The sequence below is a fragment of the Alnus glutinosa genome, chromosome 1, assembly GCF_958979055.1.
Source record: "Alnus glutinosa chromosome 1, dhAlnGlut1.1, whole genome shotgun sequence".
In the NCBI taxonomy this organism is placed as follows: Eukaryota; Viridiplantae; Streptophyta; class Magnoliopsida; order Fagales; family Betulaceae; genus Alnus; species Alnus glutinosa.
Window position 1 is genome coordinate 41,689,125 of NC_084886.1, and position 72,089 is coordinate 41,761,213.

At 37.2% G+C, this 72,089-nt stretch overlaps 1 protein-coding gene and 1 long non-coding RNA gene across 2 annotated transcripts; both read left to right on the forward strand.

Annotated features, from left to right (window-relative positions):
* The first annotated feature begins 30,174 nt into the window (after positions 1-30,174).
* Positions 30,175-33,117, forward strand: LOC133862999 (uncharacterized). Its single transcript, XR_009899344.1, has 3 exons — positions 30,175-30,369; positions 30,447-30,512; positions 32,271-33,117. It is a non-coding gene; the product is annotated as an uncharacterized LOC133862999 (long non-coding RNA).
* Positions 33,118-33,194: 77 nt separating this feature from the next.
* On the forward strand, positions 33,195-33,557 carry LOC133860286 (uncharacterized). Its single transcript, XM_062295926.1, has one exon. The coding sequence runs from the start codon at positions 33,195-33,197 to the stop codon at positions 33,555-33,557; it is 363 nt and encodes a 120-aa protein (XP_062151910.1).
* The last annotated feature ends 38,532 nt before the right edge of the window (positions 33,558-72,089 follow it).

Consider the following 72,089-nt stretch of genomic DNA (forward strand, 5'->3'; position numbering starts at 1 on the left):
TCTAACGTGTAACCCAACACGAACTCCTCACAACCAGGTCTCCTAACTAAAGGAGTTTTCAATGGAATCCTTTACCTTAGGGCCAACCCCTTAGATAGACTTCAAGTTAAGCACAGCAACAGCACATACAACAACGGCTTCAGAGAGATCAACTCAGCTCAATAAACTCACAATATAGCTCTCTAAGCACTAGTGGAATTCAATACAGAATTCTTGTTGTTCTCAAGCCTAAGGGCCTCTACTTATAGGCTGACAGTTCAAATGAGCTTCTGGCTTGATAAAACTGGGCACCGTCCGAATGGTGATCGTAGGCCGTCCGGACAGACAACTGTGCGACCGAAATTCCAAAAATTTCGCTGAAGATCTTTCCTGTTTGAGAGCCGCGTCTAGACGGTGATGCCCTGTCGTCCTGACGGTCACACGTTCGCTATAAGTAATTTCCATATAGAGGCTTCGCGCGTCCGGACTGGGAAGATGGTCATCCAGACGGTTGATCTGATGCACGCACGTCCGGACCATACTGACTGGCGTCCAGACTTACGGATTTGAATTGCGATATTGCCTTATGGATGAGCGCATTCGGACGGGGATCCACGTCGTTCAGACGGTTGCAGCAATCTTCCCATATCTGTGTTTTGGAAAGAAATCCTGAGGCTTGATCGAACGCTGAGGATCGTCCGGACGGGCTGCTGAATCGTCTGGACGGATGCAAGCTGGAGTAGTTCAAAGCTTCTTGAGACAGAGGAAGGTCCGGACGGGAATCCATTTCGTCCGGACGGATGATGCTTTAGTTTGATGGGCGTCCAGACAGTTTGCCACGTCATCCGGATGGCTGATGCATTGGGCAGCTGGGCGTCCGAACGGTTTGACACGTCGTCCAGACGACTGGCAGGGAACTGAATTTTCTGAATTAGATTCCACTATTATTAAGCCTGTGATAGTAGACACTGCTTGTTTGGATAATTCTTGCTTGAATAATTGTGTGATGCCCAATCCCAAGAAATCAGGAACACATGGTAAGTTTGTTCCTACCTGTCATAATTGTGGGAAAATTGGTCATATTAGACCAAATTGTTATTTGTTGAAATCCCACAGGCCTTGGAATAAGCAGGATGCCTTGAGGAAAGGTAAAGTTGAAGATTCTTCCTCATCCAAATATGTCCCTCCTCATAGGAGACATATAAAAGGTAAGGGCAATATTGAGTGTAAGAATGCTAACCATATTTCTGCAAAAAAGGTCAAGCAGCATTCTAACAAAAGAAGCTTGCCCACCTGTCATCACTGCGGCATTACCGGTCACATCCGACACAAGTGTCCACAGCTCCAAGCTCAAAAGTCGAAGGTTCAGAAGGAGCTGCCAACAAGAGCTACATCAGGCTCTCTACCTCCGATGGCTTTTCAAGCTCCACAATATCAGCAAAGGTTTGTTCCTGCCAATCAGAGTGGCAAACCAAAGAAGAACAAATCAAGGCGCTACAAGAGAAAGCCGCAGAAGCCCAATAGTAGCCATGGCTATGAAGGATTGCTGAGCCTAATACAAGGTATGCTATGGAGAATGGACAACATGGACAAGACCTGCAAGCCACCGCCTCGGGTCAAGCAGGTATGGGTCAAGAGTGACGAGACCATTCACCCCATGAGGGGGAATGAACGCAGCTAGCAGGAGAAGGTGTTCATGTCTAGGATTTGGTTCCTAATCCTAAGGCATCAGGTTTGATTGCGTGCACTTTTACTTGTTATATTTGTGTGATCTTGCCTTGCATATGATGTCATTTCCATATTGCATTTTTTTTAATAAAAAAAAAATTGGGTAGAATTTGCAGGATATTTTTTTCTCTTGGCATATCAGATATTGCATGTATTTTCTCCTGATATCTCAATTCTTTGGGTATTAATTTACTTTCCTTAGATATATTTGAGAGTTTCTGACTATAATTTGCCAAGTGTTTTTCTGTATATACAAAAGTCGGATAGCTTCTTTTCTCATGTGATGAAAAATGTGCACTATCCACAACTCCCCTAAAGGTACATCTTTCCTTCTTTGACTTTTTGTTTCTAGAAATTCTGGATAAGAGAAGAGGTTTTTGATAAGATGGCCAAATTGACCACATGCTAGTTGAACCTAGAACCTAAAAATTCTGGCATTCCCTTTAGATTGCAGCACCATAAGAATCAAGTAGTAAATCATATAAATTATGTACTTTAAATTGCATATTCACTGCTTATATGCTGAATTTGCTATATGCCTTGCCCTCTACGTGCAAGTAAAAATTTTACTTTGTCCTTCATGGTACAAGTAAAATAACAAAGTAAAATAATTAAGTGCTGCATCTCATGGGGAGTGTATCAGATGAGGGTGGCTAGGCCCTAGTAAGTTATAAGGTTTGACTTTTGGCTAATCTGTCACAGATTTTCTCTCTTGTCTAGAAAATCTGGTTGCTCTTTGTCATTTCTGTGATAGTCATACCTTGTGGGTTAAGTCTTCACACACACACGCATTGCATGAGTTGAGCTGTCTATTTGAATTTTCTATGTCCAGGAAAATGTTTGTGCTGATTGAACTCTCAACTCTCTTTTATATCTCTGCTTTGTTTTGAGATGCTCCCTGATTGTGTTATCAGTGGATTATACATGCGTGTTCTGAAACTGACTTCAGAAAAATTAAAATTTTGTAAATTTTTCTTCAGTCTTATGTTTTTTAGTGTGAAGCGTCTGGACGGACCTATTCTTACGTCTGGACAAGCGCAGTCTTGCCATATGCTGACCTTGCAGTTGCCATCCGGATGGTTAAGTGACACATCCAGACAGGATCTCTACAGGTTTAAGACTTGCGTCTCTTTTTCTGCCAGACACACATCTTTGCATTTTTATTGATTTATCATGGCATCTTGTGTGTTTTTTCTCGTGGATTTCTTCCGAGATTTTGGCATTTTTTGCACATCTCTTTTCATCCCATGATCTTCATTATGTCTTCCGTTATTCTTTGAAGTCTTTGTGCTTTTAGAATATTGGAATATTTGTTGGGATATTTTCTTGAGATAGTGTGCATGAAAATCCTTCTCTGTCTGTGTGTTGGGCTGATCATGATGTATTTATGGCTTATGAGTGGCTTATGAGTAGCTGCATTGCTTATATTTCTCTTTGGCATCCATTTTGTTAGTATTTTGGCCTTATTCTATGTTTGGACAAAATCACTTATGTGTAATGATGAGGTAAACAGGGATTCTACTTTCAGAGTGATGTCAGAAGAATTTCAAGTTCCCTGTCAGCTGTCCGGACGATGTGTCATCCCGTCCGGACGCCCATCTGGCTACTGTTCCATCCGTCTGGACGACGTGTCATTCCGTCCGGACATCAGACAGACAAGCATCATCTGTTTGGACGACGTGTTTCTTCCGTCCAGACACCTACATTGTATCGAGAAGCTTCTGTGCAAACTTGCTCCATTCGGACGTTTCAGCAGCACGTCCGGACACCTATCAGTTCTCGAACGGTTCACTGATTCTTTCGAAGTTCAAGAAAGGGAAGATCAATCAACCGTCCGGACGATGTGGTATCCCGTCCGGACGCGTATCTTCGTAAGGCAAGAATCGCAGTTCAAAATGAACCGTCCGGACATCTGACAGCTATGGTCCGGACACTGGTGCATCGTATATGGTAACTGCCGATTCAACTTCAACCGTCCAGACGTCTCCCTCTCATGGTCCGGACGCACGCGCATCAGATATGGAAATTGCATGTTGAAGTTTAGCCGTCCGGACTCTCCTGCCCCATGGTCCGGAAGCGCTAAGCCTGTTATGGAAATTACTTGCAGCGGACGTACGTCTGTCCGGACGATCGAGCCATCCCGTTTTGATGATGTTCTTATACAGGAAAGATTTCTCTGCGAAAATTTCAAAAAATCCTGTCGCACAGTTGTCCGTCCGGACGGCCATGGTTCACAGTCCGAACGGCTCCCAGGCAAATTTTGCCTGACGCCCATTCTTACCCCCAGTCTTAGAGCTTCAAGAATTCGGTGTGAATTCCATTAGAGCTCAAAGACATGATATCTCCTCTGAAGCCATTTTTCAAGTGTGCTATGCTGTAAACCGAAGTCTATCTTAGAGGTCGGCTCTAAGGTAAGGAGTTCCATTGAAGACCCCTTCAGGTAGGTGAACCTGGTTGGGAAGCGTTCGTGTTGGGTTACACGTCAGAGATCAAGGTACGACCACTGCATCGGTACATATGAGTGTTACTGTCTTGTATTTAGCTTTGTCTTCTGAATAGTGGAATTCCTGGGTTTGGCTGCCCCGGAGTGGTTTTCTCTTAACTGAGTTTCCACTTCATCAACAAAAATCTCTGTGTCATTTACTTTCCGTTGTGCTTTAATTTTTGTTGACACTTATGCACACACTTTACTTTTAGAAGTCATTTCAATTTTTCACATTTGACAGCCGTGTTAAATACCACATTATTTTTTGAACTAACAGGATCTAATGGAATTTCTAGAGATATTTTTGGTTGGTTTTGATTCAGGAATATGAGATCCAGAGGCTCCCAGCACAATGTTTGACAAATGGATCCTTTGGAAAACTGATTGTTGTTGAAGTTGGATGTTCGAATTCCAAAAGTCTCAGGATTAAGATAAACTTTTTCCCCTAGCTCATGCAGAGCCTTCCGTAGCATTCCCTTAGATCTGCATCAGTTTGAGGTTCAGTGGTGACTCTCCTCTGTAATCGTGCAGACCAGTTGCTTAGAGGATGTCAGTCTGCGGATAACTAGTTTCAGGCTTTGCAAAATCAATAGATTGAAGGATTTTTAGTTCGTGGTTCCCGGCTTCCTGAGCTAGAAGCCGAAGTAGTACAAATCCAGCTTTTACGGATTTCTCTCAGTTACTTGATTTCAGTGGATCAGCAGGATTTGTTACTTGGAGGATTTATGTTCCTCTCTTTTGAGCCACTTGTAGACTTTTCTCTATTTTCCTATTGTTTTGGATTTTAGAAAGTTTTTTGTCTGTGGATATTATTACTCTGTTTACCCTTGTACTTTTGAGACTTTGAGGGGGAGTAATTGTTGTATGGTTTTTCTCATTACTCTGTTTTACCCTTTGTCCCTTTGTGACAAAAAGGGGGAGTAATTTTTTATTTGGACCGGGATTGTATTTTTAACCGGTTAAGTAACACGCTGCATTCTGTTGGACAAAATCACTTCTATGTAATGTTGTTGCTTTCACAGGGGTGCTGCTTTATCCAGAGTCTACTCTTCAGCTATGTTCTTCGAGAAGATTCTGTGAAGTTTTCAAGGATTTATTTCGGTTCCCTGTCAGCCGTCCGGACGACGTGGTATTTCGTCCGGACGCTCATCAGTCAGCAACATCCGTCCGGACGACAAGATCTTTCCGTTCGGACACCCATCAGTGTCTAGAAGCTTCAAACAGTTCAAGGTTGCATCCGTCCGGACGTAATGGCAAATCGTCCGGACGGTCTTCAGAGTTCGAGAAGATCTCTGTGTTCTAGCGCATCTGTCCGGAAGACGTGGTTATACCGTCCGGACGCCATTCAGTGTTTGACAAGTATTAAGGTTTCTGCCTCAAGACACAGTTATGGGAAGACAGCCGCTACCGTCCGGACGATGTCCTCCAAAAGGCAAGTCGTGCACTCTAAGTTCAACCGTCCGGACGTCAGTCTTCATGGTCCGAACGATCAAGCTTCAAATATGAAAATTACGTGCACCAGTTCCACCGTCCGGACATCAGCCTTCAGGGTCCAGATGCTCCAAGCCTTATTATGGTAATTACGTACAGCCGAAGTGCAACCGTCCGAACGCGGCCTTGTTATGGAAACTTTCAATGCTACTTTGGAAAGGCGGTTGCAGTTGACCGTCCGGACGCTCGGTCAACCCGTCCAGACACCCTCGGGTATTTTGGTCATAACTTTTTACTCATATATCGGATTGGGACGAAATCGGCGTTGTTGGAAAGCTAAGAAAAAGTTTTGTAAATTGAGTTCCCAGATGGCCATTAATAGCGTCCAGACGGCATACGTCCGGACGGAAAGATTTGCCCGTCCGGCCGGCCCTGCAGAAAATTTCAGAATTACTTTCCGGACAAGAAAAACTTGGCCCGTCCGGACGGCCCTGGCTCCCGTCCGGACGCGCGTCCCACAGAACCCGTTTTTGACCTAATTTAGAGTGTCCTAAGCCTATAAATAAGAGGCTCTAGGCATGCTTTCTACACAGAATTCGGTGGTGAGTTCTCTACAGCTTCGAGAGGGTGTTTAGGGAGATATTGAAGATCTGCTAGCTCTCTAGCTTTGCCAGTGTGTGATTTGATCAGCTGTGAAGTCTATCTTAGGGGTTGGCCCTAAGGTAAAGGATTCCATTGAAGACCCCTTCTGGTAGGAGACCTGGTTGGGAGGCGTTCGTGTTGGGTTACACGTCAGAGAGTAAGGTATGACCACTACATCAGGCGTATGTGAGTGTTACTACTTTGTATCTAGCTTTGTCTTCTGAATAGTGGATATCCTGGGTTTGGCTGCCCCGGAGTGGTTTTTCTCCTAATTGAGTTTCCACTTTGTCAACAAAATATTTGTCTCATTTAATTCCACATTTAATATTTTGTTACACACTATTCACACACACTATTAAATTAGAAGTCCATTTAATTTTTCACACTACATCAGGGGTATGTGAATGCTACTGCTTTGAAACTAGCTTTGTCTTATGAATAGTGGAAATCCTAGGTTTGGCTGCTCCAGAGTAGTTTTTCTCTTACTTGAATTTCAATTTCGTTAATAAAATATCTGTCTCATTTATATTTCACATTTTGATATTTTGTTACACGTTGCACATACACACAGTTAAATTAGAAGTCACTTTATTTTTTAATTGGTATCAGAGCTTGGTACATTCTATTTTGATTTATTTCTGGAGTGTTATCCTTTTTTACTTCTATTTTATTTTACCATGTCTCAAAATCTTATGACAGTTCCTGCCTTTGATGGCATGAATATGGCTATTGGAAAGCTTGTATGCGTTTCTTTTTAAAATCCATTGATTATTGGAAAACTGTTGAAACTGGTTGGACTGAGTCAGTGGATACAAATATTAAGCTTTTAATAGAAAAGAACGTATGACTTGCCAATGACAAAGCCCTCCATGCTCTATGTCAAGCTCTTTCACCATCTGAATTTACTAAAATTTCAAACTGTGGAACTGCTCAAGAAGTATGGCAAATCTTAGAAAGAACATATGAAGGTACAAAACTTGTTAAATCTGCCGAACTTCAAATGTTGATTTCTAGATTTGAAGAGATTAAGATGCTAGAAGATGAGACATTCGGAGAGTTTTACTCTAAGATAAGTGACCTAAGGAACTCGATGGTGAGCCTTGGGAAGTCAGTCTTGGATGTAAAACTCATCTGTAAAATTCTAAGATCTTTGCCTGAGCGTTTTAGAATCAAGGTGACTACCATTGAAGAAAGCAAAGATTTAGAAGAGATGAAGATTGAAGAGTTGGTGGGATCTCTTTAAACCTATGAGCTTTCCCTGCCCCCAATCAAGAAGGTGAAGACTATTTCCCTCAAGGCATCTAAGAAGAAAACCAAAGTCTCATCTGAAGGGGACTCTGAGAAAGAAGAAGATGCAATGGCAATGCTGGCCAAGAATTTCGAAAGAATGATAAATTCAAGAAGAAATTCTCTGAAAGACTGAAGAAGGTCCCCAAAGAGTCTGAACCTGAAGAAGCTGAGAAGAAAGACCCACGAGGCCCCAAATGTTTTGAATGCTCAGGCTTTGGGCATATAAAAGCTGACTGTAGGAGCCTCAAGCAGGGAAAAAGGAAGGCCTACAATGCGACTCTCAGTGATGAGTCCAAAGAAAAAGAATCTCCTGCTTAAGATCGCCTTTGTGGCTCCACATGAAGAAGAGGAGGTTTCTTACAACTTTGAACACAATGATGAATACGGGGAAGAACTCAAAGAGGCCTATAATATCCTCTATGTAGAGTTCAAGAAGTTGAGGGAGACTCGTAAGCAGCACATTCATGAGCTGAACAATTGACAAACTGAGAAGAGTTCATTGCTGCTCAAGATACAGGATCTAGAGGAGAAGCTACTAAAGGCAAAGCTACAGTTGAAGAAGGTCACTGATAAGAAGTTGACCCATATGTTGTCAATCCAGAAGAGCCCAACAAACAAGACCGGACTCGGGTATGTAGCTCCTCCCTCTAACATTCCCTCTACTTCTAGGATTGTTTTATGTCAAGCCCACAATCCCCGAGCCTCCACTCACAGTCGTGGACAAAGGAATGGAAATAATTGGTGGAGATATTTTGATCACTCAGAAACCCCCCCACCATTAAACAACCTCTTATATGCCATCACTGAGGCCTAAGTGGGCACATCCGACCCCAGTGTTCTCTTCACAAAGCTCAGAGATCAAAGGTCAAGAAAGATGTGCAAAGACATGCTAATTTCGGCACTATACCTCATGCCTAGTATCAGGCTCCCAGTATCAGGCTCCATGGCATCAAGTTCCAAGGCACTAGGCCCGACGACGTCAGGCTCTTTAGCATCAACGGCATCAATAGTGATTTGTTCCAGCCAGTCAGAATGGCAAACCCAAGACTAACAAATCAAGGCAATTCATGAAGAAGCTGCAGAAGATGGAGGATGATCAATTCTATAGAGAGCTGCCTATATGGATGTAGAGTATGATACAATGGACGGATCATCAGATGAAGTCTTGTCAATAACCACCACATGGTAGGCAGGCATGGGTCAGAAAGGAGATAGGCATTCACCTCTTGAGGGGGAATGGACTCACCTAGTTGGTGATGATACACATGCCTAGGATTTGGTTCCTAATCCTAGAACATCAGGCTTGATTGCATTGCATTATTCTCTACATGTCATATCTTTGATTCCCTTGCAATGTAGGAACCATTGTTATTTGCCCCCTATTTCTCTTGTTGCTCTTGAGAAAATTTTGCATGTACTATTTAAGAATGACAGAAAAAGCACGCTGGGCGACTGTTTTTCTGTATTGGTATTTTTTGATCCCTTCTCTTTGAAGACATGTTTGATCTTACCACATGCTAGGTTTATGATTGTCTATTCACCTTTGTAGCATGTTTTTATTGTTTTTAAATAAATAAATAAATAATTGGGGGAGAAGATGCATAAATTTTAGTTTTTTCTTTTCTTTGCATTTCAGATATTGCATGTGTTTTTACCTGATATCTCAGTTCATTGTGCATTAATTGACTATGCTTATATATAATTGAGACTTTATTCCTCATATCTACCAAATTTTCCTGTGCATCTTAATGCTAGATATTTACTTTTCTCATGCGATAATTTTTGTGCACTATCCAATGCTCTCCTAAGGTACATTTTTTTTTTTCTCTGGCTTTTTACTTTTGGAAATTCTGATGAGATAGATGTTTTTGTTAGACGGTCAAATTGACCAACTCGCTAGTTGAACCTAGAACCTAAAAATTCTAGCAATCTTTCTAGGTTGCAGCACCAAGTGATAAAAAGCATTAAAAAAATCAGTAATATGGATAATTAAAAAGAACCACTGCTTATTGTGCTATAAATCTGTTCTTGAACTTGTACCTAAAGAAACAGTCAGTGACCAATTCATGATGAAAATTGACAGTCACTAAAGGACTAAGTAAAAAAAAAGTGCCGCATCTTAGGGGAGTGTATCTGATGAGAGTTGCTAGACCCTAGTAAAATAAGGTTTGACTTTTGACTGATCTCTCGTTAATTTTCTCTCTTGTTTAGAAAATTAAATTGCTTTAAGTCATATCAGTGAACTTCATACCTTATTGAGTAATCTATTTAAAATTTCTATCTACAGAGAATTTTGTGCTAATTGAACTTTTAACTCTCAATTATATCTCTGCATATTTTTGAAATGCTATCTGACTGCTATATTAGTTGATTATACATGCGTGTTCTGAAGCTAACTTTTGGGAAAATAATTTTTCTGCAAATTTTTAATCAGTTTCTGTTTTTCAATGTGAAGCGTCCAGACAGTCTCCTCTTGAGTTCGGATTGGTGCGGCTTAGACGGCCAGACGGTCAGGTGACATGTCCAGATGCGTGCGGTTCTGTCGTATGCTTATGTGGCATCCCGTATCCGGACGGGTTAGTGATGCGTCTTGACAGTTACGCTATAGGTTTAAGTATTTCTTTTTTTCCCTAGCCTCCACCTCTCCTCACTATTTTCTCTCGATTTCTCTGGATTTTTTACACTTTTTGGTGTGTTTTTTCTTGTGTTTTCTCACGAGTTCACTTCCTCTTTTGTCCTTTTCTGCATATTATCTCATTTCCCGGTATTTTCTTCTATCCTTTACCTTCTTTTTGGTTCTTTTAACTGTCAGGATATTTTTGTGGAATATTTTTGAGATAAAGATTGCATAAATTTGTTTGTCATGTCTGTTGTTGAGATTGGGTTATCTGTTCTGGCATTTATTTGGACTGTTTTGGGGATATAAGTGTGTTAGTAATTTTTGGAAAGTCCATTTTACTGCCGTTATAATGCCGATTTTTTTTTTCTTGGACTAACAGAATCTAATATCATTGGTATTGTTTTTTGGCAAATATTTTTTGGTTATTCTTCGCAAAATCATCCACCTAGCGTATGGGATATAGATAATGACTCATCCACCTAGCGTATGGGATGCTATGGTTGGAGCACATTGCGAGAGTCATAAGTGACAAACTCACGGGTAGTCTACACTTGGGTATTTTATTTATGGCTCGTGGTGTGTATTTTAATGAGTACTCGCAAGCGCACGAATCGTTTGCAATATAATGTATGCAAGTGCGAGGTTGAATCCACAGGGAAATGGTCAAATGTTGGTGTCTTGTTCAATCAACTTCATTTTAACCTAGTTCCAAAGGTTGGAGGATTGATTCAAGAGTAAAAGACTAAACAAACGAGATGAAACGAAATGTGCAAATTAAAAGGAACTAAGGCTAAGGAATCTACCAAACCAAATCCAACAACTCACACTCTTGGTTTCTACTTGAACACCCAAAAAATATTAAGCTTAGGATGTCATTCAAGTTTCTCAACCACATAGTCTAGAACCATTAAATGAATCCAACTCAAAGATAAATCACCAAGAGTACCCATTTGAAATCAAATCATCCAATGTATCCATTCAATGAACAAATCAAAATGGATATCATCATTCAAACCGATAAAACAATATATCCATCAGTTGAAACACATTAAATGTCCTATATCTACCAACAACCACATTCATTGCAAAAGATAAAGCATTTAAATGAATGCAACTTGAATAACAAATATGATATATCATCAAATGTGCAAGTATTATAACAAGAGTGTGAGTGTCATCAATGGAAAGGTTACTAGCCTTCCATGACTAAGAACACCACAAGAAAATGAAGAACAACCATGGAAATAAAAGGAAAGCTTTACAAAAAGAAAGTGTCTAAGAACAAAAGCTACTGGAATACACTACAAAATGCACAAAATTAAACCTAGCTACTGTTATCTGAACTCCTTCAACAAGGAGGTATGGCTATGGCTTTTATAGAGGGAAATTAGGGCTAGAAACCTATGTAAAATGACTCCTCTAACCCCCTCTAGGGTTCTTCTCTTGCTAGAGACAACTAAGGTCATGTAACCAGCGTGTTCTACTGCGAAAATCAGAGGGAGAACTACTTTTTGTCATGGAGAAGCTCCTGATTGGGTGTTATGGCGCGCTTCTGCAAAAGTAAGTTCTGGGAAATTTCGATCGATCGACTTCGGGCAAAATTCGATCGATCGACTTTTAAGTTCGATCGATCGAGTTCTTCAGAACTTCCGAATTTTCCAAGCAATTCCACATGAATTTTGCCATTCCTCACTTATTAACCTACAAAACATAAAAACACAAAAACTAACTAAAGCATCAGAAAATAACAAGGCTAAAGGTCTAACTTATGTAAATCAAGGGGTCCAAATACATAATATTTGGCACTCATCAAATACCCCCAAACTTACATTTTGCTAGTCCCTTAGCAAAAACAAAATCAAAGCATGAAACATAAGTCCTCTTTCGTGGGAGAAACGATTGCATTTAGCATATGCAACAAGCCTTTTAAACCCTTAGGACTCCCTAGTGGACGAGTGAAGTCTCGTGAGGGTTTGTCAGAAATGATACCCACAAACATTGAAGTACTGAATTATCAATTGAGCAAAAATCATCATTCAAACACATGGTTCACACATCATGAGTATATTTAACAAAATGAATATCATATTATCATGTTATCAAAAATCGATCAACTCATAGATGGAAAATTGAGCAACACATGTTCAAAAGTGTAAGGTGTGAATAACATAGAGTCATGGGGTTTCGATTTTCCTCAAAGCACATATATCCAAAAATTCGCAGGACTTCCATCAAATAACCAAGGATTATCTTACGTTTATTATTGTTTATTTATTATTTTTGTGTCAACTGTGCAATGCTTGACTCCATTAAGCTTTCTAATTGACCCATGTAACGAGTGTTGGGCCAGTGACTCCCAAACCAGATGGTTTTAGGGCACTAGATGTAAAAACATCCCTAAGGGCTTAATTACTCAAGTCAAAAAGGCTACGAAGTCAAACTAGCCAAACAATCATCCAAGCTGAAATTCTCATCTTTTTACGCGAACACCCAATGCTTAATAAGACAAGGGGCCCGGTTACTCAATGAGAAGTCAAATTGGTGATATTTATTCTAAGCAGAATTTTATATATATATATATAACAATAAGCCAAGGTTTCATCAACAAGTCATCCTACAAATCTCAAGATACATTATTTTTAATTCAAATCTCATACCCCACAGAGACAATGCTACTGTGCTTGTGATAAACAATTTAAACATGTCAAGTCTCTCTAATCCAAAGATGAGTCAAAAGATCTCAGATTTTAATGATATGCAAAATTCAAAATGTTAAACAAACCAATGAGATGCAAACCATAGTAAGATGTAACCATGCTCAACTAACAATAAGGTATTAACACAAACCAAACATAAAATGAAAACAGACAGAAATGTCTACCCCACCCCTAAACTAGATCAACACATTGTCCCCAATGTGGCTAGAGATACAATACCGAAATGGTGATGCAAGTTGGGCACACTGCAAGAGAAGCGCTCCCCCAAACTTGAACGGCAGACACTGTCCTGAAAATAACAACTAAAACACAAGAAATAAAATCAAATGATAAGGAAAAATGATGAGGGTTGCCTCCCACAAGCACTAAGTTTTCAGTCTTCAGCCAGACTTTCCATCCTGACGACAATCACTCCGAGTAACTCAGATCCTCTAAAAGCGTCGTCTCAACCTCCGAGCTCTGTAACTCCAAAAATGGCTTCAGTCGTTTCCCGTTCACCTTGAAAGTGCTGCCATTTTTTGGATCCTCAATCTCAATAGCCCCATAAGAAAACACTGATCGAACTATGAAAGGGCCTGTCCATCGAGATCGGAGCTTCCCTGGAAACAGATGCAGACGTGAATTGTAAAGTAGGACTTTCTGACCGGGCTCAAAGAATCGCCTCAATATGTTCTGGTCGTGAACCTTCTTCATCCGTGCTTTGTACATCCTAGCACAATCATAAGCATCGTTCCTCAGCTCTTCCAATTCATTGAGTTGGAGCTTCCTCTGTGAGCCAGCCTTTGTGAGATCGAAATTCAGTTGCTTAATGGCCCAGTAGGCTCTGTGCTCCAACTTCACAGGCAGGTGGCATGCTTTCCCGTACACGATACGGTAAGGTGACATGCCAATCGGTGTCTTGAAAGCTGTCCGGTACGCCCATAATGCATCGTTCAACCGGAGAGACCAATCTTTCCTTGACGGGTTTACCATCTTCTCTAAAATCCTCTTGATCTCTTTGTTTGAAACCTCCACTTGTCCACTCATCTGAGGGTGATATGGAGTGGCAACCTTGTGCGTGATGCAATATTTCTCCATCAGCTGCTCGAAGACCCGGTTGCAGAAATGCTTTCCACAATCACTAATAATTGCTCGAGGAGTACCAAAACGAGCAAATATAGTGTCTTTTAAAAACTGAACGACAACTCTGTGGTCATTGGTCTTGCAGGCAACCGCCTCCACCCATTTGGACACGTTGTCCACTGCAACCAGAATTTTCAGATAGCCGAAGGAGAGTGGGAAAGGTCCCATGAAATCGATGCCCCACACATCAAAGATCTCAACAATAAGAATGGGGTTGAGGGGCATCATATTTCGGCGTGAAATACTCCCTAGCTTTTGACAGCGCTCGCATGAAATACAATAAGTGTGAGCGTCTTGAAAGATGGTAGGCCAGTAAAAACCGCATTGCAAAATCTTTGCAGCAATCTTCTTTGCACTGAAGTGGCCTCCACAGGCATGATCATGACAGAAGGAGATGACACTGGATTGGTCAGGCTCGGGAATGCATCTCCTAATGATCTGATCGGGACAATACTTGAACAAGTAAGGATCGTCCCAGAAAAAATTCTTCACAATGGACATAAATTTGGACTTATCTTGCCGCCCCCAATGCAAAGGCATTTGACCGGTGACAAGATAGTTCACTATGTCAGCAAACCATGGTGAGTGAGCATGAGCAATATGCATCAACTGCTCATCGGGGAAGGTCTCAGAAATGGGGACGGCTTCTTTCGTGAAGTCCACGGTAATCCTCGAGAGATGATCAGCCACCACGTTTTCAGAGCCCTTTTTGTCCCGAATCTCAATGTCGAACTCTTGTAAGAGCAAAATCCACCAGATGAGGCAAGATTTAGCATCCTTTTTGGAGAAAAGATAATTCAATGCCGCGTGATCCGAGTAGATGATGACTTTCGATCCTAGTAGGTAGGATCGAAACTTGTCCAGAGCAAATACGACTGCCAACAGCTCCTTCTCAGTGGTCGAATAATTCAGCTGGGCGTCGTTCAGAGTTCGACTTGCATAATAAATGACGTGGGGAAGTTTGTCAATGCGCTGCCCCAACACAGCTCCAACAGCATAATCGGATGCGTCACACATGATCTTGAAAGGTGTACCCCAGCTTGGGGGCTGAATGATGGGTGTGGACATCAGAATTGCCTTTAAGGCCCCAAATGCCTTCTTGCAGTCCTCGTAAAAAATGAAAGGGGCCTCCTTCACCAACAGTTTGCACAAGGGCCGAGTGATCTTGCTAAAGTCCTGGATGAATCGCAGATAAAATCCTGCATGGCCCAGAAAAGAGCGAACCTCTTTTACCTTTCGTGGGAGTGGAAGGTTGGATATCAGATCTACCTTCGCCTTGTCTACCTCTATCCCCCGACTAGAGATGATGTGCCCGAGCACAATTCCTTACTGTACCATAAAATGACACTTCTCCCAATTGAGCACCAGGTTCTTCTATTTACACCTCTCCAAGACTAATGTGAGGTGCTGCAAACACTCCTCAAAAGATGACCCAAAAACCGAGAAATCGTCCATGAATACCTCTAGGAAACGCTCCACCATGTCAGAAAAGATGCTAATCATGCACCGCTGAAAAGTAGCGGGTGCATTGCATAAGCCAAAGGGCATGCGTCGGTAGGCGAACGTCCCGAATGGACAAGTGAAGGTCGTCTTCTCTTGGTCTTCAGGGTCCAAAGGGACCTGGTTATATCCAGAATAACCATCCAAAAAACAGTAATACTTGTGCCCGGCCAACTGTTCCACCATTTGATCAATGAACGGAAGAGGAAAGTGATCTTTCCTGGTGGCAGTGTTCAGCTTACGGTAGTCGATGCAGATTCTCCATCCAGACTGTACTCGAGTTGGGACCAACTCGCGTTCCTTGTTCTGCACGACCGTTACTCCAGCTCGCTTAGGCACTACATGAATAGGGCTCACCCATTTGCTGTCAGAGATTGGGTAGATGACTTCTGCATCCAATAACTTGATTACTTCTCATCTGACGACTTCTTGCATGGTCAGGTTGAGCCTTCTCTGTGGCTCCCTTGATGGTTTGGTGTCTTCCTCCATATGTATCTTGTGCATAACCACCGAGGGCTGATTCCCTTAATATCTTCTATGGTCCAGCCTATAGCTTCCTTATGCTCTCTCAATACGTCTAACAATTTCTCTTCCTGAGAAGCATGTAGATCCGAAGCTATGATTACAGGCAAAGTTTCGGCTGGACCTAGGAAGTTATACTTAAGATTGTCCGGCAGGGGCTTAAGTTCCTTCTTAGGAGGCTCAGGTACTGTTGCCTCTTCTTCTTCCTTGCTCACCAGAGGAGCAAACTCTAAAATGGAGTTTGCTTGCTCAAGTAACTCATCCAAGTCCAGATCCTCTCCGAACTGAGCAAAGCATGCCTCCAAGGGGTCTTTGGTGCTTGATTCTTCCTCTATGATCTCCTCAATCAAGCAGGCACTTCCGATCTCATCACATTCCCTCAGCCTTTTGCTGATGTCAAAGATGTTCAGCTCCACTGTCATGTTGCCAAAGGAGATCTTCATTACCCCCGTCCTATAGTTGATCAAGGCGTTAGCCGTTGCTAAGAATGGTCGCCCGAGGATCACCGGTATTTGAACTCAAACGTTCTGTACCGACTCAGTATCTAACACTATAAAATCCACGGGAAAATAAAACTTGTCTACCTTAATCAAAACATCCTCCACTATTCCCCGTGGTATCTTAACTGATCGGTCAGCCAGCTGCAGTGTCATGGAGGTGGGCTTCAATTCTCCTAACCCCAATTGCAGGTAAATTGAATAGGGTAGGAGATTGACACTGGCTCCAAGGTCAAGCAGCGCCTTCTCAATGTGGTCGATGCCTATTGTGCTGGAAATAGTAGGACATCCGGGGTCCTTATACTTGATAGGTAGCCTACATTGGAGGATTGAGCTGACTTGCTCGATCAAACAAACTTTTTTCGGGACATTGGTTTTCCGCTTTACAGTTACTAAATCCTTCAAGAACTTAGCGTAAGACGGCACTTGCTGGATGGCATCCAAGAACGGGATGTTGATCTGCACTTGTTTGAACACCTCCAGAATGTCCTCGAACTTTCCTCCCTTCTTTGGAGTGAGAAGTCTATCAGGGAATGTCGCCTTAGGTATGAACGACCTAGGAGGAGTCTCTATGGTCGGAGCTAGTGTAGATGGCTTGGCATCTCTCTTCTCTACGCTCTTGCTTCCTTGTCCTTCTTGTGCAGCAGGGTTCTCCTCAGGGTGAACCACTTGGTTGTCTACTTGTTTCCCCGACCTCAGTGTGACAACGGCTTGCACATACTCTAGCCCATGCACTGCATTTGACGAACTTCCCTCATGGAACTGCAACTTTGGATTTGGCACAGGTTGACTAGGGAGCTTTCCCTTATCTCTCTCCCCCAGGTGACTAGCAATTTGCCCGATCTGGGTCTCCATCTTGGCAATAGCTTGAGTGTTCACCTTGTTAGCATTCTTCACGTCATTGATGGATTGGCCTGTAAGCTGGATGAAAGCCTTAAGAGTGTCTTCCAAAGAAGACTGTGAAGAAGAGGCAGAGACTTGAATAGGGGCTTGGTATGATGGTGCTGGCTGGGATGGACGGCTTTGATGGTGAACCGGCTGATGAAATCCAGGGGGGTATTGAGTATGGGATTCGTGAGGAACTCCCCCTTGAGCCATAGGCTGGTTCTGCTTCCAAGAAAAGTTAGGGTGGTTCCGCCACCCTGGATTGTACGATTCGGAGAAAGGTCCATTGGCTTGCTTCCTATAGTCGTTGAAAGCGTTCACTTGCTCCATTGGTGACTCGACAAAAGTCGGCAATGATGGGCAAGTCTGTGCTAAGTGCATGGGACTAGCACAGATGGAACAGCAGTCAACATGGAATGGATTGGCAGCATTCATGGATTTGCTAACAACTAGGGCTTCGACCTTTTTGGTGAGGGCATCTATCTTCATTTTTAATTCTATATCCTCCTTAACCTCGTAGATGCCTCCCTTCTTCTGAATGTGAGCAGCTTTATCTCGACAGCTTGAAAAATCCCATTGTTGGGAATTGTCGGATAACTGATCTATGGTCCTATATGCCTCCTCTCCCGTCAAACTCAGAAATGTGCCTCCGTTCATCGACTCAATCATGCTACGGTTGGATTGAGTTAATCCTTGATAGAAAAATTGCACGAGTCTCCACTTCTCGTATCCATGTGGAGGGCACTTAATCAGCATATCTTGAAATCTGTCCCAACTCTCAGAAAATTTCTCATCTTCTTCTTGAGTAAATGAGCTTATCTCCTTCCTACACTCATTGACTTCGGACATGGGGAAGAATTTGTTGTAAAATTTGTTTAGCAAGTTCTCCCAAGAAGTGATGGAACTAGGCATGTTTGAATCCAACCATGCCTTGGCTCTATCATGGAGTGAGAAAGGAAAAAGCCTAAGATGCACAAACTCTTCAGAAAAATTTTGAAATTTGAAGGTGGCACAGATGTCTTTGAACTTCTTCACATGGCTATAAGGATTTTCGAGGTCCAAGCCATGGAATGCGGGTAGGAGTTGGATGACATGAGGCTTGAGGTCAAAGTGAGTGGCATTGGTTGGGGGTAACACTATACATGAAGGAGAATTTGTTGCAACGGGTGCAAACAAATCCCTAAGTGTCCTAGTATGATCAACGTTTTCTCCCCGATTCCTTTCATTCTCATTCGCATGCATGTTATCTCCCATCTCAACAGAATTTCTAAACCTTCTCCTAAGAGTTCTTTCAATTTCGGGATCTAAAGATGTCAAGTCTAGGTTCAAAGATCTTCTACCAAGCATACACCAAGCATACACAAATGTTCAAAGATCTTCGCTGTTAAATGTAACTCTAAATATCAAGTGCATGTTATGGGGCATGTGCCATATGTTGGCTAAGCGACATGTAGTCGTGCCACTGTGAAGATCCGTTTGTATGTTTTAAAAAAAAAAAAAAAAAAAAAAAAAAAAAAAAAAACTAGTCGTCACAGCTAATGGTATTAGAGCAGTTAGTTTTAGGGTTGGTTAGGAAAAGCGTAAAAGCGGAAACTTAGGGTTGTGTTAGAGTTTAGGGAAGACAAAAGAGACGTAGGAAATCTTAAAAGATTCAACAAAGATAGGAAATTAAAATGTAATACTTCATATGCATTACATAGATTTTGTAATGCATATTATTAGATCGGTGTTTAGGTAACTTTCCTCACTTTCACATTGCAAGTTAGCTCTAATGTGATTGTATAGAGTATATTTCTTAGATGGGGAACGGTTTAGAATAAGTTTATTAGGTGCATTGCATGGGTATTGTGATGCATGTAATCTTCTTTACGCAGTATTGTCTATGTAGCATTTCATTGTACAGACAAGTCACGCCGCCTAGACAAGCAATGTCGATACGCAATGAGGAAAAGGATACCTCAGTGGGTGATTGAGGTGTAAGTGATTTTAGGCGCCTCTACCTCCTCCTCCCTCCCTGTCGTGGAAATTGTTCGTTAGTAGTGGTTTAGGCATTCCTCATTAATTGACCTTCGATCAAGAATCATTTGAGAAGAAAATGGTCAATGCCATTGGGAGCACATGCTTCCTCACAGCCGAAGAAGCAACTTATTGGTTGTAGCTCTAAGTTCCTTGGAGAAGAGGATGCCTTGCGGGCCGCTTCGGTGTCATGCGGTGCACCAATTGTGGGAAGCGACACTTTGGTGTAGGTGTTCTGTAGAATTACGGGTATGCTTTCGATGTGGTAGACTTGGCCACCTTGTAAAGCTATGTCCCTCATTAGCCGCTTTGACTCAAAGCAGCTCTAGCATTGCCCAGTGTATAATGTGGGGAGCTACGCTCGAATATATGTTGTAGAAGATCTAGGGCACGCTGTAACTATGGTTGAGAAGGCCTTTTCGCCTGAGGTTGCCAACTTGTTGAAGCCAAAGTCAAGGACCCTAAGTGAGCAACTATCGGTCGATACAATTTGCTCAACTAGGGTGTGCCCACTCACACCAAGCAATGCTGAAGTTTGTCCAACTACCGCAAATGCTGCCGATGCTACCATAGATATTATACCTTTATGTTGTAGCATTGGCTTATTTGAGTGTTATCCATTCGTATGTCTCATTATGCATAGTTACATAATGAGTACTAAACTTTTAAAATCAACGTGCATGACCATCCCTATTGGTGACATTGCTAGCTCTAGTGTTTGACATGATGAGCTATAGTGTCTAACTCATTTAGTTTGATATGCTAAGTGGTCCACCCATGTCTCATTTAGATTAGAATACTTGCGTGGCCACTCTTGTTGGTGACGCATTCACTACAGGAAATGTGTGGACAATTGTGTTAGTAATTGGCCTCATTCTGTGTTTGGACCAAATCACTTGTTTGTAAAGATGCTTTTTAAACAGGGATTTCACTATTCAGAAGCATTCCAGATGATTCTGCACTGCTTTCAAGATAGAAGTTTCAAATTTCCTGTCAGCCGTTTCAGAGTCCCTGTCAGCCATCTGGACGATCGTGCCATCTTGTCCGGACGCCCATTTGTCTACTATTCCATCCGTCCGAACGACGTGCCTTATCGTCCGGACGCCAAACAGACCAAAGCATCATCCGTCCAGACGACGTGCATTCCCGTCCATCCTTCACAATTTCGAGAAGCTACTGTTCCAGCTTGCATCCGTCCGGACGTCTCAGCAGCCCATCCGGATGCCTCTCAGTGATCGATCAGCTTCAGATTCTTTCCAAGTTCAATTTAAGGGAAGATTGCTTCAACCGTCCTGACGACATGGATTCCCGTCCGGACGTGCTCATACATAAGGCAAGAATCGCAATTCAAATATCATCGTCTGGATGACAATCAGCCTTGGTCCAGACGCGCGTTCATCAGTTAAGGAAATTGCCGATTCGACTTTAACCGTCTAGAAGACTGCCTATCATGGTCTGGACGCACGCATAGCAGATATGGAAATTGCGTGTTGAAGTTCAGCCATCCGGACGCTCATCCCATGGTCCAGACACGCGAAGCCTTGTAAGGAAATTATTTGCAGCGGACGTGCGACCGTCCGGACGCGGCTCTTAAACAGGAAAGATTTTTAGCGAAAATCACAGAAAATTCTGTCGTACTGTTGTTCGTCCAGACGGCCCATGTCCACCGTCCGACAGCGTCCGTACATAATACAGCAGTCGCCCATTCTGCACCTTAGCCTATAAATAGAGGACCCTGGGCATTGAGATCTACAAGAATTCGGTATTGAATTCCACAAGTGCTTAGAGATGTTATTGTTAGTTTTATTGGCCTCATTCTGTGTATGGACAAAAACACTTGTATGTAAAAGATGTTGTAAATAGGGATTCAACTATTCAGAGTAATGTCAGAAGATTCTGCCTGCAAGTTAGAAGAATTCAAGTTCCCTGTCAGTCGTCCGGACGATCGTCCCATCTTGTCCGGACGCCCATCTGTCAGCCGTTCGGATGACGTGCCACACCGTCCGGACCCTATACTGTATCGAGAAGCTTCTGTACTAGCTTGCATACGTCCGGACATCTCAGCAGCCCGTCTGGACGACCTTCAGTGATCGACCAGCTTCAGATTCTTTCCAAGTTTTGAATAAGGGAATATCAATACATCCGTCCGGACAATGTTGGTATCCCGTCCAGACGCGCATCTCCATAAGGCAAGAATCGCAATTCAAATATCATGGTCCAGACGTCAGTCAGCCTTGGTCTGGATGCGCGAGCAACTAATATGGAAATTGCCGATTCGACTTCAACCGTTCGGATGCCTGCCCTTCATGGTCCGGACGCGCGCATAACTGATATGGAAATTGTGTGTTGAAGTTCAGCCGTCCGGACGCTCATCCCCCATGGTCCGGACGCGCGAAACCTTATATGGAAATTACTTGCAGTGGACGTGCGACCGCCCGGACGTCAATGTCTCACCATCCGGATGCGGCTCTCAAACAGGAAAGATTTTCAACGGAACTTTTGAAAAATACTGTCGTACAGTTGTCCGTCCGGACGGCCAAGGTTCACTGCCCGGACGGCGTCCGTACATATCACTGCAGTCGTCCATTCTTCACCTCAGCCTATAAATTGAGGCCCTTGGGCATTGAGAACTGCAAGAATTCGGTATTGAATTCCACAAGAGCTCAGAGAAGTTCAAGATCCCTCTAAAGCCGTCACAAGTGTGCTACGCTACATCTGAAGTCTATCTTAGGGGTTGGCCCGAAGGTAAAGGATTCCATTGAAGACCCCTTCAAGTAGGAGACCTGGTTGGGAAGCATTCGTGTTGGGTTACACGTTAGAGAGCAAGGTACGAACACTGCATCAGGGGTATGTGAGTGTTACTACTTTGTATCTAGTCTTGTCTTCTGAATAGTGGATATCCTGGGTTTGGCTGCCCCGCAGTGGTTTTTCTCTTAATTGAGTTTCCACTTCGTCAACAAAAATCTGTATGTCTTTTATTTTCCGCTGTGCTTAAATTTTTGTTGATACTTGTGCACACGCTTTATTTTTAGAAGTCAATTTCAATTTTTAATTGGTATCAGAGCTTGGTACACTCTGAGAAGATTAAATTCTTGAGTGTCATTTATTTTTTGACTTCTATTTGCCACTATGTCTCAAACTCTTAATTATGTTCCTACCTTCGATGGTACGAACTATGGCTATTAGAAAGCTCGGATGCGGTTCTTTTTAAAATCTATTGACTGTTGGAATATTGTTGAAACTGGTTGGACTAAACCAGATGATACAACCCTCGACACAGTCCCTCTGAAAAACGCCCTACTTTCCAATGATAAAGCCCTCCATGCTCTATGCCAAGCACTTTCTCCTTCTGAATTCGTCAAAATTTCAAACTGCGAATCAGCCAAAGAAGCATGGAAAATCTTGGAAACAACATATGAAGGCACAAAACTTGTTAAATCTGCCAAACTTCAAATGTTGATTTCAAGATTTGAAGAAATTAAGATGTTGGAAGAAGAGACCTTTGGAGAGTTTTACTCCAAGATGAGTGACCTGAGAAACTCCATGGTGAGTCTTGGAAACCTATCTCGGATGTAAAAGTCATCCGAAAGATTCTAAGATCTTTGCCTGAGCGTTTCAGAATCAAGGTGACCACCATTGAAGAAAGCAAGGATCTTGAGGAGATGAAGATTGAAGAGCTGGTGGGATCTCTTCAAACATATGAGCTGTCTTTGCCCCCGGTCAAGAAGTTGAAGACTATTGCTCTAAAGGCTTCCAAGAAGAAGGTAGAAGCATCATCTGAAGATGACTCTAAGGATCAAGAAAAGGCTGTGGCTTTGTTAGCCAAAAATTTCAAAAGATTGATGAAAGATGATCGGTTCAAGAAGAAGTTTTCTGAAAGAGTAAAGAAATCCCCAAGAGAAGCTGAACCAGAGGAAGAAGATAAGAAAGATCTCGGAGGACTCCGATGTTTTGAATGCTCAAGCTTTGGGCATATCCGGGCCGATTGCGGGAATCTTAAAAAGGGCAAGGGGAAAGCATATTGTGACTCTCAGTGATGAAGACTTGTATTACTTGTATTACTCGGAGCATAGCGATAATGAGGAAGAGCTCAAGGAGGCCTACAAGACACTCTACATAGAGTATGAGAAGCTGAGGGAAGGCCGAAAGTAGCACCTTAATGATTTGAATAGTTTGTAGACCGAGAAGAGTTCATTACTGCTCAAAGTACAAGAGCTCGAGGAAAAGCTACTAGAGACGCAGCTCCAGCTAGAAAGAGTTACCGATGAGAAGCTGATTCGTATGCTGTCCATCCAGAAGAGCCCAACTGACAAGACTGGTCTCGGGTATGTAGCTCCCTCTTCTGATGCTCCCTCTTCCTCAAAGACTGTGTTTGTGAAGCCTACAGTCTCAGAGCCTCCTCCTACTGTTGAAGATAAAAGGAAGGACAAGGTCAACGACGATGTTCCAGGCACTCAGGAGCCTTATTCCATCAGAAGACCTCCTATATGCCACCACTGCAGTTTAAGTGGGCATGTTCGTCCTCAGTGCTCCCTCCTGAAAGCACAAAAGGCCAAAGCCAAGAAAGAAGTGCCTAGACAAGCTCATTATGGCACTAGACCTGGGGCTCAGTATCGGACTCCATGACATTAGGCATCTCACCAAGCACCAAGGTATCAGTATCAAGCCCTTTGGTCTCATCAGTAGCCTCAGCAGCGGTTTGTGCCAGCCAATCACAGTGGCACCTACAAGAACAAACCCAAGCAGTTTAGAAGGCCTCAAGAAGAGCAATACTACAGTGAGCCTCCCATATGGAAGCAAAACATGATGGAGTGGATGATGCAGTCCTGCCAGTAACCACCAAATGGAAGGTAGGCTTGGGTCGAGAAGGACAGTTACCCCATGAGGGGGAACATGCGCACCTAGCAGATTCGAGTGTTCATACCTAGGATTCAGTTCCTAATACTATGGCATCAGGTTTGATTGCTCATTTTACTTGACATATTGTTATATGCAATCTAGGAACCAATTGTGTTTGCCCCCTATGTTTCTTGAGAGAACTGTGTAGGTACTTTTTGGGGAAGACAGAAAAAGCAGGTCGAGCGACTGTTTTTCTGTAGTGGCATCATTGAGCGTACACAAGTATAATCTTGCCTTTGCATAGATGTCATTTCCATATTGCATTTTTTTAAAAAAAAAATAAAAATAAATAAATAAAATAAAATAAAATTTGGGAGGTTGTAGCAGGTTGGTCCTTTCTAAGGTATGTCAGCTCTCTCATGCATTTTACTTGGTTTATTAGTTCACTATGCATGGATGAATTATTCTTACATATGGTTGAGAACACAAATCTGACATATGCAAAGGTTTCCTACTCACTTGTTTTGATTGATAGCTTCTTTTCCTCATGCGATGAAAAATGTGCACTATCTACGACTCTCCTATAAGGTACATCTTTCCTTCTCTGACCTTTTTGTTTCTAGAAATTCTGGATAAGAGAAGAAGTTTTTGATAAGATGACCAAATTGACCATATGCTAGTTGAACCTAGCACCTATAAACTCTGGCATTCCCTATAGTTTGCAACACCATAAGAAACAAGCAGTTAATCGTATGAAATCTATGCTTTAAAGTATATATTCACTGCTTATGTGCTACATTTACTTTATGCCTTGCCCTCTAAGTGCAAGTAAAACATTTACGTTGTCCTTCATGGTACAAGTAAATCACTTAGGTGCTGCATCTCAGGTGGAGTGTATCAGATAAGGGTAGCTAGGCCCTAGTAAGGTTTGACTTTTGGCTTATCTTCCATTTATTTTCTCTCATGTCTAAGAAAATCTGGTTGCTATTGGTCAAAATATTGAAAGTCATACCTTATGGGTAAAGTTCTTCACACACCCACACATTACATGAGCAAATAGTGCTACTTTCCGTACTCGAGTTGTAAGGGAATTTGTGCCTATCTTATTCTTGTCTATCAACTATATGTTTGAATAATTTTGACATGCTTTGTGTCTAATTTCTAAAGACAGGGATACATGCGCGTGCTCTTATACTTGTGAAGGACCTATCCATGCTGCTCCTTTTACTTCCATTCAGCTTGATGTTTTTCCTTCCTCTTGTCTGTAAAACTGTTTGACTTATATTACTCTGTTTCCCGGGTCCTTCTGAGACCGTTAGGGGGAGTAATTTCTATTACAGTTGGTTTTGATTACTCTGTTTTACCCTTTGTCCCTTTGTGACAAAAAGGGGGAGTAATTTTTATTTTTGGACCGAGAATGTATTTCCAAACCGGTCAAGTGATTTTTGTCCCAGAATGGCCAAAGAGGGAGTTTGTTAGTTTTATTGGCCTCATTCTGTGTATGGACAAAAACACTTGTATGAAAAAGATACTGTAAACAGGGATTCCACTATTCAGAGTGATGTCAGAAGATTCTGCCTGCAAGTCAGAAGAATTCAAGTTCCCTGTTAGCCGTCTGGACGATCGAGCCATCCCGGCCAGACGCCCATCTGTCAACCGTTCCAGTTGTCCGGATGACGTGCCATACCGTCCGGACCCTATACTATATTGAGAAGCTTCTGTACCAGCTTGCATACGTCCGGATGTCTCAGTAGCCCGTCCGGACGACCTTCAGTGATCGACCAACTTCAGATTCTTTCCAAGTTCAGAATAAGGGAAGATTGATACATCTGTCCGAACGATGTTGGTATCCCGTTCGGACGCGCGTCTCCATAAGGTAAGAATCGCAATTCAAATATCATGGTCCGGACGCGCGTGCAACTAATATGGAAATTGCCGATTCGACTTCAACCGTCCGGATGCCTGCCCTTCATGGTCCGGACGCGCGCATAACTGATATGGAAATTGCGTGTTGAAGTTCAGCCTTCCGGACGAGCGAAACCTTATATGGAAATTACTTGCAGCGGACATGCGACCGTCCGGACGTCAGTGTCTCACCGTCCGGACGCGGCTCTCAAACAGGAAAGATTTTCAGCGGAATTTTCAAAAAATCCTATCGCACAGTTGTCCGTCCGGACGGCCAAGGTTGATTGCCCGGACGGCATCCGTACAAATCACAGCAGTCATCCATTCTGCACCTCAACCTATAAATTGAGGCCCCTAGGCATTGAGAACTGCAAGAATTCGGTATTGAATTCCACAAGAGCTCAGAGAAGTTCAAGATCCCTCTGAAGCCGTCACAAGTGTGCTACGCTACATCTGAAGTCTATCTTAGGGGTTGGCCCGAAGGTAAAAGATTCCATTGAAGACCCCTTCAGATAAGAGACCTGGTTGGGAAGCATTCGTGTTGGGTTACACGTTAGAGAGCAAGGTACGACCACTACATCAGGGGTATGTGAGTGTTACTACTTTGTATCTAGTCTTGTCATCTGAATAGTGGACATCCTGGGTTTGGCTGCCCCGGAGTGGTTTTTCTCTTAATTGAGTTTCCACTTCGTCAACAAAAATCTGTGTATCTTTTATTTTCCGTTGTGCTTAAATTTTTGTTGACACTTGTGCACACACTTTATTTTTAGAAGTCAATTTCAATTTTCAGTTATTTTGAAGATTGTTGAGCTGATTTAGTTTCCTCTGAAGCCATTGTAAGTGTGTTGTTGCTGCGCTACAACTGAAGTCTATCTTAGGGGTTGGTCCTAAGGTAAAGGATTCCATTGAAGACCTCTTTAGGTAGGAGATCTGGTTGGGAAGCGTTCGTGTTGGGTTACTCGTTAGAGAGCAAGGTACGACCACTGCATCGGGTATATGTGAGTGTTACTATCTTGTATCTAGCTTTGTCTTCTAAATAGTGGATATCCTGGGTTTGGCTGCCCCGAAGTGGTTTTTCTCTTAATTAAGTTTCTACTTCGTCAACAAAAATCTCTGTCATTTAATTTCCGCATTATTATTTTTGTTGACACTATGTGCACACACTTGCTGTTTATTTTAGAAGTTAATTTCAATTTTCAAATTGTTCCATTGGTGTAAGAGAAAAGACTCTGCCAGCGAAGCTAGTAGTGTTATGCGTGTAGAGTTCCAATGTTGGCATATTTAGCTTCAACATGTAATATGTTGAGTTTAATGCCATGCATATAGGATTTTGGTGTTCAACATGTTAAACAATAAAGCTTACCATGTTGAACTACGATATTAACTCGTTAGGGCTTTGATATCAATTTGGAATGGATTGACGATCAAAGAGTAGAAGTGAATGTAGATAATCACGAGTGGGTAGTTATATTCTTACCCCATCGTATAAAGAGTCCAAACTTTGCAAATCTCGTTTGCGAGTTACTCCGCTATCTCTCTCCTACGTTCGACAATGATGAATGTCTGAGAGTATACACTTGTGTGTTTGGCTTATGCCTAAGCCAAGCTCTTGTCAAGTCCAAGTTGGGAACATTCGGATAGTGCAGATGTTTCAACTTTAGTAGCGAGTCTATGCGAGGATGTATAGGTTAATGTGTGCTAAACCTAGTGGCGATCCAGAATGAGTGTTCCATAAAAAAAACTGACGGCTTGTTTGGTTAACTCATGGAGCTTTGGTATTCTTGGGAGATTGACTTTCCTTCGAGATACCATTGACTTTTGGTACGAGAGGTAATGTGCCAAAGTCAGTGATCCATATATGGTATGACCATTATGAGTTTTTAGTGATGCCATTTGGATAGACAAATACACCGTTGGTATTTATGGACTTGATGAATCAAGAGTTCCATGGGTGCCTTGACATCTGAGTAGTTGAGTGTACCGTTGACACATTAGTTTATTCGACTATTCGTGTCGAGCATGGAAGACACTTGATATCAGTGTTGAAAGTGCTTAATAAAAGGGATTCTTCGCCAAGCTTATGAGAAGTGAGCTTCGGTTGAGGAGTTGTCATTCTTGGTTTATGTAATAAACGAGAATGAACACGTAGTCAACACATTAGAACAAGATCACACAATTGTACCTGTGCTTGAACTACCCAAGAAAATTGTTGGGTATGTGGCTTGCACAGATACATCACAATAGTTAGGAATACACCCTTGTGTAATAACAAGGATATAGCCTATGCTACTTATCAGCTGTGGATAAGGAGTAGTGTCGTTCTCCTCATGGTTCGTAGATGGTAGCTATTATCTATGCTCTACCATTTTGTGGACAATGCCTCTATGGTGAAATGTGTAGAATTCACAATTATCACCCAAGTCTTGATGCACTCCGGTGTCGAGAGACGGAAACGTAAGACAACAATGATGGCTTGTTGTGCTAGGAGATCTTGTTCGCAAGATGTCCTGTCGTGCGACTTAAGCCACTGTCACGACTAATGCACTGTGTAGGAAATCTCGTGATAGCGAGATTGACTCAAATTGTGCTTGGAATGTTAGCTCGACGTACCCCCGCAAGCAGATGAAAAATCCGAGAAATCTATTTAGACACTTGAGGATACGCCTAAGTAATGCGTGTGGGAATCCATGGAGTGGGTTATGATACCTGCCATTGGTTGTGACTACCAGTTATGATAGTTTACGACTATTGACGTTGTACCGCATGTAACTTTATATGAATGCGAACATGGAACGCCATCTCATTTGGCATGAAGTTGGCGTGAGACGATCAGTGAGCTTTGAAGTGGTGCATGATTCTAGGGAAGATTGCACTCGTTCAAAGTGGATATTCACTACATAGTGATGGTAAGCTATGTGGATAAACATCGCCGCAAATTTGTGTTTCAAATTGGTGATCTTATGAAATGCAAGGTGTCGCTAATGCGAAACATGTAATTCTTTGGGCAGTATGGATGTGCTCAATTCTGGATATATTGAGTTGTCCCTAGTGCTAAACAAGCGAACCTATAGCGTGCACGGTCATGATGTCTCCTAGTTCTAGCCGGCATTCACGACATTTCCTGTACTTCTCAGTTGCGAATGCACTTACGACCCTTTACTTGTGATGCACTTCTTCATATTCAATGGAAATTGACTTATGGAGAGGTGCAAAGCGAGTGATTGTTTGTAAGAAAACACTAAAAATCATTCTTTTAGTGAGAACTCGGTGGTGAAATCAGGATGTTGAGGAAGTCACATGAGTGCTTGATCATTAAATGCGGGAGTGATCCCTCATTTTAGCAAATAAATTCGGGTATGATTGTTATGTCATACAATTTTCACATAAGTACTCCATGTAAAACTCATTCTTACATGAGTATTTCTAATATAGAATGCATGCTCGTATGTGCGCAAAACAATTAATGTACAAATTTCGAGGACAAAATTTTTATAAGCTGAGAGAGATGTCATGTCCAAGAAAATATTTAATGGGTCTATTAGGTTTAAATAAAAATAAGTCGATTTGACGTGGTATGTTTTATTTTTATCTAATGGACTTGTAAATGGTAGCCAAGAAAATAAAATGCAAGAGAATATTGTTAAAGTCTAATGAAAATAAAAAGAAAGAAATAGAAAATAAAAGTAATATAATATATATATATATGATGGTGGGGCGACCTGCGCCCCACTTTAAAGAAAGAGGGTGAAGGGCTAACGCTCTTCACACAAAAAGGGCCCAATGGCCATGATATAAAACAAAAAAAAAAAAACAAACAAAAAAAAACAAATAGAAAAAGAAAGAAACAGACAAAGAAAAGTAAAGTAAAGGGAAAAAGAAAAGAATTATATATATATATATATATATATATATATATATATATATATATATATATATGGCATGTGGGACAACCTGCACCCCACATGCGTTAAAGTGGAATGAAGGGCCAAATGGCCCTTCACAAATGAAAGGAAGAAGAGGCTCCCGAGAGCCTTATTTAAGAAAAGAGGGGGAGTTTCTTAATTTTTTTTTTTCCTCAAGGTTTTTCATACAAAACTCATGATCTACAGAGATCTAACCGTCCAAACTCAAATCTGTCTTCGGTAACGTGATCTACAAAGCCTGATCTACGTTTCTACCGATCGTTTTCAGGTAAAACATTAAACTCGTGTTCTTGAATTTTTGAGTTAAAATCTTGAAATGTGATTTTAATCTAGTGTTCTCTTTAGGTAATGAGTTACTTGAAACTTGCTTGAAGTTACCCAAACCATGAGTTTTGGTTTGGTGAAATTTTGGTAAGTTATTTTTCTCAAACCCTAACTTTTGGGTATTTAATTTTAGTTGAATTTTCATGTTATCAACCTTTAGTAAATACTATGGGTTAATAATATTGTGTTTTGGGAAGTGATTTATAAATTAGTGGTTAAGATTAGAAACCCTAATTTGTCGGGTTAAATTAATTTGGGGTTTTAAAGTGTTTTAAAACCTAGATGATAATTTGTACATTAATTGTGGTTATAGTGATGATTAATTCCAAATTAGCTATGTGTTTTGTAAAAATATGTATTTATGGGTTAGGTTCTAATGTTAGTAAAAATAAATAATTGTGGATATTTAGTTTAAATAGTCTTTGTGAAGTTAATCCTAAGATTTGTGTTAATGTTATTTTAAATGTGTTAATAATTTAAGTTAATAAGATAGTAATTATTGTAAAAAGATTAGCGAATATAATTTTAGGGTTAATATTAGTATAAAAGTGTTAGTGAAAATAATTTATGGGTTAGTGAAATTAATTGCGGGTTAGTAATTAATATTACGAGTAGATAGTTAGATAATGATTTTAATATCTAACCCTTAGTAAATACTTTGGGTTAGTGTTAATGGAGTTTAGCTAGTGTCTAGGACTTATGGATAGACGATTGGAACCCTTAAAAATATTATAGGTTTTCCAACGGTTTATCCTTGAGCGATTCAAGTGCTAATTAGGGTGTTAATTATTTAAAGTGCTAAATAGTGCAATGCGTTATTCCATAGTGATACATTGCAAGATGGTGTCTAGGAGACCTATTGCTTAATATCCGCGCAGCCAAGATTAGTATTCTACTCACTGAGAAAAGTTACTTTTTATGTATTTTATAGGAATGCAAATAATGTGTTTTTCATATCGAACCGACAATATGTAAATTATATGTTTTGGATGTTTTGGAGTAGTTTTAATTATGTTGAAATATGACAATAATGTTTATGTGATTTAAGATGATTTGAGATGTGAGTATGAAATATGTTTAGTGTTTTGAGATATGATTTGAAGTGTTTTATTGCCTGCTGAGATTGGAATTTTAAGCTATGTTTTGATGCCTGCTGCGGTTGGAAATTAAGTTATGCAAATTGTTTGAGAAAATGACATGTTGAACTGTTTATGTTCTATGAATAAAGCATGTGTTAAAGTCACGTCCATGAATTTAAATGTGTAGTATTTGTGCATGAGCATTGAGTATGAAACGAATAAGACCGGGCTTCAATTCCCTTGGCACACGAACAAGACCGGGGTTCAATTCCCTTGGCAAACAATGACAAATGACAAGCATTCATAGCACTTGTTTTATGATAATTGAATTGTTTTCACGTTATGATATATAGTAGTTTTATGCTAGACATATTAGTATGCATAAGAGTCTCAAAGGGAAAGAACTTATGTATATTTCTATTGGATGGTTGCATGATTTAAATGCCATTGTTTTCTAAGTCTAACTAAATCAAAGGTAATATAGTAGGTGAGGATGTATGTAGTTGTTTCCAACAATGGAACTTCTACTTATAAGTTCAGCTACGTAGTATGCTTTAAATGTTTTCTATTAGTAGGTGTTTGCTATATTAGCAATGCGGGTTTTCAAACAAAAGTTTATAAAATTGGTGGTTGTTATAGTGTACGCATGATTAAAAAGGAAAAGTTGTTTCTTTGCGAAAACTCAGTGAATAGTATACCTTTGAGGTCTTAGTGTAATTATTTATGCTAAGACGGTGGGCTCATAATTCTACTTGTACGGATGCAGCAACCCCCACAACCGTGCAGACATTGATGCTTTGGTTGCAGGTTCTGCGGATATAGATAATGACTCGTCCACCTAGCGTATGGGATGCTATGATTGGAGTACATCGCGACAGTCATAAGTCACAGACTCATGGATAGTCTGCACTTGGGTATTTTATTTATGGCTCGTGTCCTACGTGGCATATGTATTTGTTGAGCCTATACTTTAGTGTGTAGTTAATGTAATGTGTTTTATAAGCCTTAAATAGATAGACTTGTAAGTGGCTCTTGTTGTAATTATTTGTTAGGTATTAGATGTATTTCCGCTTATGATATATGTGTTCCGCTGCACATTGATTATTATATTTCTCTGTTAGATGTAACTCTGAATATCAGGTGCATGCTATGGTGCATGTGCCATATGTTGGCTGAGTGACGTGTAGTAGTGCCACTGTGAAGATCCGTTTGTATGTTTTCAAAAATGAAAAAAAAAAAAAAAAAAAAAAGGGTCGTCACACTTAGAGCTTAGAGAGTATAATTTAGGAGTTATTGTGCTGATCAGTTTGCTGTCAAGCGATTGCCGAAGTGCTGTTGGTGTGCTCGTGTTGAAGTCTATCTTAGGGAGGAGCCATAAGGTAAAAGATTCCATTGAAGACCCCTTCAAGTAGGTGACTTGGTTGGGAGGCGTTCGCGTTGGGTTACACATCAGAACTTTAGGTACGACCACTGCATCAGGGGTATATGAGTGTTACTGCTTTGTAACTAGCTTTATCTTCTGAATAGTGGAAATCCTGGGTTTGGCTGCTTCGGAGTGGTTTTTTTCTTTATTGAATTTTCATTTCGTTAACAAAATATATGTCTCATTTATATTTCGCATTTTGATATTTAGTTACACGTTGCACACACACACGGTTAAATTAGAAGTCACTTTATTTTTCAAGATGCAATGGATTGTGCTCACCATTTTGTTGGTGACAAATTGTTTGAAGTGGATGCTCCTAATGCCAAGCAGTTTGTTGTAGACTTGGGGAAAAAGACTTGTGGTTGTAGACAATGGGAAATGATTGGTATCCCATGTGCCCATGCAGTTTGTGCTATATTATTTGATTGTGGGGACCTTGAGGATTATGTCGATGAATACTACAGTTTAGAGAGGTACAAAAAAGTATATGCCCCACTTATATACCCTATGCCTAGTGAGGAACAATGGGTTCGTACTGAAGGGCATGACATATTGGAACCTCCAAGAGCAAGAGTAGCCCCAGGTAGACCCAGGAAGTTAAGAAGGAGGAGTCCTGATGATAGTTGAGAACCCAAAAAATCCAAACAAAATGAGGAAATTTGGAGCAATGATGAGATGCTCCAAGTGTAAGGTAATGAGGCACAATAAAAGGGCATATCCACTAAATAGGGCTGGAACAACACAAGTTTCACAATCTGCAACACAGGTTGAGTTGCTTACCAACCTGCAACAAGTGTGAATTTACTATAGTTATTGTTCTTGCTTATGGTAAGCCTTATTCGTCGGTTATAGTATTCGATTGACATGCATGTTATTTTGGGTTTTTTTTTTTTTTTTTTCACTAGGGTTGCTATGGAGGTACTTCAATATGTCTTCGTCATGTTATTTTAAAATTCTATTTATGGCTAACTTTATCACCATTAATTCTTTAAATTGTTTCTTTTTCTTATTTTATGTGATTGAAAGAAGAATGCATACAATCATGCGCCAACTATTGTTAGTGGTAGTGCTGGTCCAAAAACATTTGTGCCGCCGAATGTACATAACTATACCTTATTTTATCTTCTTCTTTTTTCCCCTTCATTTCAACACTAATACTAATACGAGTAACCAAAAAAAAAAAAAAAAAGCCAAGAGCAATTAGTGAGAATCCTGCTCCACAAGCATCTGTTGTGAGAAATGTCCCAAGGCCGCTTCAAACTACTATAAGAGGAGTCACACTACTACAAACTATATATGTTGCTCTAAGAACTCTCCCACCTCCAGCAAGGGGCAGAGTGCCAATCAAAACAACTACCAAACCAGTACATGCACTAAGAACACGACAGTCAGCTAGGTTGAAAGGTATTTTCCGTAGTGCTCCCATAAAACTAGGTCCCACTATACACATTGACCTGTGTGAAGGTGATTCAAAACCTTATGAGCACACATGAGCTATTTCAAAAAGTGGTGCATCAGGGGTGGCTTAACAACTTGTCCCCCCTGATGAGTTATGAGATTGCATCCAATCCATTTGCACTCTTGTAGTCAGAGCTTTACTTCTACTAAGGTGCACTGAACACAAAGACAATCGAGGATGGAAAAAGATGGATTTAAACCTATGCATCTACTCTCTTCAGCTTAAGATAACCCTTAGATTGGCATGACTGTTATTCATGCCAACACACTCTAAAGGGTCCCATTCGAACTAAATGGATAGTATCATTTTCCCATTCATTATACATCACATTTAATACAAAATGTCTTTAACACTACATTAATACCAAAAGCAAACAATACATAGAGTACATATAGTGGCTAACAAGTAGATATATAGTTAAACATCACAGACTTCATTACAAACACAAAAGTTGTAAACTGATGATTGCAATACACAAGGACAAACATAAAACATAAATACAATGTGTTCCACCACCATGGACACCTCAGGGCAATGTCATACGACAAACTTTGCTTTTGTGCATCCCTTTGCAAGTGTATCCAAACAAAAACAAGGAAAGTGCACAAAAGATCCATGAACAGACAAGGAGTTTCTGGTAATTCTTCTTCACTGCGTGGACTTTGATCTCCCCAATCTCAACTTCTGACTTCACCTTCTCAGCTTGTTTCTCAATTAATGCCTTGAGCTACCCAACCTCTTTCTCCATTTCAGCCTTAGCCTTCCCAACATCAACTTCTACCAAGGTTTCCATTGTTTTGCTTCTGTCACCAAAATTTTGTGCCTTCGCCGCAACTGTCTTGCCACCTTTGTACCATGTTCACATAGATTAGGATCAAGCCATTCAAAGAAACCATAGTCTCGATCAATCTGTAAAACCAATAACAAAGTTTAATCACCAAAACCCGTAACCTAGTTATGTGATAAAAATTTAAACAAGACCCACATTTTTTATCTTCAGCATGGGGTAGTAAATAGTCATTGGTATTTGATGCACGTTTACGGTTCCAAATTGATTAGATAAATTTAGCGGACCTTAAACTTTAGAATACAACATTATAAATAGTCTGTCTGAAGATGGAGATCAATCCACAGCTGCTGGAGATTGATTCAAAGGGCAATCGATCTGCAATGGCGCTCGATCCCCACAGATTGGCGATCGATCCTATATGCGCTCGATCCACGGAACGTTGCGCTCAATCACAGTTGTGCTCGATCCCCAAAATGTAGTGCTCGAGTGGCATCAAATTGCAGAAGATAAATATCACGCACTAGCTGTCTCTGATTTTTGTAGAAATCATCATTACTCCATGACTCATCGTAACAGCTCATTACCTAGGTGAATTGAATCCTCTCCCAGCCGTTGGGTATATTACAACTCTAAGCAATCCTAATCTTTCAACACTTCTATATATAGAAAGGGGAAAAAAGGGGAAAATCTCCCTCTCTCCTTTCTTTGGTTTTTCATTTGGCCAGCAACAACAAAACACTCTTCTTTTACAGAAAATAGGAAGCTCTCTTCTTTCTTTCTCTCTTGGTTGTGTAAGCAAGGCAGGAAAGAAAAGCTCATTCTCTTTAACGAAGCAGTAGCGAAACTCTTCAAAATTCTCTTCTCTCCTCTCTGTCTCGGTTGCAGTAGATGTTTACAAAAAAATAGAAATCCTCTCTACTTATCTCTCAGCCAATAGCTCTTAAAACAGGAAACTCCCATTCTCTCATGTTGTCTCTCTCGGCCAGCCTTGCTTATGTGTTTGGAATGTTTTAAAAAATATTCCAACCTTGTTTTGGTAAGTCCCTAAAGCTTTGGTTTAGCTTTTGTAATTTTGAAATTATTGGGTTGTTTAAAATGTTTATTATGCTTAAAAAAGAGTATTTTCAAAGTGGTGTATTTATTTACCAAATACGCCATTATAATACCCCAAATGAAATTAGATATTTTATAAATGCTCCGTTACGCTACCCAAAATTATAAAAATGTTTTTAAACATTAGTTATACTAATGCCGTTATTTTACCCAAATTTTATAAAATGACATAATAGGAATTATCTATAATTGTGCCGTTATGCCACCTGTATATTTCTAAAAATATCCTACCCATTATTGATACTAATGAGATTCTTATGTCTATTTTTATAAAAAGAATATTACACTTTTACCATACTAATGCTATTATAATGTTTATTTTACTTTATAGGTATTTAAGGAATTAATTAAATAAATGCTGTAATAATGCACATATGAGAATATAGGTGGTCAGATAATCAACCTAATTTTATATATCGTTATAATATCCAAGCGACATTAGGAAACTATGTTAAGTTGTTTAGAAGTCAAAAGTAACGAAAGTGTTTAAATAGGTTTTTAGCAATTTATACTAATTCACTATCACATGTACAAAACTATATTGTAGTAATCTCTTGTGTGAATATTCTCTAAAAGTAGAAAATGGAGTAAGTATTAATTACTTACTGAGCGTGATACTGATTTCCATATATAATCTAATGACTGTAGATTTGGTTAATTATATGTGTATGAATGGAACATTGCATATTGTGCATACTGTTGTAATTAATGATTATGCAGGGTTAATAACAAGTTAGTTGTTGTGGCGACCAATGGACAGGTACGCTGCCTGTGTGAAAAATAATAATAAGTAAAAGTTGGCTTGTCGTGGCGTTCTATATGCTAGGTAAGTCATGGCTACTTAAATTGACTGTCGGGGCGATCAATGTACTTGGCTTGTAGAGGCAACCAACGTACTAAGGAAACAATGACTACTAGTGCGGTAAAGCAAATCAATAAGACTAGGGGTTCAAGTCCAACGACAAATTAATAAGACCGGGGATTTAAGTCCCACGGCACATGGTTAGGGAGTAATGGCTCTAAACGAGTGGAGTGAAAGAAAATAATTAAGACTTTGCATATAAAACTATCATTACATCCCATCATTGCATTATGTGTGCTTCTAATTAAATCAGTAAACATCATATTATTGAAACAATTGACTCATACAAATACAGTATGGGATTGTAGTAATAACTACAATCACATAGATGATTATGCAAGTCTGAAGGAAGAAGATCAGGTTGGCTAGGATATCTATGGATTACTTTTGATAGCTTTAATATTTTAAGCTAACATTTATTTAACCAATTATATTTATTTGTAATTAATTGTGTTACAGCCATTGTTGTATGTAACATGTTTAGAAAGACGTTTGTATTCCGGTAGGTTTTTATGTATATGTATGTGCCGTTTGTGGCACTTGTTTTAATGTACTTAGAGTATTTATTATGTGTAAAAGAAAACTACTTATCTAATTAATATATTGAGGTAATTCAGTCAGCTTTTATGTGTTTTGTTATTAATTCCAAAGCCTTTAAAAGAAATATATATTCTGCTGCGAGAGTTTATCTCTCTCATGTAGTAATGTCACGTGGAAACCAAAGGTTTCTGCTTACAAATTTTCTGGTTCAAATTTGGGGCGTTATAGTTTCACTTTTATGCTATAGCCATGGCCATGACAGACAAGCTAGTTTATCTATAACTTCTTTTACTAGAGAGGTAGCTAGATTGATGTATAACAACAAATATCAAACTTGAGTACACTGATAAAGATTATGGGTGAATTCTACATGTGATCAATAATTTCAACAACAAAAATTGAATTGAAACTTTATTTAATGCTATGAAGAACATATTATTGGAACTCTTAGGCAGATAAACATGGTTGTTTGGTGCTAGGAGCTTAGGAATGATATATTGGGATAAACTCTACAACATGTTTGTTACAATGAAATAGTTTCTATGTATTCTGTAGATTAATTGTCCAATTTCCTTGGCATTTAAGTAATTATGAATTTCTCATCTCTCTATCTAGCCTGCTCGCCGTTTGAGTAATGTGTTTCATTCATGATTCTTCCTATTAATAATGGTTTTGTTTTATGTTCATTTATAGATGTGATAACTTCTTTTTTTCTTTCTTTCTTTTTATTTCTTATAAACATTTTGGTGCATGAATGTTTAATGTAAGAAGAGGAACAATTGTGTTGGTATGGTGAAGGCTTTTACTTAATCCAAAGCTGATTCGTCGTATTAATATATTTTCAATACCTTTTCCTTATGCTGGGCTTGACAGACACAGGTTATCCCACTAGCCTAGGAGATGTTTTAGGTTCACAAAATGCTTCTCAATGAATTTTCCTGAACCTTTTTACAGCTCAGTAAAATAACATAAAACAGATATTAAAACTTCGCATGCAAAAAATGAGCCCATTTACAAACTTAAAACACAGAACGGTTATATACGAGTAAACAAGCGGATTATTAGTAAAGATCATTAATAGTGACCTAGAAATATAGACCCACATAAGAATCGAACACAAATAAGCAAGAACCATTATATACTCACCACAAAAATACAAGAATAGAAAAAAATAAAAAAATAAAAAAAAAAATAAATTGAGTAACTTATCTTCCAATTTTCGCAACTTACAAACCTCCTACCAAAATTTTCTATAGTGTGGGCGGTTTTCACCATCATCGGCCGCTCACAAAAACAAATGTGTTGAACTGAAGATGTGGCCCCGATGTCCGTGGACTTGGAGGAGGCATTTTTGGTAGAAGGATCCATCCGCTTGAAATAAAGAAACACTAAAACCTATGACTGTGACCCTATCGGCTTGAAGACAAGCAATAAAAGAAAGTGTTCCTAGTCTTTAAATTGTCTAAAACACGCGTGGGATTTTTTTAAGGTCAATTCGGTAATTGATTGCTACAAAATGAGGGTAAAATAGAGACGTTTGCATCGAAAAAATCACGTGCGCTCTTTTCGTTAGAGTAGACGAAAAAGACTAACGGATTGGCCATATTAACAAATTAAAAAACTTCGTTAGGGCAAATTGCAAATTTTTAAAGATTGGAGGCTAGATTGAAAAAAGGGTACAACTTTGGGGGGTGAATTGTACTTAAAAGATCCTCCTCCTCCTCATTTTTCTTCTTCTTCTTCTTCGATCTTCTTCTCTTCTCTCCTTCTAGATCCTCTCCTGCAGGCTGCAACATGGCAGGAGCGCAGGAGCTTCTCTCTCTCTCTCTCTCTCTCTCTCTCCCTCTCTCTCTCAAACAGTTTAAACTAAAATATATAACTAAATTTTTCACCACAAAAATTAGTGTCGTTTGTGAAGCAAATAACGTAAAATTTAAATTTAGCGTCCCTTGATCAGTAAACGACACAAAATTATTAGAGCCATTTACTGTTCAAACAACACTAATCCAAGTTTAGTGGCGTTTAATGCAAGCGACACTAAATTAAATGACAAGAAATCTATATATATATATATATATATATATATATATATATGGGATAACTACACTTTACCCCCCTGTTTTATCCACGGGGTGGCGATTTACCTTCCAATGTACCAAAATTGTTAGATGACCCTCCCGAACTTGTCAATGTGTGGCAAAGTTTACCTTCCGTCTAGTCGCCTGTCTGTTTGGATGGACAGTCGGTCATGTGCATTGCACGTGACCTATTAATGCATTTTTGCTCCCCAAAATACCCCATTCTACCACATGGGCAAGCCCACCTCAAAATCCCGAAGATTCCTTGCTTTCTCTCCTTCTTGCTGACCCATCCTCATCTTCTTCTGATCATGCATATCAGCCATCTTCAAGCCTAGATCAGTCCGTTCGTCTCAGAGCCCCGACAGCGTCCTCCATCGTGGAAGCCCTCCCCGATGTCTTGCATCTGGCCGTAAGGCCGATGTGCTTGTTACTTACGATAAGGAAAGCATCAAACACTGGCTGTTCACAAGCAAGAATACCACATGTCCGGTCAGCAAACATCCTCTGCCAAAAGAATCCAACCTAACCCCTAATCACACATTACGTCGGCTAATCCAGGCTTGGTGCACCCAAAATGCCTCGTATGGCATCAACCGGACAGTGAAATCCCATGCGATGATAATGTTGAAAGCAATCGTCAAGCCCGGGACTGCATGGGCTGAGACCAGGTACTGCATCATATGAGCTGACCACTACTTTAGGCTGGTGTTTTCCAAGTTTTCGAACCATGGGTGCTTCCCCGTTGTGCAGGTTTTCACCTTTACTAGACGGACTAGAAGCTGGTACCATGGTCCACGCCACCTACAAGAATATGAAATACACGTTGCACGCAGAGAGTGTTTCATTTTGTCATGCATGATGCCACGTACTAGCATACGTAGTAATTATTTGAGTTTGATGAGGCACACCATAACATTTTGCAGAAAAAGAGTTGGTCAAGGAAAGAACAAAACATGCAAAACAAGAGTCTCTGTTCGACTCTGTTTTTCATTGCTGCAATAGAGCTCCAACTCAACATCATCAGCCTAGCTTCTTCTTCCTCAAATTCTCTTTCTTCTTCCTCACATAAAGTCAACAAATATCAACTTCATGTGAAATCATTCTGACTTGGCTTCAATTGATTGGTTCATGGAGACTGAAAGTGTGAAAACTCTCACACTTGATTCTTAAGGATTCACACGTGTTGCCACCACCACTTCCACATGTCCACATACAGGCTCTCTCTCTACTCTCTGAACTTTCTCTCTAAAGTCTCTCTCTCTGTCTAGGCAAAAGCCGCTTCATTTGGTTCTCACTAATCACTATGGCTGGGAAAAAGAGAAGGAAGCTGAAATCATAAGATTTTTATTAAAAGTCAGAAACTTTTGATGGGTTTATCAAATGGGTCTTAATCTGTAGCTATAAATGGTTCTGGGCTTTTGCAGATTAGATCAAACTAAGGTTTGTGATGGATACCAATGTTGAGGTGAAGATGTTTTGTTTGCATTGTTTTCTCCAACGGCTAGTAGCCATTGGGCAATCTATCGCAATCCATCGGCGATCCAACCCGATCGTCGCACCGGTAGGTCACCGCGCCGTGCTCGCGTGCAACACGAGCAACTTTGGGGACGACCTACAACCTACAACATAAGATATGTGAACCACTTGGTTGAAGCAACTGGCGGTGTCGGAGCAACTAGCTAGACAATCAGGTTGAATGAGTTTTTTTTTTTTTTTTTTTTTCTTTTGTTCTTTTAATGCATGAGCAGGTAAGAAGGTTGACGGGGAAGAGGGTATTTTTGGAAGGTGAAATCCTTTAAACAGTCACATGCAACGCACGTGACCGATTTTCTGTCCAAACAGACGGCCGAATGGACGGAAGGTATGACTTGCCACACGTTGACAAGTTCAGGAGGGTCATCTAACAATTTTGGTACATTGGGGGGTAAATCGCCACCCCGTGGATAAAACAGGGGGGTAAAGTGTAGTTATCTCTATATATATATGTATGTATGTATGTATTTTGTAGTGAACACTTAAGTGATTTTCATATGTATTATTGTTATTTATTTAGTGGCAATCGCTTATTCATTTCTAGAAATTCATTACAGGAGAAACTTATTCGAGACTTGCATGGGGAAGGTCTCAGTGGTCACTTGAGAAGAGAGAAAACCGATGCTCTTCTTGAAGAGAGATGTAGGAAATTTTTTTAAGGAATGTTATGTATGGCAGACTACGAAAGGCTAAACTCAAAATATAGGTCTTTACATTCATTTACTTGTTCCTTACAATATTTGAGAGGATTTGCATGTCTATGGATTTTGTTGCAGGTCTCCCTCATACAAAACAAGGACTATACTTTCTCTTTCTTTTTTTTTTTGTGGTTGACGAGTTCTCGAAGATGGCTCATTTCATTCGTTGTTGGAAGACATCTGATGCATCCCAGATCGCGCAGTTGTTCTTTTGAGAGGTTCAGACAACATATAGTTCTCTTCTCTCCTTCTGAAGTCTTTAGCCATTTCAGGATTACATTAGGGAAGATGTTCAGTAGCACTACAAGTGCTCTAAAAACAGATGGTCAAACGAAGGTGGTGAATCGAATACTTAGAAATCTAATTCGAAGTATATGTGGAGACAAGCCGAAACAACAGAATCATGCCTTAGCGTCCATAGTGCCACTGATCGAAAGATTTCATTTTTTTTTTTTTTGGATGAACTAATCATTTATAAACCAAACACTCCAAAAAAAAAAGTACACTCCAGAAAAATCCGGATGAACAAATCAACTAGTTAGGAACATACCTCCTAACTAAGACCAACAAAACACAAAAGAAAAACAACGGATGCTGCACAAAGACAACATAGAAAACAAGAATCAAGGACAAAACCCCTAAAACAACAGTGATGTGTGTTTTAATGAGTACTCGCAAGCGCACGAATTGTTTGCAATATAGTGTGTACAAGTGCGAGGTCGAATCCACAGGGAAATGGTCAAATGTTGGTGACTTGTTTAATCAACCTCATTTTAACCTAGTTCCAAAAGTTTGAGGATTGATTCAAGAGTAAAAGACTAAATTAAAGAGATGAAATGAAATATGCAAATTAAAAGGAACTAAGGCTAAGGAATCTACCAAACCAAATCCAACAACTCACACTCTTGGTTCCCACTTGAACACCCAAAGAACATTAAGCTTAGGGTGTTATTCAAGTTTCTCAACCACATACTCTAGAACCATTAAATGAATCCAACTCAAAGATAAATCACAAAGAGTAACCATTTGAAATCAAATCATCCAATGTATCTATTTAGTGAACAAATCACAATGGATATCATCATTCAAACCGATAAAACAATGTATCCATTGGTTGAAACACATTAAATGTCCTATATCTACCAACAATCACATTCATTGCAAAAGATAAAGCATTTAAATGAATGGAACTTGAACAACAAATATGATATATCATCAAATGTGCAAGTAGTATAACAAGAGTATGAGTGTCATCAATGGAAAGGTTTCATCCTCAACCTTAGTTGAGGTTACTAGCCTTCCATGACTAAGAACACCACAAGAAAATGAAGAACAAACATGGAAGTAAAAGAAAAGCTTTACAAAGAGAAAGTGTCTAAGAACAAAAGCTACTGAAATACACTTATGAAATGAACGAAATTAAACCTAGCTACTGTTCTCTGAACTCTCCAACAATGAGGCATGGCTATGGCTTTTATAGAAGGAAATTAGGGCTAGAAACCCATGTAAAATGACTCCTCTAACCCCCTCTAGGGTTCCTCTCTTGCTAGAGACAACCAAGGTCACAAAACCAGCGTGTTCTGCTGCGAAAATCAGAAGGAGAACTGCTTTTTGTCGTGGAGAAGGTCCTGATTGGGTGTTCTGGCGCGCTTCTGCAAAAGTAAGTTCTGGAAAATTTCGATCGATCGATTAATATTCGATCGATCGACTTCGGGCAAAATTCAATCGATCGAATTTAAGTTCGATCGATCGAGTTCTTCAGAACTTCCAAGCAATTCCTCATGAATTTTGCCATTCCTCACTTATTGACCTACAAAACATAAAAACACAAAAACTAACCAAAGCATCAGAAAATAACAAGGCTAAAGGTCTAACTAATGTAAATCAAGGGGTCCAAATACACAATATTTGGCACTCATCAAACAGTAAAACAGCAATACAAATTGTTGTACCAAACAAAGAAACAGCCACAAGAGAACTAATAATCAAAGAGTCCCTGTAAATTCCAGCTATAAGCAAGAGCAAGATTCTTTCCAACACTTTGCTTTGATCCCTTTGCCAGGAGCCTAGACCCAACTTGCCTTTTGACTTGGCTCACTATATCTTCCTCTGTTCTAGGAATGTTGCCATGCAGAAGGGCATTTCCCTGCCACCATAGGTGATATACAACTGCTGCAAGGCTTAGCCTACAAGCAATAGCTTTCAAGCTTGTACCTTGCAAATCTTTAACAAACCACCGAATCACCTCTTCCCAATCTACATGAGGGTTTGGAATGAGACAAATAGACATCAATGCCCACCATATCCGTCTACTAAAACTACAATCAAATAAGAGATGTCCCCTGCTTTCGATGCAGCCATAACAAAACATACACACACTAGGACCAGAGAAACCCCAAGAACGCATCTTTTCCTTTGTAACTAGAGCATCCCTTAGAGCCAACCATAGGATAAAAGCATGTCTAGGAATAGCTTGGGAAAACCACACCACTTTGTGCCACTCCACAACAGGAAGTTTAACCCTGAGTTGATCCCAAGTTTCTGCACAAGAGTAGACCCCTTTGCTGCCTTTCCAAACAGGAAGATCATCTCCACCAATAACAACCTCCGGCAACCTACTTTGAATCTCTACAAGGTTGTCCGAACGAGCACTTGGCCAATACCATTCTCCATTCCTAATAATGGAAGATAGCTTAGGACCAATATCTCTACCAGCATCATAAACAGTTCGGTAACCATACCGATCAAGAAGATACCCTGCTGGATGCCAAGAATCAAACCATAGGAAAATTTTCCTGCCATCCCCTTCTTTGAAACTAAGAAAGTCTTTAGCATCACCCCTAAGTTTCAATATCTTCTTCCAACTCCAAGAGCAAGTGTGGGGAATAGGAATCTGCCAAAAGCTTCTCCCTTTCAACCACAATTCTTCCACCCAAGCAACCCAAAGGGAACCAGCCCTAGCAAATAAATTCCAGATATGGATCATCATAGAAGCTTTGTTCCAAACCTCAAGCCTCTTGATGCCCAGCCCCCCTTCCTTCTTAGGGACACAGATTTTTTCCCAAGAAACCTTTGCTTTAGCCTTAACATCCGAGCCACACCAAAGAAATCTATTAAGCTTCTGCTCTAAAAGATGAATAATCTTTTGAGGCAGCACAAAAACCTGGGTCCAGAACACCTGCAAGCTACAAAGAACTGAAGAGTTAAGCTGAAGTCTTCCTTCAAATGTAAGATGCTTAGATAACCATGAATCAATGCAAGCAAAAATTCTGGAAACAAGCACTTCACAGTCAGTGGCGGACAATCTCTTAGAGATGAGGGGAACCCCCAATTATCTAACCGGGAGATGACCTTCACTAATCTGCAGAAAATTCATCAACTTCCCCTTTTCAACATTAGTAATTCCAGCACAGAAAATATTACTCTTAGCCGGATTAGCCCTTAGACCCAAAAGGCTTTCAAACTCAACCAATACATCCTTAATAACCCTAACAGAATTAAGGGTAGCAGCTGAAAAGATCAAAAGGTCATCAGCAAAACAAAGGTGGTTGAGTTTAAGATTAGCACATTTCGGATGGAAACCAAAACTAGGATTCCCATAAGTATTCTCCTCCAAAAGAAGGGACAAAATTTCCATTGCTAAAACAAATAAATAAGGAGAGATGGGGTCTCCTTGCCTAAGAGCTTTTCTACCATGGAAATAGCCAACAAGAGATCCATTTAGAGAAATGGAATAGGAAGGGCTCGAAATACACTCCCTTATCCAATTCACATATTGAAAAGGGGCACCAAAACAGGAAAGGCAATGCAAGATAAAATCCCAGCTTATCGAGTCATAAGCCTTCATCAAATCCACCTTCAAAGTACTCCTAGGTCTGCCTTTCTTCTTATGATAATCACAAACTAGCTCTTGAGCTAGAAGTAGGTTTTCTGAAATACTCCTATTAGGAATAAAAGCACCTTAGTTGGGGCTGATAATATCATCAAGACCCGGGAGGAGCCGATTAGCTAAGATCTTTGTGATGCATTTGTAAATAAGGTTGCAACAAGAAATTGGTCTATAGTCACCCATAGAAGTAGGGTTCTTCTTCTTAGGGACTAGGGTGAGGATGGTAGCATTAGTCTTCCTAAGAAGTCTACCGAAAAGAAAGAATTCCAACACTGCATCAATAACATCATTTCCCACTATAGACCAAGCACTTTGATAGAACCCGGCTGAAAACCCATCTGGACCAGGGGCTTTGTTACAGTTCATAGCAAAAATAACCCTCCTGACTTCCTCTCTAGTTACTGCAACACTCATCCCAGCCACACAAAGTGGAGAAAACTTCTTCTTAATTAGATTAGAAGCATGGTCAGCCTTAACTTGAGAGAATGAATGATTCGAAGTACCAAGAAGCTTTTGGTAAAAACCAATAGCAAGGTCTTTAATTTGATCCATATCTTCAACTCTGTTACCATCTTCATCCTTCAAAATCTTGATAAGATTGGAGGAGTTCCTAGCCTTAACCGATTTGTGGAAAAAGGCATTGTTCCCATCCCCCAAATTAAGCCACCTATTTTTAGATTTCTGCTTCAAAAAATTTTCTTCCGCAGCTGAAATAGAGATATATGTGTGGAGACATTCTCTTTCTCTAATCTGACAATCAGCATCTCCATGAGACTCCAAAAATATGGCCTGAGCCTTAGCCAAATCCTTTCGAGCCTGAATAACCCGCTGGCCCAAACCACCAAAGACTTCCTTATTTTTAGTTTTCAAAATGCTCTTCACAGAATTCAGCTTGGCATACAGCTGAAACATAGAAAAACCATCCACATTAATATCCCAGCCATCTTTAATCCAATTCAGAAACTAATTGTGTTCAGCCCAAAAGTTGAAAAATTTAAACAGCTTGGGTCCAAAGCTAGTGAAAGAACCAATAGAAACCAGTGCAGGGGAATGATCCGAAAGTCCAGCTTCCAAGAATTCAACTGCAGTATTGCCAAAATATTTCAACCACTCCATATTAGCCATAACACGATCCAGCTTCTTAGAGACAAAGCAATCCCCCTTTTGCTTATTAGTCCAAGTATAATAGCTTCCCGTGAAAACCAAGTCATCAACCTCTAGGCTCCGGATACAATCCATAAACTCTGAGTCATAACCAGTGAGACCAGCATCACCCCACTTTTCCTGCTGAGATCTAACAACGTTAAAATCACCAGCAAGAATCCAAGGACAAGCACCCACCGAAAGCTTCAGCTGGTCCAGCTGTTGAAACAAAGCTCTCCTATCCATACCTTGATTAGCCCCATACACAACAGATAACATCCAATAACTTTTATGGATATCAGAATTCACCTTACAAGTCAACACTTGTTCATGTGAATTCACTGCAGAAATAGTAACTCCACCCGGATCCCAATAGATCCAAATTTTACCTAGCCAATGATCATTATAGTTGTGGAGGATCTCCCAACCTGGCAGCATATCTTCCCTAATTTTAAGGACATGATCCTGTTTTACTCGAGTCTCAACCAAACAAACAATGGAAATATTCATTTTTCATTGGTCAACTTGGAAATATTGAAAAAAGCTTTGTATCTCACATGTCTACCCAAGATTCCATGAAAGAATGTTGCAGTTGAACACATGGCGGAACAATTCTAGACTATTTAGCCGTAGATTAAGCAGAAATTAATTAGAAGAAACTAATTATGTAAGGTGTAAAGAAGCAACGATAAACACCATCATCACAAAGAATTTCAAGAGGCCAGGGAGACATGCTGATGGTGTTCTTGTGCAATGAGAGGTTTCCAGTTGATCGAGACTTATAATAAGCTCAAGTTAAAGAAGTATAATCCATACAAAATCTTGAAGAAGATCAACAACATTAATGCCTATGTCATCGATTTTCCAAAAGACACAAGAATCTCAAATACCTCTAACATTGCAGACTTATACGTACGTTCGAGACTTCGAGTATTATTGTTAGGAGGCCTATTTTATCTAGATCTTAAATGGAGGACGAGTTCTTTTAAAGTGGAGGGGAATGATATTGTTGAATAAAATACCCACTTTTCATGAATTATGTTATGTTTTGCTAATTCTTTTAAAAGGGTATTTTGTTATACTAAATCCATTAAAAATTAGGAGTTTTATTTGTAATAATCAGGAACTTTGTCTTTTAAGGATTACAAGTCCTTAATTATAATTAAGGATCCTTGTCCTTTAAGGATTAGAAGTCCTAGCTTATTGAATTTCTCCTAGGATTTCCTAGTAAGTTTTAGTATTAGGAATTGTGGCCTACACAAAGGCATGTTGTGGACCCACTTTTCATGAATTTTTTTATTTTTGCTACTATTTTTAAAGGGTATTATTATCATAATAAATCCTTTAGGAATTAGGATCGTTTTATTTAAAATAATTAGAAACTATTTGTTAGAATATATGATATGGTTGGAGAATATATGATATGCTGTGATACTTACCTTTTATATCTTATATATTCTAAACACGTACTCCTGTCCATTGAGAATTAGAAGTCCTTAAAATTAAGAATCCTTGTCTTAGAAGTCCTAATAAATTATTTGATTTCTCTTAGGATTTCTTATTAAGTTTAGTATTTGAAATTGTGGCCATGGCCTATACAAAGGCATGTAATGTTGTGGACCTTTTAATTTCTAAGAGAAAGTTCTGTATTTTCTTCATATCCCTACATCTTTCACTACGTACGTCCTTTTATGCGAAAATAAGCGACTAGATCGAAGACTACAAATTTGGCCAAGTGAAAACAAAGTAGCACCTGCAACACATATACACATGCATGATGCATGCATGACCAAACAAGTGAACAGTTTCCATCAAACTACTCGTAGCTTTGGCAACTCTTGCCACACCCTCTGATTCTTTCGTTCCGCAAACACATGTGACTTTTGGTCGTCGTGTGTGTCAAAAGGACCTTGCGGACAAGAAGCATTTATTCATCTCCCTTTCCCGTCGGCCATTGTCATCGCCTGTGGCCTGGCCTGCATAGAATGACGATTAAGGCTAATTCTTCTTTAAAAGGAGAAAAGAAAAGATTGAGTAGTGAAAATCAGTTCACTTTAACTAATTCATTCAACCAAAATGCAATTTTTTATTTTTTCAATCAGCATGCATGTCATATATATATATATGATCATGACATGAAAAAGGTTAACCAGTGTGGCATATATATATATATATATATATATATATATATATATATATATAAGATTCTTTCCAACATATGGTTTTCGTAGTCCAATTAGGCTCATTGATGGTTCTAAATAATCAATCACAAAGCTGTATTCAAGCTGAACCGAGTTGAACTTGAGGTTGCTGAATTCGGCTCGAATACATTACTAGGGAGCTCGAGCTAGAGCCAAGTTTAATTGGGATCTATGTTCGAATTCGGCCTGTCAATAAGCTAGCAAGTTCGAGCTTGGCTCAAACTCAGTTAGGTTCACGAGCTGAGACTCTAATCGAGCACGAGCTCGAATGGAGTTTTGTAAATTTTTTTAATTTTAAAAAAATAGTAAAGTAAAACTTCTCCAACACTCAACCAGTAAAAAACCATCTCACAAAGGCCTGTGACTACACGGGACAGCTACCCCGACATGCTCCGTGACCGAAGACCAACCAGCGGTGGCCATGCCACCAAAGCCAGTACTGAAGAGTGAAGACCCCCCAACAACCTCCACTAGATTCATGCTCACCCTGTCGATCCACTGCAATGACTGGACATTGACACTGCCCCTAGGCCAAAGACAACAGCCTATTGCCACCAAGCGGCCCGGTGGCCACCGACGCACCAACACTACCACCCACGGGCCACCTTGCTCTCTCTCTCTCTCTCTCTCTCTCAAAGACAGCGACTTATTGCCACCACGCGGCCCAGTGGCCACCGACGCGCAAACACTACCACCCACAGGCCACATCGATCGCTCTCTCTCTCTCTCCCTCGCGTTTCCATTCTTATCTTGTTTTTGTCAAACACATCTTTTACGTCATTATGTGTCTTGTCTCTTGTCTCTTGTCTCTTGTCTCGTGCAACAGTGGAAGGAGAATTAAGAAGGGCTAGTTTGGCAAACTATTTTCATTCTCCCTCTATTTCTTTTCACTTCTTTCAAAAATATCAAATAAAAAACATTTTAACTCTCTTACACTTTTTATATCACATCAATAATTTTTTATTATTATTCAAATAAAAAAATCCACTACAAAACAAAACTTTTTCACTTTTTTATAAAACATTCTCAAATTTTATATCACATCAATCACTTTTTACTATACAATACACAAATATTACCCAACCCAATTACTTACCAAACAAGCCCGAAATACTCTCCCTCTATCTCCCCCTCTCTCTAGAACCCCCCCCCCCCCCCCCCCCCCTCGCGTTTCCTTTCTTATCATGTTTTTGTCAAACACATCTTTTATGTCATTATGTGTCTTGTCTCTTGTCTTGTGCAACAGAGGAAGGAGAAAAAATATATTTTCTCTCATTCAGCCGCAGCCACACGTGGTTGTGGCATTATCCGTTTCCAAATTATTCTAAATAAATGAAGATTTTAGAACTAAAAAAAGTTACGTAGGTTTGATGATTTCTTTTATTATATTCTAAATTTAGTAATTTAGACACTATATTTTTGTAAAATATTGCCAAAAAGTAATTAATATAAATTACTAATTAAATAATTTAGTTCATTGGCCATATATTTCTTAAATTATTGGGATACTTTCAAGTAACATGATCGACAAACTACAGATTTTATTGTTATTATATTATTTTAGTTTGAAATAGTTAATTTTGTTCATTAAATCTTATTACACACACATACACACAATACACACATATATAATACATATTACTTTAATATATATATATATATATATATATATATATATATATATATGAATATTTAACATTACAATATAATCATATATGTTTAATCATTTTTTCTTTTAACAAGTGAAATTCAACATATGAAATATTTTAATTGAAATAGAGTAAACTGTGACTACTTTTACTTTGATATCATACTAAATTACCTGTTATTCTAAAAGCATAACCTTAAAGAAATGGTAACATATTAACTAATAAGTGTAACATATTCACTAGTAACATACTAACATATTAACTAATAAATAGTAATATATTAACTAGTAACATATAAGTCTAACATATTATAGTTATTAAATACTAACATGTTAATTAATAAAGTGTCACATATTCACTAGTAACATAATATTAATAGTCTAGTACTAACATATAAATGATGTACATGATAACTACTAACATATAAGTTTAACATATTATAATTAGTAACTAGTAACATATAAGTCCAACATGTTATCATTATTAACCAGTAAACTAGTAAGTATAACATATTCACTAGTAACATAATAACTTGTAACATATAAATCTAACATATTACACTTTTTAACTAGTACTAACATATATATTAAATATTAACTAATAATTAGTAATATATTAACTAAAAAGTTATAACTATAAACTATAGTATTTGTCATACATGACAATGTAAGTAACTAATACTAGTATATTATCTATATATATATATAACACACCTAAAAATAGTTCTCTACTCTCTACTTCTACATAATAACATATTGTCACATTGAGACAAGTATATATATAACTCTTGTCTCAATGTAACAATATGTTATTATATAGAAGTAGAGAGTAAAGAACTATTTTTAGGTGTTATATATATATATATATACACACACATGAGCGAACTAACGATTCAAGCCAAACGAGTCGAGTCGAATTTATAAAAAGTTAAGCTCACGAGCTTTATTCGCACGAGTTGAATTGAATTTATACGAGTATATGTTGTTTAATATTCAAACAAATTAATGTATTTACGAATAATTCATTTATTATACGATTCATTTAATCGAATCAAACCAAACTAAATTGACGGGGAACTGGACTCATTTATCACCCATAATCGCACGGAAGAATACCTGCGGTAAACATATAAGCAGAATGATATGACGTGATGACTACATCCTCGTGTACTACTGTTGTCCGTTGAATAAAATGAACTGTCCTTTCATGTGTACGTACGCGAGTACTCGACGACACAAGATTCGTGGGGAAATGCATCCATTGATCAAAGACATTGCTCGTCGTAAAGATAGTGATTGACAGGTGACTCTTTGATCTGTACATGTTGTCTTCAATTAGAAAGAATAATTCAAAGATAAGTTTGATCAATGGAAAGGAGTATGCGACGACACAAGATTCTGCAAATGCAATGCGCACTTATCAAACACGATGCTCATCGTAAACATAGTGATTGATAGGTCACTCTTTGATCTCTTTCATAAGTATATTGTCTTCACTTAGAAAGAAGAAGTTTGTTCAACGGTGCTAACCGCTGCTCCGATCCAATCAATGGAAAGGAGTTCATAAGAAGAACGTTAACTTTTCCTACCATTAAACTACAAACGACAGAGGACAAAAAGGTGGAACCATACTCATCTGTCTCTTTCTTTTGCACGAGATGCACACTAACGTTTTTCCTTCTATCATTTTGTCTCATGTCATGGCCGTAACTGAGATACATATATATTGTTTGTGCAACAGTCCAACTTTGGTATATAATAGTGTTTCTACGGTACACAACAATGATGAAAATGATAGAGCAACATAATTAAAAGAATTAATTGCATATTGAGCTTCACCAAAAATGATTGAAGAAGAGATTGACTAGACTCTTAACAAGCCAAATTTGAACAACGTACCCTTCAAAATTTGGCTCTAGTTCGAGTCAAGCTCAAACCCTTATTTTATATATTCGAGTCAAATCGAACAACTCCAAGTTTGGCTTGACCCGGCTCGAATACAACCTTGGTCTAGTCATGGATGTTAAGCGGGTAGCTAGGTCGATCCACTCATAAGGAAAGGCCATCTCCTTACATATTTCACCTTTGCAAAAAGGTTTATATTATACTGCACACAGCCGATTTTCAATAACTACATCCTGGGAAGAATGGAACTAGAAGTTTAATTCTAAGTGGCCGGACGGTATAAAAAATAAATAAAATTTAGGAGCCAAAATAAGAAAAAAAATATCTAATTTTTTTTTCTAACAAATTTAAAGATAAAATAACATTTTAGGGTTTATAATAATAATAATAATAATAATATTTTTTGGAAAAAAAAAAAAAAAAAAAACGTAAAAAATGAGAATACTAAACCATCTGTCCCGGGAAGTATAAATTAATAGGAAATTGTGAATTTAATGAATATTTTTGAGAGTTTAACACAATATTTAACTTAAATGAAGTGTAAAATATAAAGTTAGGGTTCAATCTCAAAAATATTGTTCTAATACCATACTAAATTATCATTTATACTAAAAGTTTAAATCAATAGAAAATAATGAATTTAATTATTTATAACTAATGATAATAACCTCGAGAAAATATTCCTTTGCACGTGTGAACTATGGGGTGCTAAAAAACAATGATATACATCTAAACAAAATTATTGTATATTGACCTGGTCTCCTCGTTCATGAACCATATATATAATAGAGATAAGATACATTGTCACCCCAAGACACAACTCTTAACCACCTTTGCCAACGTGACAACTTTTAGTTTTATTTCTTTTTTTATTTATTTATTTCTTTAGAGAGAGAAAAAATATATATATATATATATATTCCTTAAAGCTAGCTAGGGGATGCCACATGGGAAAGCGGTCAAGAATTGTGTCTTAGGGTGACAAAAGATCATATCTCTATGCAATATGATTAAATTTGTTCATGCAAATTAACATTGAGTTAGTAATTAGTTTTGGGCTGAGTTGGAATATATATAGAACTTAAAACGACACTTCATTAACACTAGACTTGAGTTGTTGCGAAAATACTACTCCCGGCTGGCCGAGAGAGGTAGGCAAAGGGATGGACATACAGTCCTAAACTAGTATACAATTCTAACACTCTTACCCCCTCAAGAACGTCATTTTCTTAAGGACAAAATCTGGAAAACCAGAGGTAGACTCTGCCTTATCTTCCCAAGAAGCATTAGCTGGGGAAGCATTATCTTCCCTCGTCTTACCTGCTGCTCAAAATGATCTACAAGAAATTTGTCCATTAGAGTCAATGTTAATAGTTGATTATCAGCGTCAACAGTGGTGGAGTCAAGATTTTAGGTAAGGGGATTAAGATTTTTTTTTTTTTTATGAATAGAAAATTTTAACAAAAAAAACTAAAGTTGAACAAAAATTAATTAAAAATTTTAACTAACGAAATAAATAAATAATTCATCAAAATTTAATTATTTTTTAAAACATATAAATGTAAGTTACAATTTAATTCAATTGTCCTTGACAAGTCTTCATATCTTGAAATCTATCGTTGTATATTTTTTTCATTGCTGATAGTCTTGAATATATCATTCTCAAGATACGTGACCAGACAATCATTCATCCACTGATTTCCCATTCTGTTACGTAAACGATTTTTAAAATTTTTCATTGCTGAAAATGCTCTTTCAACAGTTTTGATTTCCAATGTCTGGTCTAAAGAGATAACAAAACAAGCAATACATAGCATCTTTTAAAATGTTGTATTCCAACTAGTCAGAATATTCGTTGAACCATGTTCGATTAAAACAACACCTTGTTTTTTCAAATTGTGTTTGTGAAAAATTATGGTCAAATGGTTGACAAGATCCTTTTGTAGATATACTCTTCAAATGTTGTCTCTATCACTAGGATGCTAATCAAAAAAAAAAAAAATCCTTAAGAAATGTTCGGTTGACAAATTTGCTAAATCTACCTCAATACGAGCTCGTTTAGAATTTGATTGCAGCTCAATTGAATCATTGTTCTCCATAATCTCAGGCAACTATAATTATATATTTTATACAATTAAAATATGAAACAAAAACTATACATATTCATAAGCAATTAAAAAAAATAATTATAAAAAAATAAAAAATAAAAGCAATCTAAATATAAAAGAAAAATAAATTGAAAAGAACAATTCAAATATAAGAACTTAAATCTTAATTAATATGAAAGTTTATTACATACCTGAAACTGAAATGCTGAATTTTGTTTAGAAATTAATTTGAACGGTTGAACTTTGAATGAGAAATGTATAGAAAAACAGAAAATAACACCGGCATCGAGTTTACAAAAAATAACGCAGCTTTAAATAACAATAGAGTGTTTTTTTTTCCAAGCCAAAAGATGTCAAGATTTGATCTGTCGTTTAAAAAAAAAATAAAAAAAGAATTTTCGAAAATAACACTATTGACCCTATATATATATATATATATATATATATATATATATATATATTATTCATAAATTTTTTCTGTTGTAATTTTTAATGTTTTAGGTTAAATGTCATTTCAATCTCTAGGTTTTAACAACTTTATTTTTTTCAACCTAGCTTTTATTTTGTATCATAAACGAAATTTCATGTAAAACCAATCAAAACTTGCCAGGTCTTCATATGTCTCATAAAAAAAATAAAAATGAGGAAAATAGGAAATATATATAACTTAAAAAAAATAAATAAATAAAAAAACTCTTCAAAAAATTCATTATTTTCATATTATTAGTAAAAAAAAAATCTATTTTCTATTCTTATTAATCATTAATTTCTATTTATATTTTTTTTAATCAGGTCCTTGTGCATTAGTCCGATTAATCATGATAATATCAATCCGATCAATCCTCACACACTAGTTTGATGATCGTGATACAATCGAATGATCGATCAAACTTGACACAATTGAAGGTTCGATTGAAAATCTGATTTATCCTAGTGCATTAGTTTGATCGTTCGAACTATATGGATTTTGTATTATTTATGCTTGTGTATTAGTCTAATCAATCATGATAAGATCAATCTGATTGATCCTCACACATTAGTCCGATCAATTGTGATACAACTGAATGATCAATCGAACTTGACACAATTGAAGATTTTATCGAACATCGATCCAATCAATCCTATTACATTAGTCTGATCGATTGTGATATGATCTAATGATCGACCGAAGTTTATAGATTTTGTATTATCTATCATTGTGCATTAGTCCGATCAATATTCGGCATCCTCCCATTAGAGGAAACGTTATGCCCCACATCCATGTCTCAAATAAACCATGATCTTATCTATGATCGATCAAACTTGACATAATTGAAGACTTGATCGAACATCCGATGGATCATAGTTCATTAGTCTGATCGATCAAACTCTTTGGATGTTGTATTATCCTTATGCAATAGTATGATCAATCATGAAAAGATCGAAGTATTGATCATTAGTTCGATCAATCGTGATACGATGTAATGATCGATTGAACTCTATGAATTTTGTATTATCTATCATTGTGCTTTAGGTCCGATCAATCTCTAGCATCCTCCCATTATAGGAAACGTTAAACCCCATGTCCATGTCTCAAAGAAACCATGATCTTTTATCTAGGATCGATCGAACTTGATATGATTTAAGGTTCGATCGAACGTCTGATCAATCCTAGTGCATTAGTTTGATTAATCAAACTCTTAGGATTTTGTATTATCCTTATGAATTAGTATGATCGATTGTGGCAAGATCGAATGATTGATCAATAGTCTGATCGATCTTGATACGATCTAATGATTGATTGAACTCTATAGATTTTGTATTATCTATCATTGTGCATTAGTTTGATCAATCATGATAAGGTCAAGTCATGATGGATTATTGTTCTTTCTCACAATATCAAGAGACTTGAACTTGTCATATGGATCAAGACAGCATATAGGGGTGCTCAGTACTCAAATTACTCAAGTCACTCACTAGTCTTAAGATTGATCGAACATTCGATCGATCATTGTCCATTAGTCCGATCGATCCTAGTGCATTTGTCCGATCAATTGTGATAATGTCAAAGGATTGATCAAACATTCGATCAATAACAATGCATTTGTCTGATAGATCCTAGTGAATTTGTTTGATCAATCCTAATGCATTTGTCTTATCGATTGAACATCTGATGGATTAAACTCAAAGGGTTTTGTATTATCATATTGATTTCTCGGATTCAATCAAATGATCAATCAGACTCTATAGATTTGGGGACAAACAAGATCGACCTCTTTGGTCGGTAAAAATATTGTCCAAATCTATATATGTGTAACGTCCAAGAAATTAATTAGGTGTTAAAAACCTAAATTAGACTAATTAAGTGAAAAATTAGGAAAAATATGGGGAAAATGCTTAGAAAATTATCAGAGGTGAGTTTACATACCAAAATGTGCGTCCGAACAAACTTGGCAAAAAGTCTATGTTTGCTGTCGTGTTAGGACGACTAGCAGACGGAACTCCCAGTGAGTTCTAATTCATGCGCGTGTCCAAACGAACCATTTTCGTGCCCAAACAGGCCTTCCAAAAAGTTCATATCTACGATTTCAAATACATGTGTCCGAACAAGAATCGATTTAAAACACCAACAAGCTCTTTTCAGCTTATTTCTTGTTTTCTCTCCCTCTCTCTCACGCAAGTTCTCTCTCTCTCTCTCTCTCTCTCTCTCTCTCTTAGGCTTTTGGTACAAAACCCTAGATCCTAATATATTGAAGCCTCCAAACTCAAATCCGACACCAGAAACATTATTGTTGCTACAAGATCTACGTTTTCACCAATTGGTTTGAGGTAAATCTGAAAATACTAGTTCCTCTATATTTGGTGTTGATTTTTGAGAGTTTAGCTTAATCTCTCAATTTTCTCTAGGTATTGTGTATTTTGGAGTATTTTAAACAACTTCCAAGTGTTGGGTTGCATTTTGGTGAGAAATCAAAGTTAGATCCAAAACTCTACATTTTTTATAAGTGCTGTAAATTGGTAGATTTTGTGTCAAACCCTAAAATAATCTTATGGGTTTTTGTTGTTGGTTAATGGGTTGTCAAATGGAACCCTAGAGATTTTATGAGTTTTCCATGGGTTTTAGTTCCTGAACAATTCAGGAGGCAAGTGGGATTTTAGAGTTAGAAATGTTATGTGTTAGAATTAATGTGTCATCACAAAGTATTGTACAGTAATACATTACACGGCTTACGGGGAGAATTCTTTCATAGCCGAATTGCCAAGCAAGCAAAGTGAGTATTCAATTCACTGAGAAAAGATACTATGTCTGTATGATTTTAGAATATTACAAAACGTAGCCGATGATATTTTGAGATAATATGTGTTTTAAGAATCCTTTCAATACTTTCAAATATGTTGAGATATATATGCTTTGATGATGTTTTATGTGTTTTTAAGATATGAGTATGAAAAATGTGGATTGAGTTATGTTTTTACGAGCTTTAATGATTTATGGAAATGAGAATGTGCTATGATTTATGATAAGTAAAGGATTTCATGAAATGTTTATTGATTTATGAAAGTGATATGTTGTTGAAAGAATGAGCATGATTATGCATAAAGAGATTAACGAGCCGAAGTTGCCTCTATAATATAATGTAAAGGAAGCAGAAATTGTCTCCATAATGAAAGTATAGGAGCCGAAGTTGCCTCCATAGTAAATAATATGAGCCGAAGTTGCCTCTTATTATGACGACATGCATGACATTAGTTTATGAAAAGTTTTGATGATGTTTTACAAGGTATTTCATGCAAGACATATTAATATGCCTATGAGTCTCAATGGAAAAGAGAATATGTATGTTCTATTCGACTGTATTGCATATGATGATTTAAGTTATGTCATGTTTGGATGTGCCTGTATACTTGTATTCTCTAAAGTAGTGGAATATTTGTATGCTTATATAACTAGGTTATGATGTCATTGATTTTCATTTTTGGATGTGCCTGTATACTTATATTCTCCAAAGTAGTGGAATATTTGTATGCTTGTATAACTAGGCTATGAGGTCTCAAATTTTTATGCTTAAATATATAGGTATACTTGTATTCCCCGAAGTTGTGGAGTACATGTATATACGTATGGCTAAGTATTATGTCAATGTTTGGTGTCATATGGTTTCAAGCTTAGATATGATAATATACTAGTGATCTCTGAAGTTGTGGTAAGTTGGCGTACGAGTATATCTTGGTTATGAAGTCATGTGTTCCTGTACTTAGATATGCCCGTATGCTAGTAATTTTCCAAAGTTGTGAAATGCTTGCATATGAGTATAGCTAAGTCTCAAGACTTATTTACATATATACAATTTTCAGTGTCTTAAGACACACACTAGTCGAAGCTGATAGTATAATTATCAGCGTCTATCAATGTGAGTAAACGTTAATATATAAACTATGACGTTTTGACGAAAATTTTTAAGCGGGATTTCTTGGCACTACTAATTTCTCACGAAATCCTTATCTCCCTTCTTTTCTCCAACTCAATTATCCCTTTGTCCTAATATCACGCCTCTCCCTCTCCCACATTTTCTCCAAATCAACTATCCATTTGCCATGATATCATGCCCTTCTCTCTCTCTCTACATTGCTTCCAACAACCCAGCTCCGATGAACTCAGCTTCAATGTTCCTTGATTTGGTCCCCATAGCTTCTTGGCATTCAAGCTAAAATCTACAAGGTAAACTACAAATTTTATCTATCTTTAGTAAATATACAAATTTTCCTTGTAGATTTTATGATTGGATACAATAATTATCTTCCTCTAGTAAATCAGTCGTGACATGAAATTTTTCTCCAATGTAATATTTAAGGACCATAACGAAACGTAAAAAATGGGATGACACTTGGAGCCCTTATAGTCAAGCAAATGTGCAATAGGACCGATCATCTTCACAATTTTGAAAGGGACACAGTACTTAGCTGCTAATTTGGCATTACTCCTCTTCGCCACAGTATATTATCAACATAGCTATAGCTTTAAGTATACCCAATCTCCCACATTAAACTACTTTATTTTATTGTAGACTTGATCCATACTTTGTTGGGTTTATTGCAAATGACTTTTTGCATGAATAGTTAGTCAGTTCCAACAGAGTTTTTTCAACTGAATCCACCAATGATGTGCCTTTAACATATGACAATAATGTGGGTGAAGGTCTTCCTTAATTTAATTCAAATGAAGTGAGATTATGAGCTAAATGAGTATCGGTGCTATAGCAATAATCAACCAGAGGAAGCCATTTGAACAATTCCTTGGGCCTTGAACACTTAAAACACTTTTAAGTGCATATCCACAATCCAATTGAGCACTTCTGTCTGCCCATCAATTTGTGGTGAGAGACCGAACTAATTAATTATTTTTTTTCTTCATTTAGTGTAAACATATTAATCCAAAAATGACGTGTGAATGTAGGATCCTGATCACAAACAAAGGACTTCGGCATTTTATGAAGTTTGAAAATATTTTCAAAACATACATTTGCTACTTGCTAGGCTGTATATGGATGGCTTAATGAAATGTAATGTCTTTATTTTCTGATTCAGTCTACTACAACCAAGATAGTAAATTTTCCCTATAACTTAGGGAATCCATTGATGAAGTCCATGGACACCTCTGCTCAAAACTTTGTAGGAATTGGTAACAGTTGGAATAGGCATGTTGTCTTGGTAGTTTTGGACTTATGCCTTTGATAGACCTCGCAATGCCTAACAAAATTCTTTATTTTCTCCTTCATTTTGGGCTAATAAAAAACAAGTTTAAGCCTTTCTATGATTTTGAAGAAACCCTCATTTGTGCATTCATGTATTTATGCAAAAATGGGTTGAATTAGGGAAGATTCCTTGGCCAAGTAGATATGCCCCTTGAAGAAACTAAGGCTATCTTTATATTGCCATAGGCCCCAACTTCTCCCACCTGAATCTTTGCAACCAATGCCTGCAATTCCAAATTAAACTTAGTCTCACCTGTGAGGCTCCGGATCAGAAAGACCCATCAACGTACCCAAAACTTCTATTCTAGACAATGCATCGTCAATAGAATTTTATTTATAACAACCAAGGAAAAAGCATTAGCCACATCTACACTATTATCCCAAAAGGGCTAGTTATTTTGGGATGATAATGCAGATGTGGCTAGTGCTTTTTCTTGAGTCGTTACAAATGTTACTAGAGCCACATAGTAACGCCATGTGGTACAAAAGCACTGCATGACGTAGCCTTGACAAGGACATCAAGGGTTTAAGGGAGAGTTTCTAACTGAATCTTTTTCGAGTAGAATGGAAATCTTGTGTTCATGAGTGTGGGTGGGGGGTGGGGGGTAAATCTTTGGGCTCCCGAAAAAGGCAGCATAACACTCCAGTAAAGCTTTCATTTTGGGCTCAACTTCTTCCGAACCAACTGATGAGTGTCAAATATTGTACATTTGGACCCCTTAATTTACATTTGTTAAATCTTTAGCTTTGTTATTTTCTAATTTTTTTTGTTAGTTATAGTGTTTTAGCATTTGCAGGTCATTGAAAGAAAATGACAGTATTTATGTGGAAATGCAAAAAAAAAAAAAAAAAAAAAAAAAAAAAAAAAAAAAAAAAAACCAACAACAACAACAACAACGGATGGGGGAATAAAAAAGGAATGAGATATTTTGAAAAATACCAAAAAGAGAGGAAAATTGAAGAAAGCCAAGAAGCTTGTTGTTAAGTGTAGGACCAAAAAAAAACAAAATGAAAGAAGAAGAAAAATTGAGGAAAGCCAAGCTTGCTGTTACGTGGGACCTACAAGAAAAAAAGAAAAAGAAAAAAAATAAAGTCTTGTGTACGTGAACTGAGCAAAGAAAGCAAAGATTTTTTTTTATTTTACACAAGGGTAAAGGCTTCATTTTGGTTTCTTTTTCTAACCCTAGCAGCACCTAATATAAATGAAGCTTTGCTTTTGTAAAAGTGGGGGGGAAAAATGTGAGTGAACACGTGGGTCAGGAGGCACAAGTCAGAACTATAACCGTTTGGTGCATTTTTCCTCTTGTAAAGTTTTACTTTTTGTAAGTCTCTCATGTTTATGTTTTTAATAAAAGTTAATATCTTGTTTTTAGTCATGAGAGACTAAAATCTTTAACTAAGGTTGAAGATGAAGCCTCTCTATAGATTAAATTTTGTATTTTATGCTTTGTTTGTATGATCCAAATGTACGTTATTTCAACTCAATTAAAGGATTAAAACTCTTTTAATTGATTGTTTCGATTAATATGTATGCAAACGTTGGATATTCAATGTGTTTCATCGAACAGATACATTGAATCTTTTGATTTTTAATTTGGATATCCATTGTAATTTGTTAATCAAACAGATACATTTGATGATTTTGAATTAAATTATATATTCATTGTGATTTTGTAGAAATGATGAATTCATTGAATTTTTCAATAGGTAATTTTATGAAAATTAGAACATGCATAAGATTTTATTGCAAACATAAGAATATGTGCTTTGATTTGATGAGTGTGAATTATGAAACCTTAATGCAATTTATCTATTTTTTTTAATTCAGTTTTATTTAGTTATTTATTTTGCATGAGAAAATCCCAAAATTCGAAACTAGGTTAAAATATGATTAGTTTAAATAGAAATTAATTTTTACAACGCAATTCATTGTGGATTCGACCTCACACTTGCATAGGGGTGTAAACGAGCTGAGCTACTCGAATAAACTCGACTCGTGCTCGAATCGATTATTAAATGAGCTACTCGTGAACACGAAATTAGGCTCGATTATTAAATTATGCAAAACTCGTATAAATTCGGCTCGACTCGATTAAAGCTCGTGAACTCGCTCGTATAAGGATCGACTCGTTCATTAAGGCTCGACTCGTATATATATATATATATATATATATATATATATATATATATATATATATATATATATATATATATATATATATATATATATATTAATTTGTTAATATATAGCTTATTTTTATCATATAATATATTAATAAACAATATACTATATGTAAGTATAAATTAAGTAACAAATAACAATGGTCATTAGTCAGTATATATTAATTGGTTATGTGTATATCAGTATCAATACTTAATTGTTAGTCATATGATATAATGATAATCCAGATACTTAATCATGTTATTCATGTAATATAATAGGATTATAGAACTATATGATTATATAATAATATAACATTTTGGCATATGACATGTAATCACTTTATTATATGTTACAAATATTATCATTTAATATTTAATAATCATTACATTACTTAATTCAAGATCTAAGATCATACGGATTGTTAGATCATGTTAATATGTTAAATATGTTATTATATGATAATACTTAGATCGTATGATTATATGATATTAGTATTATTAATAGATAGTTATGAATTATGATTTATGACTTATAATGATCGTACTTAATTACTTATCATAGATTCATAAATAATCTCATAAATCAAGGATATGATATGAATCATATGATTCATAATTCATAATCATAAATATATATATACATATATAATTATAAATTAAGTTATAAGTATAAATTATAAGTACATAGTGTCATATAAGTATACAAATTCATACTAATATAATTGTTAAGTATTTAGATACTTAGATATACTCATACACTGATACACTGATTAAGCATAATTATTAGTAGCATTTAAATACAACGACTAGGTATATAAATTACATACGTAAGTATGAATTCACATTAATCATATGATATAGTGACACTTCTGAAACTTAATCATATTATTAATATATAATGACAATGTGATTCCTATAATCCCAAATTAAGTTATTAGGATTGAAATCACCAATATATTAATTATAATCACAAGTTAGCTAGGTATTATCATTATAATTTAGATTATATGATATAACATTATGCTATATAACTGTTAGATATGATCTAATTAATATGATCAATAGACTTTTTATGCTATATAACTGTTAGATATGATCTAAAAAAAAAAAAAAAGTGTTATCATTATATATTTAGGACCATATGAATAATATGATAATATAATAATTATCATTGTTAATGTTTTAACTTAATATAAGTTAATTAGTATTTATATTGACTATTGTTTCAATTTTTTTAGTGCCAAAAATCAAATGATAATACTTTTTTGTTTAAGATCATATGATAGTGCTTAGATCATAATTTAAAAAATATTACATACACACACACACACACAAAAAAAAAAAATTAGGCACAAGTGTAAATTATAGCCGCATAATGTCATAGAAGTATAGAACTTCATACTAATACAATGATTAAGTATCTAGATACTTAGATACAATAATAAAGTATATAGATTACATACGTAAGTATTAATTCACATTAATTATATGATATAATCACAATTCCGACACGTAATAATATTATTCATACACAATGATAATGTGGTTCATATAATCAAAAAATAAAATTAAATTAAATTAAATGATCTAAGTATTATGATCATTATAATACAAAAAAATATTATCATTAGATATATAGGACCATATGATTATATCATAATTATAATTTTTAATGTTATTTAACTAAATATATGTTAGTTAATATTTATATTGACTATTGTTACAATTTTTCATCATTATATACTTGAATCGTTACCTCAAATTTTAAGATCAAAGATCAAATGATAATACATTTTTATTTGATCTAGATCATATAATAATACTTATATAATATGATACAATCATTAGATCTATATTAAGTATGTAAGTATCTAGATTATGAATTGTTGTATCATAATTCATAAATATATACTTAAAAAATAAGCTATAAGTTTGAGTTCATATAATCACATTATTATAAGTATATGTCACGTAATCATAAAGGAAACTATGCATATTAAACAATTAAGTATGTGCTCAAAGTAACATAATCAAACACAATTCAACCAATTGGATCACTTGATAAGGAAAATAAATGTATTTTATCATTAAAAGTCCAAGTTCATAAGAAATTAAATACAAATTTAATGCATAATTGATTTCAAATATTATTTGATATTAAATTGGAATCTTAGAATTATAAAAGATTTTGGTAAATGCAAATAATGGAAATTGCCAAATTGCATGGATTGATCAAATCCACGTAACAAATTAAGTTTTCCTTCTTTCAAATAAAATTTCAAATATTTAATTAAAGATTTTATAATCAAACTTTCCTTAATTATCCAAAAGAGAAATGTATTTTAAAAAAAAAATTCTATTTCGGGTCCATTTGGGTTTGCGATTTCAAAAAGTGCGTTTTAAAATAACGATTTTAAAATGTGCGATTTGAAAAAAGTGATTTTTAAAAACGCAGTTAAGCGTTTGGCAAAATCACAGTTTAGCCTTTAAAATCGCAAATTTACCTTTTAAAATTCTGCGTTTTCAAAAAAGCATCATCTTATCTGCGATTTGAAAAAGTAAATTTTCTGCGTTTTCAAATCGCAATTTTTAAAAACGCAATTCCCAAACGATCTATGTTCTGCGATTTGGTTTAAAATCGCACTTATTATCTACGAAATCGCAATCCCAAACGCACCCTTCTCCTACTTGCATGATCTCTCTCGATGATTTTTTTAAAAAAAAAAATAATTATTTTTAAATCGTAAGACAAAACCAAAAGGGAAAGGAAAATTCATTTAATGAAACAATTTAAGTCTAATTTTTTTAATACAAATTTTGCATTAAGTTTCACTCAAATATCCCTCATAATCTGCTAGCCTTTAATCGTGTAAAAATCTTCCCTCCAAAAGTCACAGGCCTAGGGTATTAAAATTTCTAAAAAATATTATAATTTCTTTCAAAAATCACATTAATTAACGACCTAAACCTAAAACTCTATTATTTAATTGCATTAAACACATTCCCCTAAAATCGCTTAAATCAAAATAAATAAAAATTTAATGCATTATTGATTTCAAATATTATTTGATATTAAAATGGAATCTTAGAATTATATAGGATCTTGACCAATACAAATATGGGAATGAGATTGACCAAATTAACATAATAAACTAAAATTTAATTATTTTTAAAAAATTAAATATTTTACAATGGAACTTTCCTTAATTATCCTTAAGATTTTTTTTTTTTTTGTGATTTTTTTTGTCATGATTGTGAAAATTCTTTTCTCATAGTTACATGATCTCGTTAATTCTTGAATTTTTTAAATTTCAAGACAAAATGAAAAGGGAAAATATTTTTTTTTAATAAAACAATTTAATTTAAATTTTTCAAAGTTCAAACTTTGCATTAAATTGCAATCAAATTTCTTGCAAATTTCCGTATAATTAGCCCCTTGGTTTTGTAAAAAAAATTCTTTCCAAAAGTCACACAGCATTAAAATTTCAAACATTATTTTAATTTTTTCAAATGAATTTAAACCTAAACATAAAAATTTATTATTGAATTGCATTAAAAACATTTCCCGAAAATTGTACTAATCATAATAAATACAAATTTAATGTATTAATGGTGACCTTTGATTTTTACGTGATAATTATATAGTGTTCTGCATATTTATGAGCTCACTATCATTGATCAGATCCAAAGACTTAGATTGAATCATCAAAAGGCAAATTTAAATCAACAGTTAGGATATCGTTTTGAGAGTAGATCCCACCGTAGACGGCGAGACGCACATACAGATGATAATCTTTCAAAATCAAAAAATACAACTTTCAAAACGCATACACGCGAAACGATGCGCTGACAGCGTTTTTTTTCTCGAAAAATTGACCTTATTCTATGAAATCTTAACCATTCGATTTTCCTTGATTAAATTATAGTCGTTGGATGGAGAACATGGCTTACAGCTGTAACACATATTTATAAGTGAGAGTTATATGGTGTTCCATGTCTCGATGAGCCTACTTTCACTGATCTAATCCAACGAATTATATTAAATCTGGTTTTCTAAAATTATGATGAACGATTAGGATCGCACATGGGATTGATTTCATCTACATAGACGCATATTGGAAAATAAATTTGAATCCCTATTTTCACGCGATTTGACTGACCAAAATCTGCAACCTACGTATTAAAAACACATTTTTTGAGAAACATTTGGCTGTCCGATTATTTGAGTGAAATCTTAACCGTCCATTTTTTTTAAAGTGTTTTACAGCTGTAATGCATGTTTTACAATAGATTTGTTATGGTGTTTCGAATAGTCATGAGCCCACTCTCACTGATATGATCAAACGGATTAAATTAAATCTTGCAATAAGTAATTGTATTGAACGGTCAATATTACATATATGGCCGATTTAATCTACACACGCGTGGAGGGGATAAATTGCAAATCTCTTCTTCCAAAATCCTTCAGAAACAAAATAAAATAAAATTTAAAAAAAAAAAAAAAAAAAACTTTTCATTTCTTTCTTCTCAGTTCTCCCTCACAACTTCATTACTTCTTATTTTCTTTTCTTTCTTCAACCTTCAACCTTCCACCGTCACCCCCACCAGATCGACCAAGAATGACCAGATCGAACCACTGAAACAGGCCCCATTTGTATGACAAATGCTCCTTCTCTCTCTCTCTCTCTCTCTCTCTCTCTCTCTCTCTCTCTCTCTCTCTCTCTCTCTCTCCTACTGCTTCTTTTCTGAAGGTGCATCTTTTGCCTCTTAAGCTTTTTATACCGAGCATTGCAGTAAGTCTATACACTTTTCACAAGCGACTCAAGATACTTGATCCTGGTATCATTGTCACCCTGGTCTTTCGTTTCTTTAATTGTATATTAATTTGATTTGTATTTGTTTAAATTTGGATCGTAAGTTTAGTTGATTATATATGTATTAAATTTGGTAAAATTATCATTAATAAAATTTGTTTATTTTTTGATTGCGACCATTAAATTAAATAATTCTACTTGAGCCGAGCTCGAGCCGAGTACCCGAGTTCGAGCTCGGCCAAAATACTCAAACTCGAGTTCGATCTCGCACATGAATCTCACCCTGGTGAGCCGAGCTCGAACACAAAATATAGGCTTGTCCCGAGTTCGAGCTCGAGCTCGAGCCAAACAAAAAAAAAAACGAGCCGAGCTCGAACGAGGAATACTCGCTCAAGATCAGCTCGTTTACACCCCTACACTTGCATATACACTATATTGCAAACGATTCTTGCGCTTACGGGTAATTTAAAACTAACAAGTTTTTGGCACTATTGTGAGAGAATTTGGTGATTTGTGAAAATTTATTTTTGTTTGAATTGGTTTTATTTTTCTACTAGTGTAGGTAGACTTTTGTTTTTTTTTTTTTTTCCTTTTTTTTTTATCATTGTTTTGCAGTTCTGCCGAAACTTCATCTGCACATCAGCGCACCTATGCCTGAACCCACCCATCTTGTGCTCAAGCGCACATCCGTAGACTGCATCAAAACAGATTAGGACCCGAAATTTTGCCAAACTTGTTTTTGGTCCATTTTGTGAGTTTTTAAGTTTTAGTTTTTTTTTTTTTAATTTTTGTTTTGTTTTATGCTTTTCTGTGTTAGTTTCATTTTTTATTTTATATTGTTCATTTTTTTTATCTTCAAAAAAAAAAACAAAAACAAAAACAAAAAAAATGGTTCATGTTTTAGGTTGGATATTTGCTTGCTAACAAGTGAGGGTGAAACATGAATTGTCACCCATATGGACGTTCATATTGCTCTAATCCTTATCATAGTTCTAGTAATTATCCATCCTTGGGACAATTCTGTAATTTTTCATATGAGCAAATGAACATCAATGTCTCCAGCTCAGAGTTTGAATCAAATTCAAATTTTTACAACCCGGACTGGAGCAACCATCCTGATTTCTCCTGGCAAGCTCAAGCCATGGGAAATTGTGCTCCCCAATTTCATGAACTGCACCATCCTGAATATCCGCAGTTCGAAACCCAAGTTCTCCATCCTTTATCATATAATCAGATTCCTCAAAAATTTTCATTGGAAGGCATGCTGAAGGTATTTATGGAGAGAACTAGCCAATCCACCATTCAAGTGCCACAACCAGAGTCATCATTGGAAAACACTCTCAAGGTCTTCATGCATCTCACAGGCCAATCTATTAGTAACGTGAAGAATGCTATTATGGCCAACACTTCAGCGATGGAAAGGTTGGAAGGACAACTTGATCGTCTGGTTGCTGAGTTAAATAGAATGAGGAAGAAAAGCTTCAGAGTTAGTTGATGTCTGAAAGGAACTACATCATTAATGAGGTTGATTCCAACAATCCTCATCATGAGCATGTCTAAGCCACCACCATACTTGGGAGTGAAGAAGTTTTTGAGGAGATTGTTAATGAGCCAAGTCTGAAAGATCCTTTGGAAGAGAGCTTTACTCATTTCAAATATGATATAAACCTTGACAGGATACCTGAGCAAGCTGAGGCCTTATTGGATTCCACTCTTGAGATATGACCTGAGAATAGGGAAACCACAGAGATATCATTCCTTAACATATCTTTATCTGTAGCTAAGGAGAAAGAAAAAGAAAAGCACTTGGAGTCAGTTGAGCACCTAGAGCAAATTGAACCCTTGTCAACTCCAAATCTGTCCAATGACAAGGAAGTAAATATTAAAGCCCATTCCTTCACCACAATCGATCTTGAGACACTTCATGAGCCCCAAGCTTCAATTCTTCAAAGTCTCAAAGAGCCATCTTATGCCAAAATTCTCAAGGATTTATACACACAAGCGCACAAACCTAGGAATCATCGTCCTCAGAAAATCCTTCGAAGCAAGCAAGTAGGCTACCTAAGATGGCAAAACATTATTCCAGATGGCTATCAAATTCTAAAGAAGAAAGGGTGGAAGGAATTGGTTGGACATCCAAATGATCGGGGAAGGCACTGTAAAATTTCTTTTCCATTTTACTTTCCGTGCATTTTCTTTTTTTCTTTTTCCTTTTTCATTTTATTTTTGTTTCTAACATCAATTAATCTTTTGGTGATTGTTTCTATGCGAAAAGATTGCTATTAGTTTTGTTGACAGGTGTTTTGGTGTTTAAGTTTGGGGGACGCCTTAACCTTTTTCACACTTTGATGTTTCCTTACATTTGGTAATGTATTTTTATGGGGTAATTACATTTTTTCCCCATGAACTACCACCCTCTGTCAACATGCTCCCATAAACTGACAACTCAACCAAAATAGATCATTCAACTACCATGTTTACAAGTTTTCCCCCCTTCTATCAGTCAAAGGGGTTAAATCTGACGGTCAGCGCCTCACATGACCGTCACATGCCGTTTTACAAGTTTTTCTTCCTATTTTACCCTCAGCTTCATTGTCAGTTCATGGGGGCATGTTGGGAAAGAGTGGTAGTTATGGGGAGAAAAGGTAATTACCCCAAAATATTAGAATCTATGCCAACAATTTTTTTTTTTTTTTTGATAAGTAAACGCCAAAAATTCTTTCTACAATTCAAATCAATTTCCTCCTATTTTTACGTAATTAAAATTTTATATTTTAATTGTTCTTTTAAATATATATCTGAGCCATGCACGCTTCAGAGAAACCAATTCAATAAAATTTCAAAACACCATCCCATTTATGGTACAGACAAAAAAGCCTCATGTGTCTAGAAATCTGCCATGGTGTTGGATGATAAAAGAGGTGGTACCAGTTGTAAAAAGACTACATGCAGTTTTTTAATTCTTTTTTTTTTTTTAGTAATGTTTCTTGCACAAATTTCGTACAACTTTTGTGCAATTCTAACAACTTTTTTTAAGATCAACCATTGGATATTTAAGACCCACATGTAGAAAAACAGATCCAATGATTGATCATAAAAAATAAAAAATTAAAAAAAAAAAGGTTGTACGAAAGTTGTACAACAATCATTTTTTTTCTTTTTACTTGAAATGGTATTAAGTAGGCTGATATGAACCTGAAAACATGGCTAGTGTGTGGGTCAAGGGTCAAGTGTCAAAAAGACGTAGGCTTAAGGCCTGAAATGGGTTGGAAAATACATTGGTTTGACAATGATGCATTACAAAAGTGAAAACAAGTGGGTCACATACATTCTGGCAGGGAGAAAAGAAACACAATTTATGAGTACCAAAAAATAACCCAGCGTGTATTGGAGTCGCATACTTATCTCCAACACGCACACCAGCCATTCCACACAATGTAGAGAACGACTCAGAGAAGGAAAACCTATACTTTAATTTGCCATAGCATTACTTACATTGTGTTGTATTTGTATCAGATTTACGGGTCGTTGCAAAAAGGCTTAGTCACGTGTTGGGAGCATGTGCGAGGGAAAGGGAAAGTTGTACAACAATCATTTTAAGTAAAAAAAAAAAAAATGATTGTTGTACAACTCTAACAACTTCTTTTTTTTTTTTTTTAATAATCAACCATTTGATCTATTTCCTACATGTGGGCCTTAAATATCTAATGGTTGATCTTAAAAAAGAAAGTTCTTAGAATTGTACAAAAGTTGTACGAAATTTGTGCAAGAAAAATTACTAAAAAAAAAACTGAGAAAAAAATGCATGTAGTCTCTTTACAACTGGTACCACCTCTTTTATCATCCAACACCATGGCAAATTTCTGGACACATGAGGCTTTTTTGTCTATACCATAAATGGGAAGGTGTTTTGGAATTTTATTGAATTGGTTTCGGTGAAGCGTACATGATTCAGATATATATTTAAAAGAACAATTTAAATATAAAAGTTTAATTACGTAAACTTAAACCTTTTAAGATAAAAATAGGAAGAAATTGATTTGAATTGTAGAAAGAATTGTTGGCATTTACTTATCAAAAAAAAAAATTGTTGGCATAGATTCTAATTTTTTGGAGTAATTACATTTTCTTCCCATGAACTACCACCCTCTTCCAACATGCTCCCATGAACTGACAACGAAGATGAGGGTAAAATAGGAAGAAAAACTTGTAAAACGGCATGTGATAGTCATGTGAGGCGTTGACTGTTAGATTTAACCCCTCTGATTGACGAAACGGGGGGAAAACTTGTAACATTGGTAGTTAAATGCTATATTTTAGTCGAGTTGTCAATTTATGGAGGCATGTTGACATAGGGTGGTAGTTCATGGGAGGGAAAGGTAATTACCCCTATTTTTATACTACACATTGAGGACAATGTGTAATTCAAGTTTGGGGGTATGGGAAAACACTCTGTCTGTTTGTTTATTTATTTTTTTTT

Excerpts from the sequence above, each read along its gene's own strand:
- LOC133860286 (XM_062295926.1), top strand. The coding sequence starts at position 33,195 with ATGGATTGTGCTCACCATTTTGTTGGTGACAAATTGTTTGAAGTGGAT.